This window comes from Cannabis sativa, chromosome 1 (genome assembly GCF_029168945.1).
Source record: "Cannabis sativa cultivar Pink pepper isolate KNU-18-1 chromosome 1, ASM2916894v1, whole genome shotgun sequence".
Classification (NCBI taxonomy): Eukaryota; Viridiplantae; Streptophyta; class Magnoliopsida; order Rosales; family Cannabaceae; genus Cannabis; species Cannabis sativa.
In genome coordinates this window covers 28,137,110-28,209,198 of record NC_083601.1, presented here as the reverse complement: position 1 = coordinate 28,209,198, position 72,089 = coordinate 28,137,110, and the positions used below count along the sequence as shown (strand labels likewise).

At 33.6% G+C, this 72,089-nt stretch overlaps 2 protein-coding genes across 2 annotated transcripts; one reads left to right on the top strand and one right to left on the bottom strand.

The window, feature by feature from the left end:
* Positions 1–7,518: 7,518 nt before the first annotated feature.
* Positions 7,519–10,568, bottom strand: LOC115705815 (scarecrow-like protein 22). The gene has a single exon (XM_030633255.2). The coding sequence runs from the start codon at positions 10,026–10,028 to the stop codon at positions 7,860–7,862; it is 2,169 nt and encodes a 722-aa protein (XP_030489115.2). The 5' UTR covers positions 10,029–10,568; the 3' UTR covers positions 7,519–7,859.
* A 51,675-nt stretch (positions 10,569–62,243) lies between these two features.
* On the top strand, positions 62,244–65,392 carry LOC115705915 (scarecrow-like protein 22). The gene has a single exon (XM_030633390.2). The coding sequence runs from the start codon at positions 62,774–62,776 to the stop codon at positions 64,937–64,939; it is 2,166 nt and encodes a 721-aa protein (XP_030489250.2). The 5' UTR covers positions 62,244–62,773; the 3' UTR covers positions 64,940–65,392.
* Positions 65,393–72,089: the final 6,697 nt, after the last annotated feature.

Genomic DNA, 72,089 nt, shown 5'->3' with positions numbered 1-72,089 from the left:
ATACTATTATTTTGTTTATTAAATTAGTATGTTTAATTAATAGAAAATAGAATAAACACATACATAAAATGTTTTATATTATTGGTATGTTTTTTATTATAATTGAAAACATAAAAATAAACATAGTCAATATTACCATATATATAATAATCAATAATTATTACCATATATATTATAAAAGAAACTGAAAAAAAAGTTTTTAACTATATATAAAAATGTATGAGAAAATGATAATAAGTTTTTTTGCACATATTTTGTAATTAATTAAAATAATATATATAAAATTGTAAATGCCTTTTTTTTAATGAGCTAAATGCTCCTTGACGATGATGATGATGCCATGATATATATGTATGGAATGGTATGGGACGAGTTGTGGCTGATCAAAGGGATGGTTTTGAGTGGGTGTGAGGAGACCATATTTATAGATTTAGGTCTAGATAAGAGGTCGGCCAAGATATTTTCTTTTTCGGGAAGGTGTTTTATTTCAAAAGAGTAATGATCAAACCATGTTGCCAATCTCAAAAGTTGAGTATTGGTTGTCTTATTCTTTTTTAGGTCTATCATTCCCTTTGATGCAGCAAAATCGGTTTCCACTAAAAAATGATGGCCGATGAGGTGGAACTCAAATTTTGTTATTCCCATCTTGATTGCAATCAGTTCTTTGAGCGTTGAATGATAATGGAGTTGGGAATCTTTGAAGTGTCCACTCTTGTATCCACATATTCGTCTTTTTCCTTGTTCATCTTGCTCTAGAAGGACAGCACCCCAATGTCGGTCACTAGCGTCTGTTTGAAGAACACGTTTTCCGTCAGAAGGAATCTGTAGAGGTGGTAAATTTTGCATGATTTCTTTCAGTTTTTTGACTGCCACCGTTTGGTCATGTGACCATTCTGGACTATTCTTTTTGAGCATATCGCTGAGTGGCCTTGTCAGTACAGATAGTCGGGGAACAAAGTCTCGTAAGTAATTGATGATGCCCAAGAATTGTTGCACCTGAACTTTTGTGAGATTTTCATCTGGGAATTTGAGTAGTTCATGGGCTATATGTGGTTGGGCTTCATATTGTCCTTTGGATAATTTCATCCCAAGGAATTCTATTTGCGTCTGTCCAATAATCATTTTCTTTTCAGACAACATGATACCATGGGCTCTAGTGATAGAAGCAAACTGGGCCAATAACGCTTGATGGGCTTTTGCATCAGGAGAAAAGAGCAAACTATCGTCAATATAGATGAGAGCCTTTTCCAATATTGGGCCATATATTTTGGTCATAGCCTTTTGGAATAGGGAAGGGGCAGTTTTGAGCCCGAAGGGTAGGACGGTCCACTGGAAATGATTATTTGGAATGCAAAAGGCTGTTTTGGGTCGATCATCTGGTTTGATGCCTAATTGCCAAAATCCTGCTTTTAGGTCAAATTTTGAAAAAATATGGGCTTTGGATAAACTGGCAAACAATGAATTCTTATTTGGTATTGGGAATTTATCATCTGCTAAGAACTCATTCAGGGGCTTGTAATTTATGACCAACCTTTGCTTTCCTCGAGCTTGCTCTGATCGATTATTGACATAAAATGCATGACATGCCCATGGATAGGAAGTTGACTCTATTAAACCCTGCTGCTCTAGCTCTTTGCACTCATTGGACGCCATATGTTGGTGTTCTGGATTCATGCCTGGGTGACTAGCCTTTGTAGGGTTGATATCTACATTAAGCTTAAAAGGAAGGCTTATGAAGAACTGTTGATTTTTCCAAAGAGGATGGTCACATTTCTTCAGGAATTCTGCATGATTATTGGCACATGAGACTTCGATGAGCTCCTTCCTTATCTGATGAAATGGGTCATGGGGTATTAAGAAATAGTTTGGTATTGTTTTCCATGGAGCAAAATGTCGTTTGTAACCAAGTCCACTAGGGAGAATACGCAAACCCTTCTTCTTTGTATAAAGATCGAATCCAACAATTAGGTCTTTTCCGGGCAATTTTGATCCAATGACTCTGTGAGTAACAGAACACCCTGGGAAGAACTGCAATCGAATCGGTTTGCTGATGAGTTCTGTGCAAAAAATACCTCCATTTGCAGCATGGAAGTATTGTTTCTCTTTCTTCCAATATTCTTTCGGAAGAATATCAGGGTTCATTATTGTGTATGATGCTCCCGTGTCAAAGAATCCGGCCACTTTTATCGGCTTGGCATATTTTGTTGGAAGAACTCGCACAGTGAGGACAGGGAATGGCTGCATTGTGTGAATATTGGACATTTGATAGCATTCTGGAGTGTCTGAATCACTCCATTGTTCGAATGCACAAAGGGAGTCTGAGTAGAATTCATCATCGGTGGAGAAGATTGACTCTATGTCGTTCTCTTTAAGAGACATCCCGGTCGTTTGTTGAATATGTGATATGAGCTTGACTGTTTTTCCTTTTGGGCACTGTTTTGCATAATGGATGAACGTTTTAGTTGAATAAAATACCAATTCCATTTCAAAAAAATATGATAGTTAATTGATATGGGGAAGAAAAAGAAAAACTGATAGTAAAATATAAAAAATTAAGTTAAAATGAAAAATAAAATTATGAGATATTTTAAAAAATAAAGTACACTGATGAAAGTACTTAAAAGCAACTATTACTCCCAAGTCAATTGGGTGTATATGGCAGAGATAGTTTACAAGTCCATTAACTGTGTCCTTGAAGATGCCGTCATTTGGAGGATTTTTCAAATAAAAATCAATTGCTTTATTTTGGAGATTACAATTACAACTCTATATCTCCACGCCCATTTCTTATGAACGAGTTTTCCAAATTGGAATATTTTTGTGATGGAAGAGTGAACAAATATTACATCCCAAGTTTTAGATCAAAAATATTAGTGGTCTTAACATTTTTCAAGGTGTTAATATTGTTGTTTGTGAAATTTAGTATTGGATCCTTAATAATTTTTATTAACTATCGCTAACTAGTAACTAATCACAAAAAATTATCTCCAAGTTATGCTAGGTATCAAATAACAATAACTATTATAACTAAGTTGAGTGTATGGATGGTATAGCAAGAAGAAATAACTAATCTACTGACTGACTACAATTGGAGATCATGGCCAGGTACCATACAAACAAAGTAATAAAAGAAAAATAAATGATGAATTAAAGTGAAAAAAGTGTTGTCGTGATGATGATGATGAGTTAAGAAGTATAGAAGAAGAAGATAAAAAGGGTATCTAATTGTGAGTGTCCATGATGTTGGTCTCAAGTACAAGTCTCTTTAAATTCTGACTACAACATCTCAAGCCATATATCTCTTACTCATATGAATCCCATGCACAATTTAGTGAAATTTATCTCAATTATTCATTCATAAGCAAGAATAATGTGAGTCATATTTGCTTGCATTTGCTTTTCATTTTAAAAATCAGCTCTCCAACTTTAATTTTTGTTGAATAATTAAGATTTTTACTTCTTGAATTTTAATATATATATCAAATTATATCTTTTGAACTTTTTTAGCTCTTAAAAATTCTTCATATATTAGACTTATTAGGATCAGCTTTGTACTCTTAAGTCTTAGTTAGTTAGAAACCGTTAGAGATGGTTGGCTGGTTGTTACAATTTTGTTAACTTATTGTGTTGTATTTTCAAGCTATATATAGCTTTGTCATTATATTTTATTTCTGAATGAATAATAGATTCATTTTTTTTCCCTTATCTTCTTCTTTCTTCTTTCTTGTTTCTCTTTTTGTTTTTCTCTTTCCGCACTAATATATAGTAACAGAGTCACTTGTGATCCGTTGTGAGCTCAAATTGTCACCGGTCTAAATAGCAGTTTGTGATCCGTTGTGAGCCAAAGTGTTGCCGGTCCAAACAGATACTTCCGCTGTCTCGCCTTTAACCTCCATTGTGTGCTAATTTTCAGTGTTGGGGTCTTTGACCTGTTTTAAAATTCACAAATTTCTCGACGTGTACACCCACAAATTTCTCAATATTTGGCCTTGTGTGATTCTTTCAAATGTCATGTTCGGTCATGTGGTCTGTTAAAGGTCGTTCGTTAAACCCACACTTTTCAAGCCCAAACGTGAGGAGGATGTATTAAGAGTTAGTCTCACATTGCTAATGTGTAGAAATAAATTGTGATATATAAGATGAATGAACTACTCCTTCCATAGCCAATTAGTTTTGAGATAGAACCTCATTCATCTTATCACTAAATTCTAACATCATGAACTATTAAGTTTTTTGAATTTAAAGACATTTTACAAAGTTTCGTTTAATTTTATTAATTCTGTGATTGTCCATATACTAAATCACACTTCCCAAATTTTAATATTTACTAAATCGTGGTCCCAAATTTTATCTAAACAGATACATAGTATACCATTGTGAAGGTTGTACTAAATATTTTTCCAAATATATTTTGGTAGCAGAGATTGCAGCTTACATGAAATTAAGCACGTAATTATGCTTATCTGTATCTAGTTTTGTTATTAATTTACTTTCTTATGTTACTTCCACAGTATCAAAAAACGTACAGTAATAATATGATCAACCATACATTCTGAAAGAAAAATCACTTCATCTCGAACCAGTTTACTGGTGCAAACACAATTACATGAGACAATCAATCAAACTCATCGTCCGATTATTAGCATTTATTTGGTCTGATTGCTCTACACTCTCTACAGTCCACAGTAAGGAGTAGGCCCTCCCCTACCCTATCAAACTTCATTGCCTCAACGTTTTTTCCAATTTAGGAATTAAGATTAGGCAGTCACTATTTCAAAGTCAAATTAATTACTGATAATTCTTTTTCAATCAAATACAAACAAAACTAATGAAGAAAATAGAAAAACTATTGAATTTATAACAATGAATAATATCTTATAAATGTAAATTAAGTATGAATAACAATTTTTTAAAAGAATTAAAACAGAGAAAGAATTTAGAGCATGTATTTTGTTAAGTTCTTTAAATATTTATTTTAAAATATCTAATGTGAGTGCTCTAAGTAAAGTAAATTTATAGCACTCAAATCAAAACTCCACTTTATTTATTTTAACTCACATTTTTACTTATAATGAATGATTAGCTCACTTAGCACTATTTTAATATTGTTTTAGCTAAAAATTTAAAAATGAGTTATTTTAGCTAGATTAATGTGAGCTCCGACGACTTTAAGGCATACAAGTACTAGCTCTTTAGTAGTTTTAGGATCATATTTATGTAAAGTTATAAAAAGAAAAAAACTATGTCGTAAATTTAGAAATATAAAAAACAGGCTTCAAGTTTACATGATATATTTGCTTCAATCGTGATAGTAACAAATATTCTTTATGCTCTCTCTCTCTCTCTTTTCATTCTTTTTTTTTCCTTTGTTTTTTTAAAATAGTGCCACCAGATTACTTGGTGACGAGGACAGCTATGTCCCAATTATATAGAGGGCATTACATCTTAAAATAAGGGTTCCCCATATTTATATAGCTAGTTCTTATTATAAGAAGTACTGTACTTGACCCTCTTTCAGTGGCCAAATTTACCATTGTTGCCTTGTTGGACCAGTGTTCTGTTCTGTTCTGCTCTTTTAGGCTAAGGCAGGACACATATAATGACCTGCTCCCTAGAATAATTTAATTAAATAATAAGCATAGAGACTAGAGTTATTTAATATATTAAGGGCTCGTTTGGAACGCCGTATTAGGTCGTATTGTATTGTATTGTATTATATTGAATTGGATTATATATTATATTTTTATATAATACTATGTTAAACTTTAATTTATACTAAAATATTATATATTTAGGTGTCCATAAAAGTTAATACCACATATAGTTTTACATAAAAATATTGCATAAAATACAATTCAATTCAATACAATACAATACAATACGATCTAATACGGCGTTCCAAACGAGCCCTAAATCACTAGATATACACAACCTTTCTCATTATAGTTATTTATTATAGTATTTATTGTTCATAAGCCGACCTGTTAATCTAGCTTGATCTTGTGACCAGTTTGGGGAAGGGGGCAAAAAAAAACTTAATATATTTTTAACAAGAAATAATGATAATAAATACAACGAAAGCCACCATCCTATTCATGCAACATGGCCTTAATAATTTAATATTATGATGATGTTCAAACAAAAACAATAGTTAAATGAGGAGCTTCCAAGGTGTTTTTCTTATAATTAAAAATAAAATTAAAGTCTTTAACCTAATCATGTGGGGGTCCATTGATGGGGTACTACACCCATGTGATTTCGTTAAGGAATGAACAAAAATATTAGCCGGAAAACATTAAAATAAATATATATATTAAAAAGTTTGGTGTTGTTGTAGGCTTGAGTCATGTCTAATCTAAGATAAATAAATATTTATGAAGGTGACAATAATATTAATAAAGATGATAAACATAATACAACTCCATAATTGACATTGATTGGAAGAGATTTTAAAGGAATCAATATCGCAAAATGCATGTATAAAAGGGGAATTTAGTCCAATAACAATAACCCTGTTTTTGAGACCAGAGAAGACAAGTGAATTTATTTGAAAAACTCAATCACGGATATTATAATTTTATACAAAATAATTACACTTCCATGCTTGCTTACAAAAATTTGAAGGTAAGTCTACATTACATATAAAAGGGTAAATACTATTTTGAACCTTTATTTTACAAAAGTTACTAATTGGACCCTGTATTTTTTTAAATGACAAAATAGACCCTGTATTTTCTAAAATAGTACAAATAGGACCCTGAATTGATTTTTTGTCAAAATAAAGTTTAATTATAATCCGATCTAAAAGTGCTATGACAAAACTGTTTACATTTTTTGTATCTTTTCGTATTAAGCATTGTCTTTAAGTTGGTTGTATTAAAAAAAAAGTTGTCAAAAATTAAGCTCAGTGTCTTATTTTTACTATTTTAGAAAATACAGGATCCATTTTGTCATTTAACAAAACACATGGTCCAATCTGTGACTTTTGCAAAATACAGGATCCAAAATAGTATTTACCCCATATAAAATGATAATTCTACTCCTTTCTTATTATGAATACCCAAATAAAAAGAAGATTATCATAACACTCTATTTTAGGATGTACTATATATTTTTCCAAAGTCTAATACAAATTGGTTTTTATAAATGGGTTCAAAATAAACATTACATCAATGACCTGATTGATAAGTGCATGAATAAAGCTAGATTTGCCTCCTTTTCATAATGAGAAGCATAAAGAAAGTCAATACTAGTTTATAGTCTAGTTCACATGATTTAAATAAAACTTAATAGTGTATCAAACTCACAAATTCATATGTAGTCACTAAAAAACCAGATGAGTATTGTAAATAGAACTAATTATCACATACACATGGCATATGATATGATCTGAAATCAAATTTTCAAACTATTCCCCCTATACCCTTCTTTAATTTTCTCACAAGAGAACATAATAGAGAAAGTAAAAAAATATGATACAAAGTAAAAAAAAAAAAGTGTTCTTTGCAAAGGGAAACATAGATACAATTATCTTGGTTATGTTTTGATTTTGTTGTCAAATGTACAACAGTTACCAGTTGATCAAGAGAGAAACAAAACAAATATAATACCCAAATCCGAAGAAGGAAACAGTAACGGAAATCCAAGAACCATACAAGCCTTCAAGTTACTTAACTGTTTGGACTTTGATTAAAAATAATAAGCCTACAGCACATAACAATTAGCATAGGAGTAGAAGCAAAATATAATTTTTTCAAAAAGATGAGATAACTAATGCAAATAAGTTATGCAGAACCTCCAAAGCTGAGGCAAATTTTCAAAATGCAGGCTTTCTTTTTTGTTTGCTGTTATTTTGAAAATCAACACCTCCATGCTGAGACAGAGATAAGCTCCTTTCGCTGCCAGCAAAGGGAGAGTGAAGACTGTTTCTTCTCGACATGGAAGCCCCTAACCGGAGTCCGCTGCACCAAACACTCAGCTTGGGATTCAGTGAAGTTACTGAAGACAGCTGGGGAAAACCCGGAATTCAAAAATGAAGATCTCCATGGAGGTGTTGTTTCAGGAGAACGGTAGCGATTCAGCACGAGTTTCTCGATTCTTGGTTGAAGTAGGAACTTCTCAATCTTTTGCAGGGCCTCTAGGTTGACATTAACTGCATCAAGTGATTCAATAAGGCCTGAATAAGAGTGAAAAGCGTGAATGATTTGGTGTGGGAATGGAACATCTGTTCGATCAGACCCTCTTTCCAATGAGACCACAACTTTCGGGGATAGCTGATTCAGAAAGCGGAGGACCAAAGGAAGGGATAAAGGGCAGCTGGAAAGAGAGGTAATTGGGAGATTTACCGCAATTGCCTCATCCTCTGAGATGTGAAGAGGCACTGGCCAAGAGCCAGAGTTGAACGTTTCCAGGCTTACGATTTCGAGCTCAAAGGCCAAGTTGATTTCAGCAGCAAAATGTTTCAAGTTTTCGTGAGTGAAACCAAGCTCGAATTCTTCATGTGTGGATGGGGAGACAAAAGCAGTTATCTTAAGAGAACCATCTGCAGCACTAGCATTCCTTAAGGCCAGCTCTTGCATAAAAGAGGCCCATTGCCCACCATATCCAATATCAAAATCAATAACATGAATTCTACTAAAGCCTTCCAAGGCTTCTAAAATGGCTTGGTTACAAGTGAAATTGGCAAACTGAAGAACCGGTGAGACTTCAGAAAAAGTTTTATAAGCTCCAATCTTGAAAATGAGATTGAAGGGTGGCAAAGCCAATGAGTTGTGAAGGAGCAACTGTAAGGCCTCCTTGAAATAGAAAGCAGCTCGTTGGAAAGGCTTACCAAGAGGAGAGACATGGTGATTGAGCCGCGCCAATATCCCTTGCGCGAGTACCGGATTTCCGGTTTCTATAAGCTCAGCAGCCTTTGAAAGTTGGTCAATCAAAGCCTGCTGAAGCTGGTGGTTCGCCAATTCGTCTCCCGCTCCTGCTCCTGGGCTCAACATCTTCTGCTTTGACACAGCCATGGTTGGCCTCTGCTGTTGGAACAACTGCAGCTGCTGTTCCTGTCCACGAACAAAAAGCTCTTGCCCTGAATTCGGAAACTGAACCTTTTGGAGCTGATAGTTAGACCTAACCCCACCAGTATTCAGCCTCTTCGCCGGGGGTTGTTGAGACATAACGTGGTGCTCTTGCAATTGAGCATATGTTAAAGGCATTACCAAATGAGGTTGGTTCTGGTTTATCACCATTTGAGGATTGGCATCCACAGAGTGGACCAACTGCTGCTGCTGATGCTGTTGTTGATGAAATACTAAAGGAGAAAGCGAAGCTGGCATTAAATTGTTAGCTGAAGTCGAAAACATGGGACTCAAAGAATTGTTGTTTTGAGCATTGGATGAGCTATTAAAAGGGAAATCAGAACAAGTTGTTCCTTGAACAGAAGGAGGGTCAATAATGCTGCTCATCAAATTCTCATACCCTTGATCCACCACTTGGAAACCTCCTCCATTGAATTCCATTTCTTGGGATGAGGAGACACTCCCGCTCTGCAAAAGCCTGTTCAATCCAAGAGATGGGTCATCGACATCCGCCATCATCAACCTCAAAATGGACTGGTCATGACCCGGTGACTCAGCTAACACGCTCTCCCAGTCCTCCATTCCAAGCCCACATTTTCCCTCCGCTAATGCTGCTGCCGATGGGGTCTCGGTGGCTGCTGGCGCCACGCCGCCGGCGGTGTCTGTGGAGCCGGTTGCGGCGCCGCCGTCGCTGGTGCTGGCGAGCGAGGAAGACAGTGTTGAGGTGGATCTGGTAGGACTTGAGCTAGTTGTAGGGTCGAGAACAGAGGTGGGCTCAGTGCTGCCCACATAGCAATTGTGTTTGGTGATTAGAGTGTTCCACTTTGGTGTCGTTTGCTGTGGTGGTGGTGGTGGTGAATCTGAAGCAGCAGTAGTAGAAGTTGTAGTAGCAGTAGTAGTGAAGAAATCTAAATGCCTCTTCCCTTGAAACACCTCAAAGGGTAGGAGCATGGCCTTCATCTAAAGTAACCAAATCAAATAATAGCCTATTATAACCCACCACTCCTAAAAATTTCAGTTTTCAACAAAAGGGATCACCCACCCCACCTCACAATCACAAACACAATTTTGGTTACTTATTAAAACTTTAATACAGGAGAAGAAGAAAGAGACAACACCCACTAACTTTCTACTTCTGCAGCGTATTCATAAACGGTTATTTATGCAAGAGACCCAATTAGACTGAATCATCTTCTTTTTCTTCTTCTTCTTCTTCTTTTTTGGTGTTATACGTTTGTTGTTGGGTTCTCCTTCTCTTTCTCTTTCTGTGTGTTTGTGTTTTTTCTGTTTGGAGTATTTTGTCTTCCCTCTGTTTTCAGCTATTTGGATGCGTGCAACAAAGAAAACATATAAAAGTGGTAAAGTGCCACTTCTCTCTCCGTTTCTCTCTCTCTCTCTCTCTCTCTCTCTCTAATTTTCTTTTCTTTTTTAAATTAATAAACTTGGACTGTGTTGTACCCTCCCTCACGTCATTCTATACTAAACAATGCATTTTCTTTTACTTAAATTTATTGGATCATTTATATAGGGTCAAGGATAAATTTTTTTATTTGATTTTGATTGGCTGTTAAAATGTTAGGAAAGAGATGGCAATATTTTTTTCATTGTGTGGGAGGTTTGTTAAAAAAATAATCGACCATGCAACAACTAGTATAACAACCTAGGTGGTTAAATGATTTTATTTTAATTTTTTATCTAAAAAAAATAAACCACTCAATTTGAAAAATGGAGTTGTTAAAAACAATTCAAAATATCTTCAAATTTTAAATTTCAAGTAACTATCACATTTTAATATTTTTTTGAAAAATATTTTAATAATACTAATAAAATAAAATAGTAAATACAGTATAACCTACATTTAAGAATACTCTATTTAAGAATAACCTAAAATAATTTTATGGTAATTTAACTAAGTTTTTATTTTTTATGAATTTTAAATTCAGATTTCTTTTTAATGTTTTGTATGGTTTTTTTTTTAAAAAAAAAACTATATTTTTAGTTTGATTGGTTAGATAATGCCATATTTAGTGGCATTTACTTTTTATGCCATATTTATCATAACCTTAATAATTTTTCCCATATTTTTGAAAATAGCCCATAAGAATAACCTCTAAATTGTAATTAGTTATACAATTTCTAAGTCCCGTATTAACAAACTATACCTCTATATAAGAATAATTACATCTTAATAAAATATATACATATATTTTATAAAATTATTTATGTAGAATTAGTAATTTTATTTCAAATTGTAATACATGTATAAATATTATATTTACTCAAAAATAATTCTATTATGATATAATATTAATGATTGTTTAATGTCATTGTTGTTACATTGATATTTTTATATATTTTGAATTTTTTTTTCTAGTGTAACTCTATTTAGTTATAACCTCTCAATTATAATATAATTTGCTTGGTTCCAAGTGTATTTTTGGATAGAGGTTCTACTGTAATTAGTACTTGTTTAATTTTATAATTTAAATTAATAAAGTATGATAAAATAATAAAAATTTAAAAGTTGAAAATATGGTGAGGATTTAGATTAATTTTCTAAATTTAACTATTATTTCAATATCAAATAACATTTCATATAATATTTAAATTAATTTAAATATGTACAAATTTGAAAAATAACTCTAATAAGAAATTTGTAGAAAAAACCCTTTTTTTTTAATTTTAAAATATCCAAATATCTAAAATCAAATTTGAAAAGGGCCTATTGCTAAAAAAAAACACTCTCTTCTTCCTCTTAATATTTTCAAATGGCTACAAAATTATAAATGAATATTATAAATCCCATTTATAGGATTACTATTTAAAAATATTCTATTCCCCTAAAAAAAAGTTAAAAGGTAATCATTATAAGGATTATGTAACGTCAATACAAGATTTGCAGTTTTCAAAAAAGAGTAATTAATGTGAAAAATTGAAGGGATAGGAAAAGATTCACACATTTCGGGAAGAACTGATATCATAATCGTGTGTACAAATGCGTGTTACCTAGCCATGCAACGTGTGGAGCTTAGAAAGTCCCCGTACGACTAGAATTTCCCACATGAACTTTAAAGAAAATGTTATTCCAAAATTCGCATTGATGACACGGCACCTGACAAGCTGACATGTTGCAAGAAGATTTTGTTGGAAGATCTTTAACAATGATCTTAATTTACTATTTAAGTATGTTGATTAGCACTAATCTAACATCCTAAATACAGACTTTCTAAAATAATAATGTAAACACGTAAAAGGATATAAAGATCCTTACATTAGAAATCTAAGTATTGCTTTGAATTGTGTAGGCAATCTGTCAACATTGAGGAGCATGAAATTTTTGAGTAAAAACTATAAGAATTTTGAAAATAATGAATAGAATAATAGTAGCTTTCTTTTGATTCAGTTTTTGTGAGTCATGAGTTGTAGAATCAAAGGTCATTATGTTATATTTAGGAGTTTTTTCATTTATACATTTCAAAGTAATTTTTTTTTTTTGCATTTTTATGGAATATACACTGTAACCCATGGAGCAACTTAAATCAAAATCTAATTCAAATCACAATCCACATCGCAACCAACGAAACAACTCATACTGCAACTAATAGAGCAACCTAAATCGTAAAAATAAAAAAATAAAAATTGTAAAAGTAGACCAAAAAAAAGGCTAAAAAGGAGTATATATGGTGATTTCCCTTCTATTAAAGAGATACAAGGGTTAAGTTTTAGAATAAATAGACTAATTAAAAGATATATAATGACACTAAAATAAAGCCTATGACCGAAATCCTCATTAAAGGCCTATGGGTTTAATTTTTGTCATTATTTTGTTTCTTTAAAATGAAACAATCTTTTTATCTTCAAAAATACTATTTATCTATTGTAATGATTTAAATGCTAACCTTATCTGTTTAATAATTATAATTCATTATTAAACAAAAATTACTATTAAAATATATTTTTAATTAGCTCCTTTATTGTAACGCCCTAATGTTAAGGCACGCTACAGTGCTTTTTCAATTAATGTGCAATCTTTGCTAATCAAAGAAATTTCTCGAAAAACGTGTCAAATTAAAACTTTTACTTTAAATATTAAACTTTGTAATATAATATAATATTTACAGATTCCGGGATCCCCTTTTTAAACTTTGTAAATTTACTTTTCAAAATAAACATTCCAAAATACACAGATTTACAGGTCGCACAGCGACTTTCAAAATACAACTCCCAGATGTCCCGAGACCGAACACTCCAGGTCGCGCTGCTTGACATGAACAATCTCACCCGAGCTCAGGTTCATTCTTGTTCAGCCTTCGCCTTTCCTTTACCTACACATGGAAGCAGAAACTGTGAGTCAACAGACTCAGTAAGAAATGCATATAACATACCATATAATTTCTGACCTGTAAATAGGCGCCCATACACCTATTTACAGAGCTTAACAGATTAGTATGAACGTTCAATACCAAGGTACAACCACTATACCACATACACCTCGTACCTCACTACACGAGTGTTGGTAGGGTTTACCCCGAACACTGAGTAACACTGAGTGATGTACCACACACCTTAGCATTTTCCCGTGCCCGTGTTGGTATCACTGTATCGTACCCACAGTGACAATAATCACTATACCAATGCACTCTATAACTTATTCATACAAGTGTTGGTAGTGCATAACATAATTTAAGCATGCATATACAATCACATATACACACATTCAGATAATCACATCATACATTATACACAGTTCTTACCTGTTTTCCGAATTCAAGTGTGCTGGCCGACCTGAACGGAATTCACGTGCTAGATGGATGCCCTAATCACAATAATTGTAACATAGATGAATGACTCGCCAAATCACTTTCCGGGACTTAAACTTTGAAACTAAAAGTTTCCCTATCGATAAACCTCATGGCAATACCCTAAATATCTCAAAATTGGCCAAAACTAGGGTTCTGGAATTTCCCCCAATAGGCAGACCGGTTCCCAACCGGAAATCCGGTTCTGGGTCACCATCCGGTCGACCGGTTGGTACTGGTCCCCCAGAACCGGATTCCGGTTCTGTGCTGGGAACCCAAAAAATCATTTCCCTTAACTCAATTCAATCCCAAACCTTACCAAACTCTCCAGTACACCTATACAATGCATAAACAACCATTTCCAACCAATAATTCACAGAACAAACCAATAAATCAAATTATGCCATTAAAGCCCAAAGCTTGAGTTTCAAAACTCAAGCTTGCTTAGAACTAATATCAAGCATCAAAACCAGTAGCTATTACTTAGAATCAACTCAACAAGACCCTAAAATTCGAACCCTAGGCAATTCAAATCTTAACAGCTCCTATTACCCCAAAACACCATTTCAACCTAACTTTAAAAGCTTGAAAATCAATAACCAATAGTCTAGGGCTTTACCTCACTAACAATAGCTTGAATCCTTGCTGAAAAATCCAAAGAAATCCCAGCCCCTTCCCCTTGTTCTTGCTGCCTTCGAAGAGAGAGAGAGAAGAGAAGAAAGAGTTCTTCAATATTTTGGTTTTTTCTTTCTTTTTTACAAAAATGAGATAATTCCAAATTGGGAGAAACTTAGTTGTCTTTTGGCTGAAATAAAGGCCACTTGTCACCTCCCTAGGCAGCCACTACACCATTCCTTAAAAAGACTTAAATGCCCTTAAGGTTAAACTTAGGTATTTCCAAAGCTAGGGGTAAAATGGTCAAAATCCATAACCCCGCTCAATCCCGATAATTTATTTTCTCTAAATTATTTCCCACTATGAAATAAGGTTCTAAACTTACCCATGTGATCAATCTAGCCATCCATCGCATTTTCCGTTGTCGCCGAGCAAAAATTACAAAATTAACATATTTCACATATAAGCTAAATGATACCCCTAGAGTTTAATAAAATCTCCGGAATTGAGAAATTATAACTCTAATATTTATTTCTAAATATTGGGGTCCACAATTAAATTAATCACAAATAATAATAAAATAATAAAAATTAGTGCTAATTGCCTTTACTAATCCACATTACTAGAGCGGTCATTACATTTATAGTCTCCTAATAAAAAAAGAAGAATAATTTGCGGCAAAACCTTCCCAACTATCAATTTACTTGCAAAAAACCATCTAACCTTATATTTTGGTGGGAAAACCCTCCAAAGTACTGTTCCGTTTACATTTTTAGGGTGTCGTCTGTCCAGCCTCGTTAAGTCCTAATTTTGCCCACGTGACAATGACAGGTCACTAAAAAATTATCCTATGTGACCATATTTTACAAAATAAAATAAAAACTTTAAGAGTAATTTGCGGCAAAAGCCCTCAACTATCAATTTATTTGCAAAAAAACTATCCAAAAAACTTTAAGGTTGGATGATTTTTTGCAAGTAAATTGATAGTTGGGGGGGTTTTGCCGCAAATTACTCTAAAATTTTTAATTTTTATTTTTATTTTGTAAAATATTACCACGTAGGATAATTTTTTAGTGACCTGTCATTGCCACGTGGGCAAAATTAGGACTTAATGAGGCTGGACAGACGACACCTTAAAAATATAAACAGAACAGTACTTTGAGGGTTTTCCCACCAAAATATGAGGTTGGATGGTTTTTTGCAAGTAAATTGATAGTTGAGGGGGTTTTGCCGCAAATTACTCTAAAAAAAATAACCCATAAATTCTCTTTTCATCTCAAATATGTCATTTCTTAGTAAAATTCATAAATAAGACACAGTCATCCTAATTGATAAATCAATTAATTGAGACTACAAAATACCATTATCTCAGTTAATGTGGGGACCATGGCCTATGTAACTAAGCTTCCTAACTTATTAAATTTTCATAACTCTACTATAGATTCAGAATTACACTCTTGATAACATAGAACGCTCTATACACCAAGTATAGATACGCTATGAATTAATCTACGATTTCAATTACAATAATCATTGATCCTCTATAGACGGTCTACATTGAGTATGAACAAAATTACCATTTTATTCTTCAATGTATTCTATCCTTAAAATACTTAGCTACTTGTAAATAATATTTCGATTTCTAGAAACTAATATAATTACCAAAATGAGTGCTTTATTATTTATCGCGTTAAATTAAGCTCTAAGAAACTATTGTTTTACTTCTAATAAACATAAAAGTTGTAGATGTTCATATCTACGATCAACACTCCTACTCAATCGTACTATCGAGTTCTCAAGATGTAAGTATTGAGCTGGTTCTATGGTAAGCTGGTAACGAACAAATCAAAAAACTCGTGCAATACATTTAAACCAGAGTTTAACCATCTTAGAATTGAGATAAATAATCTATGATCAACTAAGTGATATGTTGACTTAGAAAGGATATAACAGTAAGTTTATGATAGATTTTCCACTGTCAATATCGGTCCAGTCTGATGTATATTTGATACATTTAATCTTAGTTTACTTTACTAATGCATTGGAAAAGATATTCTACTTAGCTAAGTCCAAGTAAACCTTATCATTTATTATCACAACAGTGTAAATTAAGTGCACTGAAAAATCGTGGGACTAAATAATTTTAAGCATACAATCACAATTATTATCCAATGTGATAACATTGTTGTAATTGTGAATAACTATATGTTCAGGATTTATTAGAACTTATATATTAAACCTACAATTATGCATAAACATGTGAACAAAGCATATGACAAAGTTAAGATATGTTTTCTGATCTTTATTGAAAGTAAATAATATTATAACAAAATTAAGTTTTATTTAGGACATAAAATCCTAATAAATTGACCCTGGGAGGATTATAACTGTAGTTTATTCCAACCAAGCTAAATGATACCGAGCGGCTGACCAGGGGTATTCACTGAAGATATGTTTAAGTAATTCCACAAGAATGGGCCAATTAGTATCCCTATTTTCATGGAATTTGATCTAATAGATAGAAAAAATTGTAGGATTCACATTCAAACCCTCCTTTATTCATCTCCTATTTTTTGGGTAATTTAATTATTCACTCTTTCCTGTAAATAATGAGACCAATTCACTATTTAGTGACTTCTTTTTACACTGTTGACACAGTTTTTGTCAACTGATCTAAGAAGCTCGTAAAAATATAGAGGATGTAATGAATTAATTTTGACTAATAAAATCGCAATAGATAAATTGAATACTAGAGATTTATAGTAGTTCACCCCCCATGTCACGATAGTAATGAGGCTATGTCTACTTTTGTTTTTATTGATTAGATCTGTCACACCAGAGTTATCTTCTCAATAGTGTGTGGATAAAAATACAGCAAAAGATTTTTAGGTAAATTATTAATTGGGACTTATGAACATAGGACTCTTGGGAGACTCAACATTCATAAATCAAATCAAAATTAGTGGGTGTAAGGTTCTTTGGAACGAAAACCAATAAAGTATAAAAAAGGGATGTGCATCAATGGTGATTGAAGTCTTGGTGTCGACTGAGTATGGTTCACTCAATGAAAAAGACGAAGGAATAAGTACGGTGTTCTTGGGCGCCGTCAAATAGCTCTCAAGAGAAGGTTCAGAGGAGAGTTCAAAAAGAAGATCCAAAAAAGGGTCCTTATTTTAGCCTCTTACTTCTCCTTATATAGGTCGTAGGGTTTGTTAGTGATCTCCCACATGTCGGGATGTCTCACTAACAAATCTCGTATATCATCTATTTCAATGAATAAAAAATTACAAGAAAATAAATATCTACTAACATATACTTGTTTCTAGGCCAAAATCCCACAAACATTGGGAAATTAATTATTTTAGTTTGAAGATTGACCAATTAAAAATGGGGTGACAAGGGATGTCACCTCTCGGCTAGGACTTCATGATATTAGTGATGAGTACTGACAAAATATGTTTTGGGATGTCAATATTCACATACAATGCCACATGGGTTATGGCAGTGTCCTCCAACACCCCTCACTTAACTATACTACTCAATTATCGAGTAAAATGTACATGTCTATCTTGTGAGCTAATTTTAGACCCGATACTTTAGAATTTGGCTATGAATATGAGATACACTTAGATCCGTCTTGAAATTATCCATCCAATGAAAGTTGAACCAAGTTATTTGGATAAAAATTGAGAGAGTTATGCGTATTTTACTGAAGGCAGTTTATGATGTCTTGTGCCAGTTGCGAGCACTGACATGGCCAAATGGCAGTGGTCGGCCATGCATGTTCTCGGACCCCTCGGGGTGTGTTCTAACTTTTTTTTTCATGGTGAGTCATATTTTAAGGGTTTCTTAATCCCAAAATCTCATTTCGATGTCTGAAACCCTAATCCTAATGGGAGACCACTACCACCAGTTGGAGCCAGAAAGTGGCAGTGGTCGACCATGGCTTGTGGGAAGCCATAGGTGGTGTTTCTTGCTTATGTTAGTCATATGGATGTTAAAAAACTACTTTGGCCACATTGGTTCTTGGCAAATTTCTTAGGAGAGCACTGCCACCATTTTTGCCAAAATAAGTGGATGTGGTCGCATAAAGGGCTTATGAAGCCTTGGGTAACTTTTCTCACTTGTATTTGATACATGAAAGTTGTAAATACAACTTGGCCAATGAAGCTCTTCTCATTGTGTAGTGATCGACCACTGCCACCAATTATGCTAAAATGGTGACAGTGGTCAGCCACCACTTGGTGGCTTTTCTCACTTGGTTTTGACACATCATTGGTGAAAATGTATTGTTGGCAAAAAATTTGACTTCCCCTCTTCATGGTCGACCACTGCCATTCATTGCGCCACAAAGATGGCAGTGGTCAGCTAGGGTTGGTCCTTGGTAGAAAATAGTTTCTTTCACTTGTTTTGCACTCCTTGGTGCTGAGGGAACATATTTGGACAATTTTCCCTTCATAATATATATGTAGCGACCACTGTCATTTCCTTGTGTCAGTGCTCTTCAAAATTTAAAGAGTATTGCCATTTCCTTGTGGAAGTGCTCTCTAAAATTGAAGAACATTGTCATTTTCTTATGGCATTGCTCTCCAAAATTGAAGATCATTGCCAATATTTCTATGTGGCAGTGGGCGCATGTGCCTTATTCCTCGAGGGTTTGATGCTATTTTGACTTTATGCATAAATTTAAGTCATTTCATACCTAAATGAGTCAAGTCCTTGTTAGTTTCTTTGGCAGATAGAGGTCTCTAGAGTGAAAATACTCGCGCAAGCCCATGAACCCTAGTTTGGGCACACTTGGGTGTGTGAGTCTCGACACTAAATGATTGGTTAATATTTTCGAGTTCTCTAGAGGTGTCATGGGACCCTCAAGAATGATGTCTTAACTCATTTGATATTTATAAGTCTTGGTCAAAGTCGTAGGATTGACTTGAGTGTCTTCAAGGTACTCTTAGCATGTGAGCTTTTGTGCAAGAGTAGTAATTGTATTTATTTTTATTTTTTTTTTTTTGCAAAAAATTGAGTATAACATACACACTATGACAGAAAGCACTTTAAAATATTTATAATTTTTTTCGAGAGATATTGAGAAACTCACCTTGTCAGACCTTGTGATCTTGATATATTTTTGTAAAAGTAATACAACAAAAATAGGGATAGACTATTACCGTTAAAAGGAGCTGAACCTCTATAAATTTCGTGTATCGACGTTTATAATTTTTATAATATTTATTATTGATTAAATACCTACATTATTATTTTATTAATTCCACATTGACTAGAAATGAGATTATATATTATCTTACATTTATAACCAAATGAACAAAAATTCTCAAGCAATCCAATAAATTAAATGCTTACTATTAGGTCTTACATAATTTAAAGTAATAATTTTTAGGACATGTTGCTAATTAATTATAAGATGGTGCTAGAAATAGAAAGTGATGATCAATAATAATGTTCTATATTAAAGGGGAATGATGCGATGCACTCCAAGTGTTTTGATTGTTTTACCAAGTGGAAAGAACAGTGATTTTTCTTTTGCAACTTCAAATCATTATTGATCAGAGAGACTGACTCAACCTTGGTAAAATACAATACTCAACTAGTGTTGAGTAAGAATGGTAAAAATGATGATTGAGATGATCAGATCATCCAACTGTGGGAATGAGACAAAACAAAACCATGCAAACCCTTTGGATTGGATGATTATGTGAAATTAAAGTTGAACAAAACCATGCAAACCCTTAGGAGGGTAGTATATAAATACACTGTGGAGCTTTTCCTTATATATATATATTTTTTATAAAAAATAATGAAAATTCGATAGTAAACATAGAGGAAGGAAAGAAAGGATGGGGGGACAAGCTTAGCTTTGCAATGAATTGTTTAGATGTTTAGATAACCATATGATTTGGAGATGTCAGAGTGAAGAAAGGGCTTAGAGCATCTCCAAAGAGACACCAAATTTGGTGTTACACTATCACCAAATTTGGTGTCAAAAATTATTTCTACTCCAACCACAACATTAAAAATTACACTAAAAAAAATATTCCTTATTATTATATTAATTTTTTAATAAATTAAAAAAATAATATCATATTAATTTTAATATGTGTTCAATTTTAAAAATTATTTTTATTGTTTAATATAAAAAAATAAAAAATATAATAAATTTTTACTTAAATTATAATTAAAAAAAAAATAATTTATGATATTCACATTTAAATTTACACAAAAATAAATATTATAGAGTGCTTTTACAATGTATTCTTCTAAATAAAAGAGTCACGCAACAGAAAGTTTGAATTTTATTTTCGGCATGTTAAATTTTTTTAAATTTTTTAAAATTTTGCAAGATGTTTTAAATAACTATAATGTACACGACCAGAAAAAAAAAGACTAAACAAGTCTCCCGAATGCCGAAACAGGTAGGAGTAAATCAGTGCACCACTTTTAAAGAAGTGCTTTATTTTCGGCGTATTAAATTTTTCTAAATTTTTTTAAATTTTACAGGATGTCTTAAATAATTATAATATACACTACTATATAAAAAAAATAGACTAAAGAAGTTTGTTGGGTGCCGAAATAAATAGGAGTAGATTCGTACATCACTTTTAAAAATGTGTATTAAAAAATTTCCCAAAAAATAATTCTTAATTTTACAAATATAATAATATAAATATATATAAATATTAATTAAATTATTAAAAAAAAAAAAAAAAAAAAGAGACATGCCGTGGCTACAGTGCACAGCATATATGCCGTGCACTGTAGACAAATCCTCAATTTACAGTCACAATTGCTGCCTCCTTGGATCAATCCTCAACACCAAAGTATCAATTTGCCGCCTCCTTGGAGTTGGCCTTAGTTTATTATCTCATGCCCCCATGTGATCGATCGATATAACCAACAACAACTCATTGATCTTCTCTGAAAGTGTAGAGAGGGACTCTACTTCTTCAATATAGCTGAATCCCCTTGATCATGATCACTTCCCTTGTTGAGATTTTTTCTCTTTTTTATTATATAAATTATAAATCAAATTAAAATCAGTACTGAATTCATATGTGTCATTTGATATGTATTATTTATTTATTAGAAGAAAAAAAGTGGTAATATTTTCCTTTCTGTCTTCCCAAGACACCTCACACCGCAAGCAAACACCAAGGCAATAAAGATTGCCGACTTCTTAGTATTAACAAACAAGACAGATAGTTAAGAAGAAACTTTTATTATTTATTAAAAAAAATACTAAAATTATAGTTTTGGTGAACTAATATATAATGATAAACTTTTGGATAGGTTTCTCTGTGAAACTTTATTGGAGAAAATCACGTTAAACATAATCCACTGGATCCCACGTCGGTAGAGGACCATTTTCATCGACCAAAAAAAATAAAATTGTATATTGTACATACATATATAAATATACTTTGTACCATCAAGGACACCCGATTAGTGTATATTATATATATTAACTCAAATATAAGTTGTAGAAATATATATTACCTAATGTTATATATCCATCCATTATTAATTATGAAAAACTTGAAGTTTCCTTCACATGGAACGTGGAAAGATAGTGGGAGAGAAAATAATAAGATGAATTTGGTTGTGATGACGTACATAGCGGTGGTCACCTATATATATTATAATTAATCAGGGGAGTTATTTATATATATGTATAGTTAAATTAATGGAAGCATGGATGGAACCACTAATTATTGAATCTATTAATCAAACATCTTCATCATTGCCCATTTCAATCTTTATATTTGTTTATGTGTTTGTTTGTTTGGTTGGTTGGTTGGTCTGTTATGTCTTTGACATTGTTTGCTCTCAAATGTGTAGCCGAATGTCTTTGATCACTTTTTAGTGTTTTTTAGCTACTTGGTAGATAAGTGGTGTAGTTTTTTAATTGGGGTTTAATAGGGCACTAAGTATTCACTAACCTTTTTTTTTTAATTGGATTTTTCTTGAGTAAGCACAATTACGCATATGTGATTGCATATAAAGTAAAATTGTATTTTGGAAGTATTTGTAGGACGGCACTAATAAACTATTCCTTTTTTGGGTTGAAAACATGTCTTTCACGAGTCAATAAAATGGCATGAAAACATAGATATATGTATATGATGTAGTGATCAGATCATTCAATGTTCTTTAATTTTTTTACCAATTAATCAAATAAATAAAGTTTTCTTAACTTAGCACATTGATTGAAATTGTCATTGAACTTTTGAAATCATTCAAGCTTGACATTAATATTGGATAACATTGTCTCATGGATTAAATATAAAAGTATTGAACCATATATAAGAACATATGTTACTCCACTCATCACTAATTGATTTTGAGAGAGAAATTTGATTTTCTATACTTAAAAAATTTAATTTTTTTTTAAACCAATACATTTTACACTACAAAAAATATGACCACTTTACTAATTTTTCTAAACTACCCCTCACATTTCAAAACAGCACCCTCTCTCTTCCTCTCTCTCAACCGAACCACAAAACCCAGCCCCCCTCTCACAGCCGACGCCCCCTTTCTCAACCGAGCTCGTCGACGCTCAACCCCGACCAACCCAGCTCCGTCGACCCTCAATCGCGACCACCCAGCCCCCTCTGTCGGACCCGAAGCCTCAACCACACAGCCCTCTCTCTCTCTCTCTTCGTCTCTCTCTCGGACCGAACAAAAAAAAATGCACAGTGGTCCGATGGGGTCCGACCAATCGGACCCATCGGACCATGGGTCCGACCATCGGACCACTGTGCATTTTTTTTGTGTCGGTTTGAGGGAAACGAAGAGAGAGACGAAGAGAGAGAGAGGCACAGTGGTCCGATGGTCGGACCCATGGTCCGATGGGTCCGATTGGTCAGACCCCATCGGACTACTGTGCCTTTTTTTTTTTTGTTCGGTCCGAGAGAGAGACGAAGTAGATAGAGGGGGGTATTTTTGGGGTTTTGAAAAAAGTGTCATATTTTTTGTAGTGTAAAATGTATTGGTTAAAAAAAAATTAAATTTTTTAAGTATAAAAAATCAAATTTCCCTTTTTTGAGATAACCCCATAATTCTCTCATCATGGTACAACATCATATGGAAACAAAATTAATTGAGGGTTGTATAAGAAAGGGTAGAACAGAAATTTTGACTTGTATAGCTAAAAGAACTTGGAATTTTATTTTCAAATGGATGGAAGATTTCACAAATCGTAGAAATTGATATAAGAATGAGATTAAAAGGTGGCTCCAATATTGTTTCACAAGAAAGATATAAGAATCCCACTATTATGAAAAAGACTTTATTGTATTAAATAATGATAAATGAGAACAAAAATGATATTTATATAGAGGAATAGTTATCCAACCCTAGAATATACACCAAACCCAATTAAACATAACCTTATCCCTATACCCAAACATAAAATATTTATTTAATATTTATTACCCACTACTCCAAAAACACTTTCTAAAGAACAAACAAAATGACTATATTGATGAAATACAAGGACAAAAATGGAAGTGAAACACTAATTTTGTAGAGCACACAAATTTTTGAGATGAAGACTCTAAAATTTGGTTTATAACACAAATTCAGACTTAACAAAAGCTATTCTATTTTTGTTACTCTTTTATTTTAAATAATAATAACATATAAAGTATGAACACACCTATGGCATCTTGATGTTCAGGTAAAGCTATAGCTGAAATAAAAGGCCAATTCAATTCCTATCTCTGTCACAGTAAGTGAATGCCACCATTTCCATTTTTTTGTATTGGTCATCATACTCTTCCTCTTCCTTGTTCGTTTGGTTCTTCAATTCAATTCTTCTCTTCCAGTTTGTATTTTGGAGTACTTTGTCTTTCATGTGTTTTTGGCTATTTTGATGGGTGCTACCTAAAAGTGTAAAGTGTCTTCTCTCTCTACTTTCATTTCTTTATCATTATTAAATATCAAATAATAAATTATAAATTTTTAAAAACATTCTCTTTTTGATTATAACAAAAAAATTTATTGATCGAAATAGAGTAAAACAGCCTTATTTACATATTACAAATAATATCAAAAATATATTGGTCTCTCTTAAAAGGATCCCTCCTATTAATATAATCTCGTTTTAAGATCATCTCTAATCAAATTATTCACTTAAGGAATTATAAAAACATTTTGCTCAAAATATAAGTATTTAGATTCTACTAAATAAAATAAACCGCAATTCGCAATATAGTACAAATAGTTGCAACATTCCACTGAAGAAGACTGTAAGCTCAGTGATCATTCAACCACCAAAGCCAATCCAAGTAACTGAGTAAGACGTCGGCCAAATAGCATTATCAAATTAAAAATAAATAACATGCATGAGTTGTTTGAAAATCGAACAATAAAAAAAAAAATATGATTATGAGAGTCTTGATTAACCTCACAATCTTTTTTTTAATCTGGATTATCATCAATATATAAAATTTAGAAAAGTTTCTTGAAGAATTTGGTTTCAAATATTTTGCGTAACAAAACACTTCAAACTGTCTTTTTTTGTTACATTTTTATGATAATATTTATATTTTTTAGAAAATTATATATTTTGTTCTATATTGATAATTGTAGTGAATTTAAAGAATTATGTAAAACATTAAAGTTGTTATGGAAGTTAGATTTAGAATATTTAAACGTTAATATTTAGTTATTATATTTTTGAAGTAACATTAATATAATTTTAATTTTTATTCATAAATTATAACTATTATTTTTGGGTTTGCCTGATTCTTTAAGATGGATTGCATATAATACTTCTTTTTAAGCTTAAAGCTTCTTTGATGCCTATTATTTCCGTAATTTCAAGTTGAACCCGGCCAATCTTCCCCTTAATGAAAGCTTCTAGCATATTACCATGGTGATCCCGAGCTACGCAACCCACACCAAACTGACTCTCCTGATCAAACAAAGCCCCATCAACATTAACTTTGATTTTATGTAACATAGGTGCATTCCAATGCTCAGAATGTCGCCCCCTTCATTCAAAGGAGACAAAGAAAGGCCCTTTTTACCTTGAGCACATTTATACTGATCAAGCATGTTTTTCGTTGATGCAACAATATTTGATGCAACCCAATTCTTGTGTTGCCAAAGAAAATCATTCGGTGCACGCCAAATAGCCCAACTCATCATAGCCGCTTCCTCCATCTCACTAACACGTCCCCTGCCGAATAACAGCAGTAGCCAGCTGCTAAATGTTGCAGAGCCTACCCCAACATCCATCGAGCTGCGATTCCAGGCAGCAGTAGCAAACTCAGACTCCACCAAGGTGTGATGCACAGTTTATGCAGCAAGATTGCCCAAAGGACAAGCATCATTTAAAGGGACATGGCGTTTTTGAAGCTGAAAACACGTTGGAAGGACACCCGATGCAGCTCGCCATAAGAAGTTACTGACCTTTGGAGGAACATAAAACGACCATAAAGTCTTCAAAAAACTTGTATTGTCATCCACACTCCAAGCTCCTTTTGTTTCCTGCAAGAACTTATAGGCACTTTTAACTGAATACTGGCTACAAGACTCAAACTTCCAACTCTATCAATCTCTAACAGCCGAGTCACTAAGCATAATGCTAAATATCAGATCTTGGTAACGAGCCACAAAGAGATCTCTTACCACATCTTCATCCCAGGCCCGAGTATCCATCTGAAATAGGCAACTAAGTTTTATCAACAAGGGTAGGATGTAAAGCCCGCTTAGTTTAATTTGAAAATTAGCAGTTAATTATGATTAATTATGAAATTATTTATAGCCATTTAAATAATTTATTATACTGTTATTTATTGAATTCAGAAATGCATTGCTATGTCATTCAGTAGTTTTCATATTTTGCATTTCCGGTGCCCAGTATTTTGGAACTCGGTGTTTGGCTCAATAGAAATCACAACTTAGTATGTTAGTAGTTTGGGGCGGTTTATTAGACATTGGGAATGTCAGGAATGGCCGGGAATTTGGAATTTCCCAAAAATACCCCTTTAGTGTTATTTATGTGATTTTAGTGTGGAGGGGCAAAATGGTCTTTTTGCCCCATTAGTATTTTGTCTTTTAGTGAATTTGTAAATTGAAAAATAAATGTTTATTTTAATTGTTGTTGGCTGAAATGAATCCTTTTTACTTCAATTTACTTTTCAAAGCATCATTTTCTACACTTAGAAAAATAGAGAAAATTTTCAAAGAAACTCTCTCTTTTCCCTCTCTCTTTTCGGTTGGTTGCATGGGATTCTAGGGCTGGGATTTTCATCAATTTTCAGCTAGATTCAACCTAAGTTTGTGATCTCTTGATTGTGGTATGTGATTCCTAGCTTCTTTCTTTATTTTCTTGAATAAAAATGGTGAAAAGATGATGATGCATGCATGAATTCTTAGTTGTTGTTACTGCTGTGTTTTATTGATAATTTCTGAGATGTAAGCATGTTAATTTGAAGTTAATTAAACTGTTAGAAATGCATGTAAATTACTTTGTTTCAAGTTTGGAATTTCTAGCTCAAAAATGTGATTTTTGAAGGAAATGTTGTGAATCTGTTGCTGTGTTGTTGTTAATGTTTTTAATTGTTTTCAGAGGTTATAATATGCTTGTTTAAGATGATTTGAGTTGGTTTGAATGCATGTTAGGTGATTTTACTCAAGTTTGAGTTTAGAACTCAAAGCTTGAGCTTTAATGGCACTTTTTGCTTTGGTGCAATCTGGGTGGTTTTGGTGCCTTAGAAATGTTCTTTGGGTCATATGGAATAGGTCTGGAAGGTTTGAATTGATTTGGAGTCGAATTGTGCAAGTTATGAATTTTTATGTTTGCTGCCTACGAGGAACCGGAATTCCGGTTGTGCATCCGGAATTCCGGATGGGGGTCCTGAATTTTCCAGAACCGGAATTCCTGTTGGGCAACCAGTCTACCGGTTGGGGAATTTTCTGAAACCCTAGATTTCCTCGATTTTATGTTTTAGGGGGTATTGCCATGCTTTTTATCGATAGGGAAACTTTTAGTTCCTAGTTTAAGTCCCCGGGAAGTGATTTAGCGTGTCACTTATAGTGTTGTGATTTTTATGGTTTAGGAGCCTGTAATCCGCCACTCAGCCAAAGTTCCAGTCAAGTTGGCCGCACACCCGAATTCGTAATCCGGAGTAAGATTAGTATAACAGTATGCATATGTAGATTACATGTTTAGCATGCATGTAGGAAGCCTGTTAGATTACATTAGTTCTGTATGTTGGCTTCGAACCATCCAACCTTGTCACGTCGGTACAGGCTGGAGTATGACCAGCAGCCGGAGTATGACCGGTTCGACCGATCAGGCTGACATTTGGTTGTTGGTTCCGTACTATTGACGTATCCCGTCGGTACAGGCTGGAGTATGACCAAGACGGAGTATGACCGGTTCGACCGATCGAGTGGATATAGTAACACGTCGGTACGACAGGCCGGAGTATGACCAAGAAATGGAGTATGACCGGTTCGACCGATCAGCCGTTACGTGTCAATAGTACCGTCCCTATGAACGTTCGGAACTCGATGCAGGTGTTGGACACGGCAGTAGTGGCTCAGTACCGTGTTGGACACGGCAGTAGCGGGACTCAGTATCGTGTTGGACACGGCAGTTAGGGTTATGATCAGGGGTATGGGCGTCTGATCATGACCGGGATTATGTATGAATATTATTATGCTTTTCTTACTGAGTCTGTCGACTCACAGTTCTACGTTTATGTGTAGGTAAAGGCAAGGCTAAAGCTGATGGACCGTGAGCGAGCTTATGAAGGTTGTACATGTCGGGGCGGTTAGGCCTGGAGAGTACGATCCTCGGGACAGCGAGGCTGATTTTGTAACTAGTCGCTAGGCGACATTTATTTTGTATGAACAGTTAAATCTTTTTGTAAATAATTTTGTAATCGGGATCCCGAGTCTTTTGTAATATTATTTTATAAGTTTAATTAAAAAGCAAAAAATTTAATTAATCACGTTTTCCATAAACCTCGTTGATTAGCAACGAGCTGCACAGTATGTTTAAAAATCACGTAATACGCCTATGTTAGTTAGGGTGTTACAATTTGGTATCAGAGCCGCCAGGTTGTCTTCCGAAGATCGTCACGACATGTACAATCATCATCAGCAGTTAGCTCGTTTCATGGTTCAGTAAGCCTTTATTGCTTTAGTAGTTTATTTTATTCAATTGTGAAAAAAAAAGCCTGTTAGGAAGCATGTTAGTAGCCTGATAGTAGAATAGGCGCATGTTTCGTTTTTAATTTCCAAATTAAGCGGCATTAGTAAGCTCTCCTTGAATACAACCTGATATGCCAACTCTTGGTTTCGCAGGCGGTTCTAATCAGATGGACGCCAGGCGGACTACCAGGAGTCAGGGCAACTCAGTGGGGTCGAATCAAGGACAAGGAGCTCAGTTTCCCGCGCCAGTTAGGGGCCGAGGTAGAGGTCCCCGAGGCAGGGCTCGTGGTCGGGGTGATGAGAACCCGCCACAGGCTGCCCAGGCTCCCCCAGTCGATCAGGGAGCGTAGAATTGGGAGGTTCGGTTTGCAGAAATGCAAGCCCGGATAGAAGAACAAGATCTTGAGATTCAGAGGTTGAGACAGCAGGGTGCTCCTGCAGTTCCAGTGCCCGTAGTTCCAGTGGCACCTGCCCCTGCTGCCCAGGCCGAGATAGTGGTGGCGGCCCATAGATTGGAACCTCTGTATGAACGGTTCTGGAAGCAAGCACCTCCAGTTTTCCTGGGAGGTCCGGACGTGATGAAAGCCGAGCAGTGGCTGAGGGTGATTACCAAGATCCTGAACTTCATGGGTGTCACCGGTAATGAAAGAGTGGTGTGCGCCACTTTCCAGTTCCAGTAGGACGCTCTAGTCCGGTGGGACATGGTGTCTCAGATTCACGACGTCACCACCATGACCTGGGAAAAGTTCCAGGAACTCTTCAACGCAAAGTATTACAATGAGGCGGTCAGAAGCGCCAAGAGGAAAGAGTTCGCTCACCTGACCCAGCGTGAGAATATGAGCGTCACCGAGTATACTACTCAGTTTGACCGGTTGGCGAGGTTAGCCTCGAGAATTGTGCCAACCGACTTCAGCAAGAAAGAGAAGTATCTGGACGGGTTGAATGCCAAGATCAAACATGATTTGATGATCACCACGGACGACAACACCACCTATGCTCAGATGGTGGAGAAGGCACTGCGAGCTGAGGGCGCAGTTGGGTGTATGTCAGAGTCAGCTAGTACTCCGGCGAGTGGCGGGGCTCCTACCCCTCCTGCATCAGGCTTTAGCAGGGGGAGTAGTGGTTCGGCCATTGATCAGAGGAAGAGAGCACCCACTGCTTCCGGTGGCTCGAGTCAGAAGAAGAGGTTCCGGGGGAACCAGAACAGAGGGAGTCGTCCTGGTGGTACAGAGACCCGATTCTCCTATCCCGAGTGCCCTAGCTGCAAAAGGCACCATCGGGGTGAGTGCAAAGGTCAGGGATGCTTTCACTGTGGCATGCCCGGGCATTTCAAGAGGGACTGTCCCCAGCTCCGCACCGAGAGCTTCGGCGATACCCACTCCAGCCAGGGTGTTCGCCATCACTCAGGCTGATGCAGATGTCAGCCCATCAGTTGTCACAGGTCAGCTTTCTATTAATAACTCGCTATATTCAGTGTTGTTTGATTCTGGGGCTACACATTCTTATGTGGCAGCCAGAGTCTTTAGTAAATTGGATAGACCGTATGATAGGTATGAATCAGGGTTTGGAACCCTATTACCTGGCGGAGAATTGGTTATCTCCAACAGATGGATTAGGTCTATGCCGATCAGGATAGATGGTAGGGAGTTAAGTGCTGATCTGATAGAGATGAGTTTAGTAGAGTTCGATATTATTTTAGGAATGGATTTCCTATCTAAATATTCAGCGAGCATTGATTGTAAAAGGAAGATGGTGATCTTCCAACCGGAAAGTGAAGAACCATTTGTGTTTGTTGGTTCAGTTCAGGGATCTCGGATCCCGGTGATCTCGTCTATGACAGCTAGAGAATTGTTGCACGGCGGTTATTTAGGATTTCTGGCCGTGGTGGTGGACACCACTCGGCCAGATACCATTCGGCCAGAGGACATCAAGGTGGTTCGGGAATTTTTGGATGTTTTTCCCGAAGAACTTCCAGGGTTACCACCTCAGCGAGAAATTGACTTCGTGATAGATTTGGCACCAGGGGTGGAACCGGTTTCCAAAGCCCCGTATAGAATGGCTCCAGCTGAACTTAAGGAATTAAAGATTCAGCTCCAAGGGTTGCTTGACATTGGGTTTATTCGGCCCAGTGTGTCACCCTGGGGAGCCCCGGTTTTATTCGTCAAGAAGAAGGATGGATCTATGAGGATGTGCATCGACTACAGGGAATTGAACAAGCTGACGGTGAAGAATAAATATCTATTACCTAGGATCGATGATTTGTTCGATCAGCTTCAGGGGAAGACGGTCTTTTCTAAGATTGATCTCCATTCGGGTTATCATCAGTTGAGATCCGAGAGGAGGACATTCTGAAGACGGCTTTCCGTACTAGGTATGGACATTACGAATTTCTGGTTATGTCATTCGGACTAACCAATGCTCCTGCAGCATTCATGGACTTGATGAATAGAGTATTCAAGGATTTCCTCGATATCTGTGTGATTGTGTTTATCGACGACATCCTCGTGTACTCTCAATCAGAAGAGGAGCATGAGTTACATCTTCAGATGGTAGTGCAACGGCTTCGAGAACACAAGCTTTATGCCAAGTTCAAGAAATGTGAGTTCTGGCTATCTCAGGTGTCCTTCCTAGGGCACATTGTGAGCAAAGATGGGATCAAGGTGGATCCCGGGAAGATCGAATCCGTCAGGGATTGGCCGAGACCGAAGACAATGACAAAGATCAGAAGCTTCTTGGGTTTAGCTGGGTACTACCGTAGGTTCGTCGAAGGGTTCTCTAAAATTTCAATGCCCCTAACCGAGCTTACAAAGAAAAATCAGCGGTTAATCTGGTCAGATAAGTGCGAAGCTAGTTTTCAAGAGCTAAAACAGAGGTTGATTACCGCTCCAGTGCTAGCTTTGCCTTCAGACAAGGAGAAGTTCGTAGTTTATTGTGACGCATCCAAACAGGGTTTGGGGTGTGTATTGATGCAAGCCGATCGGGTTATCGCTTATGCCTCCCGTCAGTTAAAGGATTATGAGCAGCGATACCCGACTCATGACCTAGAGTTGGCCGCGGTGGTTTTCGCATTGAAGATTTGGCGGCATTACCTTTACGGGGAAAAGTGTGAAATCTATACCGACCATAAAAGTCTCAAGTATTTCTTTACTCAGAAGGATTTGAATATGAGACAAAGGCGTTGGTTGGAATTAGTGAAAGATTACGATTGTGAGATCCTCTATCACCCCGGAAAGGCCAATGTAGTGGTCAATGCCCTGAGCAGAAAGGGTCCCGGGCAAGTAGCTAGTATGGTTCATATCTCACCTCAGCTAGCAGAGGATATGGTTAGATCCAGCATTGAGTTTGTGGTAGGTCACCTTCACAACTTAACGCTGCAATCTGATCTGTTGGAAAGAATAAAAGTCGCTCAGATGACGGATCCAGAGTTAGTGAAGATCAGAGATGAGGTGTTGGCTGGTCAAGCCAAGGACTTTTCAGTGTCAGATAACGAGATGCTTTTATATAAAGCCAGGGTTTGTGTTCCGAATAGTGTGGAACTCAGGAATGAGATCTTTGAGGAGGCTCATTCTACCCCGTATTCTCTGCATCCCGGCACCACTAAGATGTACCAAGATTTGAAACCGTACTTCTGGTGGAGCGGTATGAAGAAGAATTTGGTAGAATTCGTATCGAGATGCCTCACATGTCAGCAGATTAAGGCTGAACATCAGAGACCAGCAGGGTTGTTGCAGCCTCTAACCCTACCAGAATGGAAGTGTGAGGATATCACGATGGATTTTGTGGTCGGGTTACCTAGGACCACGGGTTTATTTGATTCCAACTGGGTAGTGGTGGATCGATTTACGAAATCTGCTCATTTTCTGCCGGTTAGAACAACATTTACAGTGGATCAGTTGGCAGAGTTGTATGTCAGAGAGATAGTAAGACTTCACGGGGTACCGAAGTCTATAGTTTCGGACAGGGATCCGAAGTTCACCTCCAAATTTTGGCAAAGTTTGCAACGGGCAATGGGTACAAGGCTGAAATTTAGTACAGCATTCCATCCTCAGACAGATGGTCAGTCCGAAAGGACAATTCAGATATTAGAGGACATGTTGAGAGCCTGTGTTATGGACTTTGAAGGCTCATGGAATAAGTATCTACCGTTGATAGAATTTTCTTACAACAACAGTTATCGAGTTCTGTAAAAAGGTAAATTGCTTAGAATTTTCCAAACTATCCAACAAAAATAATTACAGAATAAGAACAGTAACCATTTTTCCCAGAATTCACAAACAACATTCAAACATCAGTATGACACTCAAAGCAACATGATACCATCCAAAAAATAAGCAAATCGTTTTAAGTCCAAATTTCTTGCAAGCAAATCAATTACCATGGCTCTGGTGCCAGTTGTTGGAAGTTATTTTACCAGGAACTTAGATCTACTCACAAGTATGTTGATTTAACAACCTAAATATGAACTTCTAAAACGATATGAAATTAAACACATAAGAGTATCAAAAATCTTACAGTGATTGCAGCGGAATATATATGTCTCCTCCCACTCAGATCTCTAACCCTTGATTCCTTTCTGTAGCAGAGTATAATCAAGATCTGAGCCCGAAAGTCCTCCTTTGTTGTTTCTGAATTCTATACAGTCTTCCTCACTGTGATTGAGGTATTACTTGATGTGTGTGGGCACTACTCTAGCACTCATACATTTCGAAACAGTGAAGGAATAGAGAGAGAGAGAGGGTGGCGGCTCAGAGAGAATTTTCTGAGAGAAAATTCTTTCAGAATAATGCTGTGAAAAGCTTTTTTAGTTGTGTTGTGTTTCTGAAGCCTTTACCTTCTATTTATAGAAGACCACCAAGGGCTATGATTGACATTTTGAATTGAAAAAATCAAAGGGAAAAGGAAGCTAAGTGGCCGGCCTAGGCAATGTGGAAACAAGGCTTGCCACTTTTCCAACTTTCCTTTTCCTACACTTGATAGTTTCCTTTTTGTGAAAAATTGCCAATTCCATTGTTCAACCATATTAATGATAAATCTAATTATTTAATAATTAAAAATAATTATCAAATAATATATTATCATTTATTTTATTAATAATGAAACTAATTAAAGTTTCCTAATTAATAAATATGCCCTTCAAAATCTCTATTTACTGTTTTGCCCTTAATAAGTGCTAAATTCTCAAACTGACAAGTCCATCTTGAGAATTTTTAATTGATTAATTAAAATCAATTAAATGAGTCTTACAAGTAATATCATCTCAACTAGTGAGGGGACCATGGGTCTATATATCCGAGCTTCCAATAAGCAGATCTAGAATTTACCACTTAAATTCACTGACTTATTAATTCTTCGTTGAATCCACACATAGAACTCAGAATTGCACTCTCAGTATATAGAATGCTCTATATTTTCCACCATATAGACACATTATTAGTTATCCATTGTTATAATCCTAATGTGATCAATAATCCTCTATATGGATGATCTACACTGTAAAGGGACTTAAATTACCGTAACACCCTACAATGTATTTTATCCTTAAAACACTTAACCCTGTATAAATGATATTTCAACTAAGTGAAATGAGTACTCAATCATTTATCTCGTTTGGTTAAGCTCGAAGGAAATCACCCTTTGCTTACAATTCGCCAGATAGAAGCTATAGATTCCATATTTATGTTAGCGCTCCCACTCAATCGCACTACCGTGTTCCCAAAATGTATGTATTGCCCAGACTAAAGATTTAGGCTTAACTAACAAATCAAAGAACACGAATAACACTCTTGAAATTAAGCCTAACCATATTAGGATTTAGATCATGTGATCTAGGATCAACTTATGATATTGAATTGAATAGATGTTTACGGTAAGTTTCAAAATCTAATTCAAAGTTCAATATCGGTCCATTCCAATGCATACTCCATGCATCCAACCTGAGCTTTACTTTAACCTATGTTCTGGAAAGAACATAACATTTCTCCAAATGTAAGTAAACTCTGTTGTAGATTGTCATATCAGTGAAACCCAGTGTTCTGATAAATCTAGGAATACTTTATTCACATAGTCATGTTTATTTTCCACTGTGTAGACAACACAATAAACATGATCAAATATGTGAAAAGGGTTTGGATGAATTTATGAATCAAATAGACAAGCAATTGATTAAGTGAACCAAAACTTACACAAGTGAATGAAAAATTACTTCTGTTACTTTATTGATATTGAATAATCTGGATTCCATTGAAACAGAGTTTTATTTAGGGCATAAAACCCAACAAACTCCCACTTGCACTAATATAAAACAAATCAGTACATTTCAATTAATCCTAAATTCTGACGGTGCTTTTCGAATGAAGTTACTGCCAAGACTTTGGTGAATGGATCAGCCAAGTTATCCTGCGTATCCACTTTCTCCATCAGTACATCCCCTCTTGCCACATATTCTCTGATAATATGATACTTTCTTTCTATGTGCTTACTTCTCTTGTGGCTCCGAGGTTCCTTACTGTTGGCTATAGCTCCAGTGTTATCACAAAGCAGGACTAGAGGCCTTTCCATTCCAGGAACTACACCAAGACTGGTGAAGAACTTCCTTAGCCAGACAACCTCTTTAATGCTTCAGCCGCAGCTATGTATTCTGCCTCCATGGTAGAATCCGAAATCGCAGTTTGTTTAACACTTCTCCAAACCACTGCTCCACCCCCAAGAGTAAACACCATCCCAGATGTAGATTTCCTGTCTTCAAGACATCCCTGGAAATCTGAGTCTGTATAGCCTAAGGGATTCAAAGCACCACCCTTGTAGACTAATACATAATCTCTTGTACTCTTTAAGTATTTCAAAATATACTTAACAGCATTCCAATGTACCCTTCCTGGATTTGACTGATACCTGCTCACGATTCCAACTGCATAGCAGATGTCAGGTGTAGTGCATAGCATAGCATACATTAGGTTTCCAACTGCAGAAGCATAAGGAATTTTCGCCATGTCTTCTATCTCTTGAGGATCAGTAGGACACTGTTCCTTAGATAGACGGATACCATGTCTAGAGGGCATGTTTGCCCCTTTAGTATTGGTCATGGAAAATCTCTCAAGAACTTTGTCAATGTAAGCTGTTTGAGAGAGAGCAAGGGATCTGTTCTTCCGGTTTCTGACAATCTGAATACCAAGAACATAGGCTGCCTCACCCAAGTCTTTCATGTCGAATTGAGTGTCAAGCCATTCCTTGATGTGAGTCATTTTCTTGACATTGTTTCCAATGATCAAAATGTCATCAACATAAAGGACCAGGAATACTACTACCTGGTTTTCCTTGAGTTGGTAAACACAAGGTTCATCTTCATTCTGATGAAAGCCGTAGGTCTTGATGATCTCATCAAACCTTTTGTTCCATGAGCGAGAAGCTTGCTTAAGCCCATATATGGACCTATTTAATTTGCAAACTTTATTCTCCTGCCCAGGAAGAACATAACCTTCTGGTTGCTCCATATAGATGGTTTCTTCAAGAAGCCCATTAAGAAAGGCTGTCTTGACATCCATTTGCCAAATTTCATAATCTAAAGCGGCAGCTATGGAGAGAAGAATTCGGATGGATTTGAGCATGGCAACAGGACTAAAAGTTTCCTCATAGTCCACACCTTCTCTTTGGGTATAACCCTTGGCGACCAGTCTAGCTTTGAAAGTTTCGACTTCGCCTCCAGCACCTCTTTTCTTCTTGTAGACCCATTTACATCCAATTGGACGAAAATCTTCAGGTGGTTCTACATATTCCCAGACTTTGTTCCTTTTCATGGAATCCATTTCTGAATCCATACCGGCTGACCATCGCTTCCGTTGCGGACTTGCCATTGCCTGTTTATAGGTCAATGGGTCGTCATCAATACCGTCACCAACGACCATATTGATTTCACCATCCAAGCCATAACGAGATGGTTTTGTAGAAACCCTCCCACTACGACGAGGAGCGGTGACTTTCTGAACAGGAGCTTTAGTAGTAGTTTTCTCAGTTGCTACAACTGAGGGAGTGAGATGTTCCTCTTCTTGAGTAGAAGAAGATGGTACATTTGAAGGAACAGTATCTGTGAGCATTTCTTCTAATACAATTTCACTTTTCGGTTTGTTGTCTTTCATATAGTTGTCTTCAAGGAAAGTAGCATTTGTAGAAACAAACACTTTGTTATCCTTGTGACTATGGAATAGTCCACCCCTAGTCTCTTTAGAATTTCCGACAAACATGCAAACCTCAGTTCGCGATTCCAGTTTGCCTTCTTTCTTTCTTAAGACGTGAGCAGGACACCCCCAAATCCTATAATGGCGCAAACTAGGTGTGCGGCCATTCCATAGTTCAACGGGTGTCTTAGGGACTGCTTTAGATGGAATAACATTTAAAATGTCGTTTGCCATTTGAATAGCATATCCCCAGAAGGACGTAAACAGAGTTGAGTAACTCAGCATAGACCTAACCATTTCTAAGAGAGTGCGATTTCTTCTTTCTGCAACTCCATTCTGCTGTGGAGTGCTAGGGGCAGTATATTGGGATTCAATTCCAAGTTCAATTAAATGATCTTTGAACTGCATATCCATATATTCTCCACCCCTATCAGTTCGCAAAATCTTTAATGATTTACCTAATTGGTTTTGAGCCAAAGCATGAAATTCCTGAAACTTTTCAAACGTTTCAGATTTCTTTTGCATTAGGTAAAGAAAACTATATCTAGAGAAATCGTCAATGAAAGTGACGAAATACTCATAACCTCCTCTGACTTTTACATTCAGCGGTCCGCAAACATCTGAATGTACTAACCCTAGGGGTTCTTTGGCACGCTCTCCCTTTGCAGAGAAAGAACGTTTGGTCATTTTTCCTTCTAGGCAAGACTCGCAGACTGGCAGTTCTCCTAAGACAACATTTTTCAATGGACCGTCTTTGGTTAGCCTATTGAGTCTAGTAAAACCTATATGACCTAAACGTAAATGCCATAGATAAGTTTGATCATCATTATCAATCTCTTTTCTCTTAAGGCTTCTAGGTTTAGCTACATTGAAAAGTTCAGTATTTAGTGAGATTTGAGTATCAGGTCTTAAAACATAAAGCCCTTGTTCCATGTTTGCAACACATATATGAAATCCATTACGAGAAATTGAACAATTTGAACTCGAAAAATTCAATATATAAAATTGTGTCTGTAAACATGAAACACTAATCAAGTTTCTACTAAAATTAGGAATATATAAAACATTCTCTAAAAGTAAAAACTTCTTAGAATTAAACTTGATTCGGGCTGTTCCTCTTGCTTTAACTGATACCAATTCGCCATTTCCAACTTTAAGCTTTAACTCATCTGGGTGAAGATTCTCCCAAGTTTCAAGCAGCTGCAATGAAGAACATACATGGTTAGTAGATCCAGAATCAACAATCCAGGAGGATTTGTCGTTCTCTAAAACACATGATTCAAATACAAAAGCATCACCTTCGTTTGAATTGTCTAGAAGCCTGGGACATTGTTCTTCTTTATGTCCCTTTCCATTACAATTCGCACATAGAACATGATGTCTGATAATTGTACTTGAAGAAGCAGCTTTGTTAGAGCCCTCATGCTTAATCTTCTTCCTCTGATTAAAGCTTGCAATGCTAGGAGGTCTCATTGCAATCAGATCCCGCTCATGGGCCCTCAACTCAGACTCGAGTTTGTCCATGTCGGAGGAGTTAGGATTGTTCAATAAATAATATAGAACAAAACTATTATACTCCTGAGGAAGACTATAAAGTATGAGTTTTACCCATTGTTCCTTTGATAAATCAATTCCTAGTAGATTTGCCTTTTGGAATTTCAGATTCATCAACAATAGGTGCGAGTTAATGCAACTACCAGGATGCATTTTCACACTATTGAGTTCTTTTGCAAAGATACTAACTAGGAGTGGATCGGGATGAGGGTTATTCATATTGGCACTACAACATATCAATAAACAGAAGTAAGATTTTGGTTCTATAAATTCATACACAGGTTCAGAAAACAAATAATCACTTATGTTATAAAAATACTAGATCTAACATAGTTTATTTTCCAAGGTTTCCAACGAACTGATACAGTGTCCCGTTTAGGCGAGAGTCAAAGCATCATCCATTGAATAGAGTTGTCAATTCATCTAAAATGTCAAACATTCTAGCAACCTTTTATTCGATCAAGATTGGAATTCAGCGTTGTCCCGTTTAGGCGAGAGTCAAGGCAATTCTATCTTATGAGCTTCTACCATTGTTTCGTATTCTTATAAGTCTTACATAGTCGCCACCATTAGGGTGGTCATGAACCATATAAATAAACCTATAAGAATACTTATCTTTCGAGATTAAACGGCGCTAACTTGCTAATGAACGTTCCTCCATTAGGGAGGATTACTCACTAAAACAATAGCTATGTAAAACCAACAATGGAGATCGAATTTCTCTTTGATTAAAGCTCATTATTTGAACATGTATTTTGTTTAATCATTTATATTCCATATCTCAATAATGAAATATTACAAATTAAAGTAAAAACTTTAATTAAATTTCAAAAATGGAATAATTTTGAAAAATATCTTATTTAAGTTGTTTAGAAAATCTAAATACCCAACTTAAAATATTCTTCAAACAATGACTTAATTAAATATTACCAATTAAGTAGTAACCACTTAATTTAGAAGATATTCCATTTTAAGTTCCCATATTTAGAAAATATCAACTTAAAAAATATCTAAAGAATCTCAATAACCAATTTCCAAAATTCCTCAACTTAATTTACAATAGGAAATTCAAAAATATTCAAATCTAAGTTGATTTGATAGATTTAACTAAATCTCAACTTAAATAGGAATATTTAATGAAATTATAAAATTAAGATTCAGAAGGAATTTATATGGTTATAATTCCATATTTAATTAAAAACAAGAAAAATACATATAGCTTTCCAGAATATAACTATTCAAACTATGTTTTTTTCTTAAATTAATTTCAAGGAAGAATGAAATTAATTATGTTGCTAATCAATCTTTTATTAGGTCAAACTAATATAATTAACCTAGCACAGTTATCCAAGTCAGGCAAATGGGCCTTCACAATTGGGGTTGTTCATGTGAGGGGGGGTTGGGTCCAGTATGTCGTACCCACTTCTAAGGCTCCCAACTCTCACACAAGGCCCAAGAGAGAGGAATTTAACCTTAAAATGAATAACTGTTATTAATTGAATAGGCTCACAACTAAATGAGCCTAAATAAAATCTATCAGTTATGATATTTTATTTAGCAACAACCACCTATATGTATCTATAATAGAAATTAAACATATAGGCTCACACAGGCATACACATTTGGATGGATCCTATCATGTTGCTAGGTCATACACAGATGAAAGAAGTTTGTAAAAATTACCTGTTACAAATTATTTACTTGATCTATCATCAATTGAACATTTGGTTAAAATTAGATCATCTGATCTATCATCAAGTTAACCAAGGCAATTTAGATCAAGCAATAATAGGTTTTAGAAAACTTACAAACAATCTAAAACACATACTCCTGCAACAAGGTTAGATTTGGATAGTTGGAAGTAGGATTTATTTAATTTTAATCATTTATTTCGAAAAATAAAAATAAAATTAAACCTACCATTTTGAAAAATTAGGTTTTGGGTAACCTAAATGTCATTTCAAAATAAATTGCTAACTTTCCTTTTAAATTTCATGTTATTTAATAAATTAAATAATAAAATAGAAAATGGTAAATACATACCCTTTTCTTGTTTTACAATTTAATTTAATTAAAAAAATAACAAAATTTAAAAGTTAACAAAAATACCTTATTTCCTCTTTTAAAATTATCATGGTTATTATGATCTTATTTTAATTAAGGTCAAGTTACCAAAAAAAATTAATATCTGACCTTAAAAAAAATAAAATAATCAAATTTTAAAGGAAATAAGAAAAAGGTAAGCAAAACTTGATTTTTTCCTATTTTCAAAATCAAATTACACTAATATCTAAAATTAATTTTAAAAAATAAAATTAATTTATTTCTGATAATTAGATTTGAAATTTGAAAAACAAAAATCAACATACAAAACTACACAAAAAATCGGAATTTAATTCCATGAAATAGCATGAAAAATCGAAAAAATTGGAAAATTGGATGAACTGTACGGATGGCATGCATTGCATGGCCATCCGCGCGCGGATCCAGGGTGCTTGACCGAGAGATCACGGCGCAGGAAGGCTGCAAGCAGCCATTCCGCGCGCGTGATGAGTTGCTCGTCACCCCGATTTTTCCAATTTTCAAAAATTCATAACTAATTCAAATTAAATCGAAATCGAGTTCTGTAAAAAGGTAAATTGCTTAGAATTTACCAAACTATCCAACAAAAATAATTACAGAATAAGAACAGTAACCATTTTTCCCAGAATTCACAAACAACATTCAAACATCAATATGACACTCAAAGCAACATGATACCATCCAAAAAATAAGCAAATCGTTTTAAGTCCAAATTTCTTGCAAGCAAATCAATTACCATGGCTCTGGTGCCAGTTGTTGGAAGTTATTTTACCAGGAACTTAGATCTACTCACAAGTATGTTGATTTAACAACCTAAATATGAACTTCTAAAACGATATGAAATTAAACACATAAGAGTATCAGAAATCTTACAGTGATTGCAGCGGAATATATATGTCTCCTCCCACTCAGATCTCTAACCCTTGATTCCTTTCTGTAGCAGAGTATAATCAAGATCTGAGCCCGAAAGTCCTCCTTTGTTGTTTCTGAATTCTACACAGCCTTCCTCACTATGATTGAGGTATTACTTGATGTGTGTGGGCACTACTCTAGCACTCATACATTTCGAAACAGTGAAGGAATAGAGAGAGAGAGGGTGGCGGCTCAGAGAGAATTTTCTGAGAGAAAATTCTTTCAGAATAATGCTGTGAAAAGCTTTTTCAGTTGTGTTGTGTTTCTGAAGCCTTTGCCTTCTATTTATAGAAGACCACCAAGGGCTATGATTGACATTTTGAATTGAAAAAATCAAAGGGAAAAGGAAGCTAAGTGGCCGGCCTAGGCAATGTGGAAACAAGGCTTGCCACTTTTCCAACTTTCCTTTTCCTACACTTGATAGTTTCCTTTTTGTGAAAAATTGCCAATTCCATTGTTCAACCATATTAATGATAAATCTAATTATTTAATAATTAAAAATAATTATCAAATAATATATTATCATTTATTTTATTAATAATGAAACTAATTAAAGTTTCCTAATTAATAAATATGCCCTTCAAAATCTCTATTCTTGTTTTGCCCTTAATAAGTGCTAAATTCTCAAACTGACAAGTCCATCTTGAGAATTTTTAATTGATTAATTAAAATCAATTAAATGAGTCTTACAAGTAATATCATCTCAACTAGTGAGGGGACCATGGGTCTATATATCCGAGCTTACAATAAGCAGATCTAGAATTTACAACTTAAATTCATTGACTTATTAATTCTTCGTTGAATCCACACATAGAACTCAGAATTGCACTCTCAGTATATAGAATGCTCTATATGTTCCACCATATAGACACATTATTAGTTATCCATTGTTATAATCCTAATGTGATCAATGATCCTCTATATGGATGATCTACACTGTAAAGGGACTTAAATTACCGTAACACCCTACAATGTATTTTATCCTTAAAACACTTAACCCTGTATAAATGATATTTCAACTAAGTGAAATGAGTACTCAATCATTTATCTCGTTTGGTTAAACTCGAAGGAAATCACCCTTTGCTTACTATTCGCCAGATAGAAGCTATAGATTCCATATTTATGTTAGCGCTCCCACTCAATCGCACTACCGTGTTCCCAAAATGTATGTATTGCCCAGACTAAAGATCTAGGCTTAACTAACAAATCAAAGAACACGAATAACACTCTTGAAATTAAGCCTAACCATATCAGGATTTAGATCATGTGATCTAGGATCAACTTATGATATTGAATTGAATAGATGTTTACGGTAAGTTTCAAAATCTAATTCAAAGTTCAATATCGGTCCATTCCAATGCATACTCCATGCATCCAACCTGAGCTTTACTTTAACCTACGTTCTGAAAAGAACATAACATTTCTCCAAATGTAAGTAAACTCTGTTGTAGATTGTCATATCAGTGAAACCCAGTGTTCTGATAAATCTAGGAATACTTTATTCACATAGTCATGTTTATTTTCCACTGTGTTGACAACATAATAAACATGATCAAGTATGTGAAAAGGGTTTGGATGAATTTATGAATCAAATAGACAAGCAATTGATTAAGTGAACCAAAACTTACACAAGTGAATGAAAAATTACTTCTGTTACTTTATTGATATTGAATAATCTGGATTTCATTGAAACAGAGTTTTATTTAGGGCATAAAACCCAACACAAAGTTCTCTGGAGAAACAGCAAGGTGGAGGAAGCCACCTGGGAGCTAGAGTCAGATATGAGAGCTCAATATCCAGAGTTATTCAGGTTAGATTTCGGGGACGAAATCCTTTTAAGGGGGGGATAGTTGTAAAGGCCGCTTAGTTTAATTTAGAAATTAGCAGTTAATTATGATTAATTATAAAATTATTTATAGCCATTTAAATAATTTATTATACTGTTATTTATTGAATTCAGAAATGCATTGCTATGTCATTCAGTAGTTTTCATATTTTGCATTTCCGGTGCCCGGTATTTTGGAACTCGGTGTTTGGCTCAGTAGAAATCACAACTTAGTATGTTAGTAGTTTGGGGCGGTTTATTAGACATTGGGAATGTCGGGAATGGCCGGGAATTTGGAATTTCCCAAAAATACCCCTTTAGTGTTATTTATGTGATTTTAGTGTGGAGGGGCAAAATGGTCTTTTTGCCCCATTAGTATTTTGTCTTTTAGTGAATTTGTAAATTGAAAAATAAATGTTTATTTTAATTGTTGTTGGCTGAAATGAATCCTTTTTACTTCAATTTACTTTTCAAAGCATCATTTTCTACACTTAGAAAAATAGAGAAAATTTTCAAAGAAACTCTCTCTTTTCCCTCTCTCTTTTTGGCTGGTTGCATGGGATTCTAGGGCTGGGATTTTCATCAATTTTCAGCTAGATTCAACCTAAGTTTGTGATCTCTTGATTGTGGTATGTGATTCCTAGCTTCTTTCTTTATTTTCTTGAATAAAAATGGTGAAAAGATGATGATGCATGCATGAATTCTTAGTTGTTATTCTTCTTTGTGTTTTATTGATAATTTCTGAGATGTAAGCATGTTAATTTGAAGTTAATTAAGCTGTTAGAAATGCATGTAAATTACTTTGTTTCAAGTTTGGAATTTCTAGCTCAAAAATGTGATTTTTGAAGGAAATGTTGTGAATCTGTTGCTGTGTTATTGTTAATGTTTTTAATTGTTTTCAGAGGTTATAATATGCTTGTTTAAGAGGATTTGAGTTGGTTTGAATGCATGTTAGGTGATTTTACTCAAGTTTGAGTTTAGAACTCAAAGCTTGAGCTTTAATGGTACTTTTTGCTTTGGTGCAATCTAGGTGGTTTTGGTGCCTTAGAAATGTTCTTTGGGTCATATGGAATAGGTCTGGAAGGTTTGAATTGATTTGGAGTCGAATTGTGCAAGTTATGAATTTTTATGTTTGCTGCCTGCGAGGAACCGGAATTCTGGTTGTGCATCCGGAATTCCGGATGGGGGTCCTGAATTTTCCAGAACCGGAATTCCGGTTGGGCAACCGGTCTACCGGTTGGGGAATTTTCTGAAACCCTAGATTTCCTCGATTTTATGTTTTAGGGGGTATTGCCATGCTTTTTATCGATAGGGAAACTTTTAGTTCCTAGTTTAAGTCCCCGGGAAGTGATTTAGCGTGTCACTTATAGTGTTGTGATTTTTATGGTTTAGGAGCCTGTAATCCGCCACTCAGCTAAAGTTCCAGTCAGGTTGACCGCCACACCTGAATTCAGAATCCAGGTAAGATTAGTATAACAGTATGCATATGTAGATTACATGTTTAGCATGCATGTAGGAAGTCTGTTAGATTACATTAGTTATGTATGTTGGCTTCGAACCATCCAACCCTGTCACGTCGGTACAGGCTGGAGTATGACCGACGGCCATGATATGGCCTGTTCGGCCGATCAGTGACATTTGGTTGTTGGTTTCGTACTATTGACGTATCCCGTCGATGTACAGTGGAGTATGACCAGCGGCGGAGTATGGCCAGGTTCGACCGATCAGTGGATATAGTAACACGTCGGTACGAGTGGAGTATGACCGGACGGCGGAGTATGACCGGTTCGACCGATCAGTCGTTACGTGTCAATAGTACCGTCCCTATGAACGTTCGGTAACTCGCATGCCGTGTTGGACACGGCGGTAGTGGCTCGATGCGTGTTGGACACGGCAGTAGCGGGACTCAGTATCGTGTTGGACACTGCAGTTAGGGTTATGATCAGGGGTATGGGCGTCTGATCATGACCGGAATTATGTATGAATATTATTATGCTTTTCTTACTGAGTCTGTCGACTCACAGTTCTACGTTTATGTGTAGGTAAAGGCAAGGCTAAAGCTGATGGACCGTGAGCGAGCTTATGAAGGTTGTACATGTCGGGGCGGTTAGGCCTGGAGAGTACGATCCTCGGGACAGCGAGGCTGATTTTGTAACTAGTCGCTAGGCGACAATTATTTTGTATGAACAGTTAAATCTTTTTGTAAATGATTTTGTAATCGGGATCCCGAGTCTTTTGTAATATTATTTTATAAGTTTAATTAAAAAGAAAAAATTTTAATTAATCACGTTTTCCATAAACCTCGTTGATTAGCAACGAGCTGCACAGTACTTTTAAAAATCACGTAATACGCCTATGTTAGTTAGGGTGTTACACAGGATGCCTTGTTTCAACAAAGACATTAGTGTTATGAGGGATCTAAGGGTCATCAAGAATTGAGACATTCACCCAATTCGCGATAGTTTTTTGAGCTCCCAAGTATATCAGGCTTTTGGCTTCCAAGATGCTTCGCCAAATAAAGCTTGGGTTATCTCCCAACTCAGCTGAGAATAAACTACCATGTGCTTTGCCTTGTAAATCCTACTGACCAGCGAACTGTCATTCACCAAAAGCCGCCAGAATTACTTCCCTAGAAGAGCCAAATTAAAGTCTCTCAAACATCTGAAACCCAATCTCCCTGCAAGCTTATGACGACACAACCTATCCCAACTCATCGAGTTTATACCCTTCCCACTACTAGAATCCGAATGCCACCAAAACTTAGCCATAAGTTGTTCTAACTCCTTACAAGTTTCCAAAGGCAAAAGAAAAATATTCATGGCATAATTTGGCAAGGCTTGAGCTATAGATTTCGACAAGACCTCCTTCCCCGCATGAGACAATAAACGGCCCTCCCAACCTTAAATCCTCTTACGAAGCCTGTCCTTAAAAAACCCGAGAATATGATTCTTGTTCCGCCCAACCGAACATGGAAGGCCCAGATAGTACCCATTTTCAACAGCTTCATAGATTTCTAACGAAGCACGTCAACGTGACACTCTACCGCTGAGTTATATCCCTTCCCTTGTCCTCCATCGAGAAATAGAACTGACTAATCCTAAGGCAAAGGGTCGAGAAACTCAACGCCACTATTCTTGAACAACTTGGAGTCGGGCCTTCTTTTCGCATTATTACGGATACGAAAATAATGGAAAAAATTAGATTCAATTGTCAACTGTTCCTATCGAAAATAACAAATAACATCCCGAAGATCACAATTTGTATTGTTGCTAAAGAACACGGAGGACTTAACAAAATTAATTCTTTGACCCGAAGCCACCTCATAAGTGTGCAAAAGCTCCTTAACATTGTGTGCTTCTTCCTCAGTAGCTTTACAATATATATAACTATCGTCCGCAAAAAGCATATGAGAAATGACTGGCGCACCTCGAGCAATCTTACAACCAGTGAGCAAACCACTTTGCTCATAACTTCACAGCAAACTAGAGAAGCATTCAGCACATAAAATAAAGAGGTAAGGCCATAACGAATCACCTTAATGCAAACCCCGTTGAGCAGCAATAGTTATATTAATTTGGTGTGAATTTTACACTTTTTTAATGTATAATGTTTTATTTTTAGTGTAATAACTTTAACAATTAATATCAAATATATTTCACCAAATAAATATATTTTACTTAAAAAAAAATTACTATTTTCTATTATTTACATTAATAACATGAAATAATTAGTTTATGATATAATTATAATAAGAATATAAAATTTTAAAACAACTTAGTAAATTTAAGTTTTTATTAAATAAATTAAATATTACACATTTTTTTTCTATATATAAAAACTTATTGAAATTTTGTAATTAATTTTAATAATATTAAAAGTTATGTAAAAAGAGCTTACCAATAATATTAAGAATATCAAGATTCATAAAATATAATATTAGTATTTTTGTTATTAGTATTAGTATTTTTATTATTTTTTATTTTGTACTTTTAAATATATATATTAGTGTTTTAATTAATTATTAGTTTTTGTAATAAATTTTAATTTTGAGAATTATAATATAAGATTATTTTTTAAAATAAAATAAAATAAAGATTAAGAGTAAAAAAAATTACACTAATAATAATTGGTATATAAATTAATGTAAATCAGTTTAGTATATAATCTAGTATGTCATTGAATAAAAATTAATAAAATTTCATACTAATTTAGTGAAATGATGTATTATTAAAAATAATCTAGGTACTCTTGCCATGCTTCGTGTTGTGGAGGAAGTCCCCTCTTGGTGGGTTTCGCTGTTGGCGGGTCAGGTGGGTGTTGGGCATCGCTCTTTGTGTTCTGTTCCATGGCGCCTGTTTTTTCAGGTGACCGATTGCCGTTCTTGGAGGCTGTCTGTCTCTGTTGAGATAGTTCTTGTAATACCCGGTAAAAATATACTTATATTTTAAATTCTATTTGTTATACAATTTGTGTGAGAATAAGTATTTTATTCACTTCTACTAATAGTGAATAGAGATAATTGATTAGAATATCATTGATAGATTTTTAAACATAGTTGAAATTATAGTAAGTGTCAAGGTAAAATTATGGTGTTTTTACGAATTAAGATAATTACTCAACTAAAGCCCAATATAAAAGTGTATTAGAGTTTTATAGATTATTTAGTGGGTTTAATTTATTGTATGAAGTGCATTAAATAACATTATAATGGAATTAATGTTAAAAAAAAATTCGTAGGTTTGGATAAATTCGCAGGATTAAAAACTGTTTTAGTAAAATGATCATATCTAGAGTTTTAGAGCTCTGATTGAGGTGATTCAAGTGGCGTTAGAAAGATAATTCAAAGATCTATAAATTTTGTAGAAATAGTTATATCATAATTCGGAAGTTTTCTAGGTGAAAACGGAGCCTAAAGTTACGAGATAGAGAGCTTATTTTTAAAATTTAAAAATTAGATATTTGTTGATTTAATAATATTTTAGCATTTTATTATATATTATTATTTTTGGTTAACCTAAACCTATTAGAATACGGTATCTCATACTCAGTACATATTTTTTTATCAAACCCTAAACTATCATAGTTTTAGTTTTCCTTTCCAAACCAATTACTCAAAGCTTCATTCTTCTTCATGGTTGCTCCTCTCAAACCTTCCACACTTCTTCTTATTTTTCTACCTTCATTCTTAAAGTTTTGGATTTATAATCAAGGCTTGCGGGCTTGAGACATCAAATAGAAAGTTGTGAAGAGGTAGTAGTGACGAGATAACAAGTCTTAAGCAGTGGGATTTGAGGATCTTTTCCTCAACAAGAAAATTCATTGAGATGCTTGGAGTAACAAGAAGGTGTTCTTAACAACTAAGGTAAGAAGAGTGGACATCTGTGCACAGGGTGTATGTTGAAACATACAACTGTATTATGGGTTTGTATTTACATGTTTTATTCTATGGTAGATTGTTGTTTTATGCTAATGTTATTAGTGTGTGATAGTGATAAGGCTTTTGACTGTTTGTGTGAGGATAGCACTTATAGGATAGGTTTTCTGCTGCTGGTGTGAGCATAGCACTGCAGGATATATTTTTGGCTGCTTGTATGGGTTTACTTGCAGGTTATCCTATCATGGGTGAGTACAACTTGTGATAAGGGATTGCCCTATTGGATGCCGAGTGTGAGAACAGCACAAGGCAGGGCAAGTTACACTTAATGTCTGATCAACATGAATGGGAGTAGATTATCGTATGTGAGGACAATGTGCGATAAGATACTATGTGTTATGTGTGTGAGTATAGCATGCATTAAGATTACACTGTGATATGATGTTGTATTATATGTGAGAATAATATGTGATATGACATGTTGTTATATGTATGCAAGTATGGTATGAATTGATTTGATGTTGTGATATTGTTATACTTATGACTACGTTATCTAGTTTGGGGGGTTATGTCCTACATAGCTCTTCTTACTGGGCGTTAGCTCACGGGTACTCTGTGTGCAGGTAAAGGCAAAACTATACAGTGATGGTGGCGAGCTCGAGGCATGGATTACATGTTAGGGGATTGTGACGATGTTTTGGTTTAAAAATATTTCATTAAAGATTATGATTAAAATAGTTTTTGTAAAGCTTTATATTTTAAGGTTATGAATAAATAAATGTTTTGTTTTAAAAATAATGAGATCTCATGCTTAGTTATTTTTCATTAAAGAAGTCTTTTATTGTCTTTATCTTAAATGGTTTTAAACGGACTAGCTAGTGTGACGTCTCAAGAAATCGGGGCGTTACAATATGGTATCAGAGCAATACGGTCCTAAAGGATGTGGTTGACCCTAACATGTAAAGTTCATTGCCACGAGACGAGCTCGACTCACTGTACTGTAAGTTTTTGTCAATATGTTCATGTTAGTTTTACATATTTTATGTTGCGTTACATCTTCAGTGTAACTAGAAGTTTTCTTTGTGTTTAGAAGAATATGTCTTTAAATTTTATGGGTAGGATTCGATCTATGAGATATTTTTGGAAAAAAAAAATTACATTCAATGAAAGAATGGGAACAATTAATGAGAAGTTTGCATAAGTTCTTCTACCCTACTCTTTGTTGTTTGTTATTTTTGTATTGTATAATGTGTTCTCAAGTGACATATAAGGATGTTCATAAGAGAAGAATTTTTTATAAAATTACGAGCATGTTATTGCAAAACTTATGTATTTAAAGTACGTATATATAAGTTATTGTGATGGAGTATATTATGTTATTTAAGTAATGAATGGAGGAATAACAATACTTAAATTAGGTTGTATATATTATATGTGTTGTAGTTTAACCAATAAAATAAAAGCTAAATACATATTTGTAGGGTCCATATGGTAGATAAGGAGGTCATGTAGTAAGTGGTGACAAACATGAAGTCCCTCGTGTATTTAGTAGTTAAATTTCGAGGACAAAATTTCTTTAAGGAGGGTAGAATGTAATACCCGGTAAAAATATACTTATATTTTAAATTTTATTTGTTATACAATTTGTGTGAGAATAAGTATTTTATTTACTTCTACTAATAGTGAATAGAGATAATTGTTTAGAATATCATTGATAGATTTCTAAACATAGTTGAAATTATAGTAAGTGTCAAGGTAAAATTATGGTGTTTTTACGAATTAGGATAATTACTCAATTAGAGGCCAATATGAAAGTCTATTAGAGTTTTATAGATTATTTAGTGGGTTTAATTTATTGTATGAAGTGCATTAAATAACATTATAATGGAATTAATGTTAAAAAAATTCGTAGGTTTGGATAAATTCGCAGGATTAAAAACTGTTTTAGTAAAATGATCATATCTAGAGTTTTAGAGCTCCGATTGAGGTGATTCAAGTGGCGTTGGAAAGATAATTCAAAGATCTATAAATTTTATAGAAATAGTTATATCATAATTCGAAAGTTTTCTAGGTGAAAACGGAGCCTAAAGTTACGAGATAGAGAGCTTATTTTTAAAATTTAAAAATTAGATATTTGTTGATTTAATAATATTTTAGCATTTTATTATATATTATTATTTTTAGTAAACCTAAACCTATTAAAATACGGTATCTCATACTCAGTACATATTTTTTATCAAACCCTAAACTATCATAGTTTTAGTTTTCTTTTCCAAACCAATTAGTCAAAGCTTCATTCTTCTTCATGGTTCCTCCTCTCAAACCTTCCATACTTCTTCTTATTTTTCTACCTTCATTCTTAAAGTTTTGGATTTATAATCAAGGCTTGCGGGCTTGAGACATCAAATAGAAAGTTGTGAAGAGGTAGTAGTGACGAGATAACAAGTCTTAAGCAGTGGGATTTGAGGATCTTTTCCTCAACAAGAAAATTCATTGAGATGCTTGGAGTAACAAGAAGGTGTTCTTAACAACTGAGGTAAGAAGAGTGGACATCTGTGCACAGGGTGTATGTTGAAACATACAACTGTATTATGGGTTTGTATTTACATGTTTTATTCTATGGTAGATTGTTGTTTTATGCTAATGTTATTAGTGTGTGATAGTGATAAGGCTTTTGACTGTTTGTGTGAGGATAGCACTTATAGGATATGTTTTCTGCTGCTGATGTGAGCATAGCACTGCAGGATATATTTTTGGCTGCTTGTATGGGTTTACTTGCAGGTTATCCTATCATGGGTGAGTACAACTTGTGATAAGGGATTGCCCTATTGGATGCCGAGTGTGAGAACAGCACAAGGCAGGGTAAGTTACACTTCATGTCTGATCAACATGAGTGGGAGTAGATTATCGTATGTGACGACAATGTGCGATAAGATACTATGTGTTATGTGTGTGAGTATAGCATGCATTAAGATTACACTGTGATATAATGTTGTATTATATGTGAGAATAATATGTGATGGAACACTTCTTAATGGGTAATACCCATTGATAGAAACTGAAAAAAATTAATAAGGTAATAATCCAATAACCTTTTTATGGCAAGTTTCTAAAAATTATTTTTTTTTTAAAAAAATTATATTTATTTTTTATAAAATTGGAAATAATAATTACAACTAATAATTTGAAAAAAAAAATATAAATTATTTTTAAAAATTAATTAAAATTACTACTTTATTATTTTATGAAATTATGAGTTTATTAATAATTTATTATTGTAAAACTAAAAATCATTTTCATGTATATTAATGTGTTTTTTTTTATTAGAAGAATAGGAGCTTGATTGTGGAATCCCATTGTCTTAATATTATTCATATTCTTAAAAATAAAACGCTACAATACTTCTTAGTTCTTACTTAGGCTATCATTGTTAGAAAAATATTATTACCATCCAATGATTTTTTTTATATTACCATGAATCATTCTCCTAGAATAACTAATGAGGTGTTGTTCATTATTTATATTTTTAGGATTAGAAGATGATAATCTTGTCTAGGGATCAAATATAATTTTTTGTGCTGAAATTATTGTGTTGGCAATTGCCATTATTCAATAATGTTTATGACATTTTTTTCTTCCTTCATTTTTTTTTGTTAAAATTTTCTTCATTGGTTTTATTTTTATAGATTTGGTATGCTCAAGTATTTTTTTAAAAAATAAAAACATATAAATAATTGTTAATTATTATAAAATTAAAGATTTTAGGTTTAAAAAAAAATCTTATACATTTTATGTGTATTACAGTTTAAAGCTTAAAATTATTATTTTTTTTTATTTTCAGTAATGCAATTTAGAATTCTAGTATGAAGAAATTTTATAAAAAGATAAATATATATTTTTTTTCTTTTTAATCTTTAAAATGATTTTTATTAAAAAAAAATAGTTTGTTAATTTTTTTTAGTATGTTTTATTTTTTTAAATAACAATTCCATTTATAAATTTTTTATTTCTATTAATAGTTTTATCTATTTTAGGAATATAGAAAATAACAAAATAGGAAATATTAATTTTTTAATATTTAATTAATGATTATAAATATCAACCATTAGATATTTGATCCAATGGTGAAGAATAAAATACCCATACATGGGTAATACCCATTAAGAACATACCCAATATGTGATATGACATGTTGTTATATGTATGCAAGTATGGTATGAATTGATTTGATGTTGTGATATTGTTATACTTATGACTACGTTATCTAGTTTGGGAGGTTATGTCCTACATAGCTCTTCTTACTAGGCGTTAGCTCACGGGTACTCTGTGTGCAGGTAAAGGCAAAACTATACAGTGAGGGTGGCGAGCTAGAGGCATGGATTACATGTTAGGGGATTGTCACGATGTTTTGGTTTAAAAATATTTCATTAAAGATTATGATTAAAATAATTTTTGTAAAGCTTTATATTTTAAGGTTATGAATAAATAAATGTTTTGTTTTAAAAATAATGAGATCTCATGCTTAGTTATATTTCATTAAAGAAGTCTTTTATTGTCTTTATCTTAAATAGTTTTAAACGGACTAGCTAGTGTGACGTCTCGGGAAATCTGGGCGTGACAGTTCTTGCTGCTGGTTAGAGGTTTTTGGTGGTTCTATCCTATTGGGCAGCGTGGTGGCGCTGGTGGTGGGCTTCTTTGGGCTCTCACCATTTCATTTTTGAGGATAATGGTTGGTTGTAGTCATTCTCAGGTGTGTGTTTTGGCTTTGTAGTGTTATTTTTCTTTTTTTTTTCTTTTTTTTTTTTTTTTTTTTTTTTTTTTAGATCTCAGTGTTTTCTCGTGAGTTTCTATTCAAGTGTCTTGGCTCCGGTGCATAATGGCTCTTGATCAGTTTTCGGAGTGTTGTAGATGTAGAGGGGAGGGGACTCGAGTCTTACCCAAAGGGTTGTGCTTCTCTTGTCCTAGCACCTTCACCGTTCAAAACTGCAATAAGAGATTGAGTGTGGACTTTTCTCATAAATTGGCAGCGGCCCTGGGGAGTTCTTTGGAGTTGTTCTATACGTTATTTGTTTTTTATATTTTAGTTTAGTTAGTCTTTGTGATTTTGTACACTTTATGTCTTTTGTGGCGGTAGTTTTAAGCTTTCTTCTGGGGTTTATTCCTTTAAATGTTCCTGTATAAGCTTTGAGCTTTTTACTCCTTCCATCATCCATATGGTTAACTAATATTTTTGCCATCTCCTAATAAATTTGTGTGGTGTCTGCTAGGGCTAGCGCTTTAGCTCCTTTCTTAACCTTGAATGAATGAATCTAGGTATAGAGGTATTATAGTAATTAAAACTAAACAAGTTCTGCTTGGCCTTGTTTTCAAAACTGAATCTGACGGCATCATTATGAGTAGCTTTTTTGGAGTTTGAAAATATCGAGACGGATTAGAGAGACGATATATCTTGTTTGAGTACAAATCGGGTGGCTACGATTAAAGCTTTCTACTTTTACAATACAAATAAATAATAAAAAATTATTATTGGGCCCAAGGTCTTGGGTTTGACTGTTGGGGGCCCAATGGTTTACCTCAATGAATAGTCTCTGTTATTAGTTTCTAATTCTAGATGTATTACACAGGTAAAAATCTTTTGCACAAAAAAGAAAAAGGTATGGGAAAAGTTAAAAGTTCTGTCGATGATGAGTACCGTTTGGTATATTTAGTATTATTTCCTACCATAGAATTGTTTTTTTTTTCTTCTTTAATTATCTTATATTAGTTATTTGAAAAAAATTATTTGTAAATAGTTAATTGGATGATAAATTAAGGTGCAGTTTGGTAACACTTTTGTTTTCTAATTTTTTAATCACAACATGAAAGTAAAATTTTTGTTTTTAAAAATTTTGTTTTTGAAAAATAAAAATGCGTTCTGTAACCACTTTTGTTTTTTAATTTTAAAAACAGAAAACACAAGTGTGTTCTGTAAAGTTCATTTTCATTTTCATTTTTTGATTTTATTTACGTTGGGTTTAGGTTCGGGGTCGGATTTGGGTTCAAGTCAGAGGCAGGGTTCAGCGCCAAGACCGTGGGGGGATGTGGGTCCAGATCATGATCAAAGTCCAAGATATTGATTAAGAAAAAAAAATATTTAAAAAAATATTAAAAGTGATTTTTTTTTGTTTTAAAAATTTTGATTCTCAATTAAAAAATTAAAAAGTAAAAACATTTTATAAAACATGTTTTTGAAAAATATTTTCACTTTTTCAATTTTAAAAATAAAAAACTGATTAAAAAATATAACAATTAACACTTACTTTTGTGTATAAAGAGTTGGGGAAATAAAAGAAAAGATTATGACTATGCATTTAAGTTTTTATAACAAATCAAAACTAGTCAAGAAAATAAATAATAAATAACAATCTTAACTAATGTCAGATTTACCACCATAAAATTGTTTTTTTTCTTCTTCTATTATCTCATAATAGTTCTTTCAAAAAAAAATTATCTCATAATAGAGTAAGAGTTAATTGGATGATAATATACATAGTTTAAAATGTAAAAGTAAAATAAAATAACAATTAACATTTACTTTTGTGTATTAAGATTTGGGTAAATAAAAGAAAAGATTATGACTATGCATTAAAGTTTTTATAACATATCAAAACTAGTTAAAAAGAAAAAAAAGAATAACAATCTTAACTAATGTCAGATTTTTATATAGGGGAACCATTACTTTTTAGTGGAAGATAATTTTTTATTTTTTATTTTTTATTTTATAATGTTGAAGATACCCAAAAGTTACATTTTAACATTTTTAAATGAGTGGTGCAAATCTTAATTGTTTCTAGTGTATATATTTTTGTTTAAGGCGTGCTGAGATGTTTCAACTGATGAGCACAACAAAGTTTAATGGCACTTGACAGGGGGTGATGCATATGCTAATTCTTCATAATTTTACAAAATTATATTATATATTTTGTGTAGAATATGTTCACTCATTTAGATGTATATATTAAATGAATGTATGTATAATGTGTTAAATGAGTTGTAATAAATTTTAATACTTCAATTATTGCCCGAATATATTGACTATAGAGCTAGACTTCTTCAATATATGGCTTATTTTCTTATCATGCATAAAAAAATATAGATTTAGGGTTAGATTCACTTTTATTTTTTTATTTTTTTTAAATGGGTTATTAGTTAGGTACATTTTTTTTTTTCAAATGTTTTTTTAAAAATAATTAACAAAAAATGTTAACAACTTTTTAAATAGTAACAAAGCATAATCTGATTTCATTTGAAAAAATAAATAAGGTTTGCCTATTATATTTTATATTTTTAAAAAAAATTAAATAAAAAAAATTACTTGCATGAAATCTTTTGAAGTAAATATAAACAATCCTTCTTTTTCTACTGCTTTTTTTTTAAAAGGAATTAAACAAACAAAAGTGATGGTAGAATTTTTGTGTTTTTAACTTTTTGTTATTGAAAAATAAAATGTGCTCTCTAATTACTTTTGGTTTTTTATTTAAAAGGAAAAAAAAAAAAGAAAAATAAACAAAGTGGATTTTGTAATTTCATTTTTTATTTTTATTTTTTGTTTTTATTTAAGTCAAGTCTGAGTACGGGTTGGGTCTAGGGTTGGGACTAGGGTCCAGGTCCGAGTTCGACTCTGGGGCTGGGGTTTGGACCCGGGACTGAAATTCAGGTTCGGAACTCGGATCGAGGTTCAGGTCAGGGTCAGTGTTCGGATTAGGGTCCGGGGCTGAGTCCCAAGAAAGGTTTGGGTTCGAGTCTGAGTCCTGGGTCGGGGTCCAAGTCTGTGTCTGAGGTCGAGGTCGGAGCCAAGTTTGGATCTAGTCTTAAGCCAAGGTTTGTCGTCTAGGTCTAGGACTGGGGTCCGGGGCCAGAGTCTGGAGTCGAGGTCTGGGCCAGGGTCAGTGTCCAGGTTTGGGTTTGGGGTCTAGGCTTCGGGTCCGAATCCAAAATCTGACCCTTTGTTAGGGTTCATGTCCAAAATATTGATGACAGAAAATTCAAATAAACTATAATTAAGAAAATAAATCTCTTTAAAAAAAAATTGAAAGTAACTTTCTTTAGTTTTCAATTTTTTTTTTTTTAAATTTTGATTCTTATATCAAAAATTAAAAAAGAAAAGAGTTTTATAGAACTTTTGAAAATATTTTTATTTTTTTGTAATTAAAAAATAAAAAAAAATTATTAAATATTATAAAAGGCATTCTTAACGTTTAGAATCAAAATTAGCTGAGAATTTTTGCATGATTTACATCTTTTCAGTACTCGTTTACATTTTAGCTTTGTAAGTTTTTCACTTAAGCATGGTGTCTGATTAAAATATAAATTTTTCCCTTGCTAAGGGATTGTGGATAAAATTTACAAAATAAGTCTTTTATTTTAAAAAAATAAAAATAAATTTCAAATAATTTTTTAAATGTTTTTCTAACAAAAAAAAAAAACTATAAACTTTTGGGTTGAGACGTTCCTTTTATATATAATTTTTCTAAAAATAAAATACACGGCATAATAACTAATAAGTATTTATCTACTAAATTGTAAGAGTTTACGTCAGTTGATTTGATCGATTTATATTATATTTTATTCAATCTAATATAATCGGGTAACAAAAATTTAAGTGCAATTCGCCCAATTAAAAAAATAAAATAGTAATTCGCCTAATAAAACTAGTGGGTTTGGTCGGATTAACCCGTCCAAACCGACCACTAATATTTATTTTTATTTTTACATGTAATTGTTATATTTTAGTTAATTGTAATAATACGACAAATATATAGATTAAATTCAAAGTTCAAATCAACAACTATAAAAAAATATATTAGCTTCAATTTTATAATTTTTTAAATAATTATATAAATTATATAATACATAAATATATATAAAATATATAAATATATATAAAAAAATCCTCTTAATCATATTAGTCGGATTAGTTCGAATTGATTGTGCAGTTTAATATTATTTTCAACTCGTCTAGTATAAAGATTAAGTGAGTTATATTTTTATTGAGTTTTTCAGTTTATATTTTTTATTGAATTATCTCAGTTTAATCTGTGTGAGTTGTTTAATTTGAGCAGTTTACAAAAATTTAAGTATACCCTCACTAAATTGTTATGTACTTTTTTTGATAAGTACACCCTCACTAAATTGTTATGTACTTGCATTAAATTTATTATGAAGAAGAAAAGAGATAATAAATCTGAAACGTATATTATATACAATAAATATAAAAGACAGTTGCATTAAGTAAGTGAAGGCAGGACAAAAAACAATGAGGGTGCACTGAATTTGATTGGACAAAATAACAATTCAACAAGTCTGAATGTTTTATTTTAAATTTCAGAGCACTATACAAATATCACAACATTTTTGTCCATTTCTTAGTTTCACAGTTGACCACCTTCCAAATCATATGTTCTTCTCTCTTCCACCCCAATTTTACCAAATTTATTATGAGCTTTATTAATAAAAAACTGAAAAATCTTTCTTGGTCTTGGTGGTAATTTTTAGTATCATTTTTTTCTTTTAAGAAAAAATAAATAAATTAATAAAGTGAGATTAGTATTAAAAACCTTAAAAAAGTTTTTGCTCATTATAACAAATGGTGTTTTTTTTTATTAATTGTTAATTGGAAAGAAAGCTTAGAATAATTAATGCGTCAACTATGAGGATTAAGACTAACCAATAGATTGATTTGTTTCCTGTAGTACATGACACAAAGAAACAACCTAATATTTTCCTAGTCATTCATTATTTATATTTGTGGTTTTTTTTTTTCTTTTCAACTATATGATAGCATAGCTAACTCTTATAATTAAGTTTAGGTTTGCTAATTATGATGTTAAATAAAGATATTGAATAAATAAATGATGGTTGGCAATATGTTACTCTCAGTCACATCATATCAAATTGAAAGCAAAAGACATATAAGGGAGGACATGATGTAACACATTTCAAATGTTGTAATGTTTTGTTATATCATTTTCAGCAATGGTCACCCCATGACCCATTAATGCTTTAAACAATACTATTGCATATACTTATTATATAAATATATTTATATATATGTTTTAGTTTTACCATTGGCATGTAGCATAAGTGTCTTTTTCTTTTCCCTTTTCCTTGTTTTGCTCTCATTTTTGTATGTTTTCCTAGGTGCACATATGGGTTAGCAATTTAAAGTTGATCAATTATTTGTCCAAAATTTGGAAAAGGTCACTCACTAACTAACTATTTGAACAACATTTTGTCTATTTTGGTTATTTCATCACTCTCAAATCTTTTAACCCTTTTCCACTGAACATTATAAATATGGACTGAACATAGTGAGACAACAATACATAAAACCCTTATGGACAGGTTGGTAAGTTAATTTGGTACTGCTAGTACTGCAAAAGCTTTCATTGTCCAAACTCCAAACCAAAATTTTTAATTGTCTTCTTTTCTTTTCTGCTCAAAAAATTAATTAAATTTGGATAATAGTAAAGAAGAGAGAGAGAAAGATGGGGGGACAAGCTTAGGTATACAATGAATTTCTTTAGTAAAACCATGATTTGGACATGTCAGAAACAAGGCTTTGATTTATCTCTCCTGCCCCCCATGTGATGGTTTATAGCAACGACCAATTCTCCTCACCCCTGTTATGTCAAGTGTAAAGTGACTCTATCAACACTTCAAACCCCCCCTCTCTCTCTCTCTCTCTCTCTCTCTCTCTCTCTCTCTAGACATATATATATATAATTAAATATAGGATAAGCCAAAAAGGATTGGGGTTATAGTCTTAGATGATATGTTCTTTTCTCTCTTCTCAAGACAACAAACGCCACAAGCTAGCAAAAACACCAAAGCAAGAATTGCCAAGACTTGAATATATAGACCACCAAGTGAGGAGGAAGATAAATGTACCTTTTAATTAAGCTATATATATTAATCAAAATAGCTTTCGAATAACTGATGACATTAATTTTTGTCCAAGTGATTTTGTGTTTAAAGTTGCCTATGATTGGAGAAAATTCATGTTAAAAACAAAATAGAGTCCCGGCCTGTTATATATCCTATTCCTATCCACTAAAACAAACCCAATGATCAAACCTTCCATATTGCACTATTCTAATAGATAAAAAAGCTTTCATACTTTCAAATGTCGGGGACTGCCCAGTGCCCATGATCATCACATTCACATATACATAAACTTAATTATACAGAACAAAAAAAAAATAATAATAAACATATTTTATATACTTTGTTATTTTAATACAAAATTAAAGTTCCCCTTATTGATCCACATAAGATGGTGTGGAAAGATAGTGGGAAAATAATGTCAATAGGCCATGGCATATATTAATAGGGTAGTGGTGATCAACAAATTACAACAAGACACTTGCATTCACTTGATATGATTGGGAACGATAAAAAGGCCGCATAATGGTCGAGGTGAACGAGCAGTTGGCTGGTGCTGAAACCTTACAAGTTGAACTTCTAGTCGGGGCATCCTGAAGGAATTGAAGCTGCCAGGGTAAGTTTATAGATGTTATCTTTGAAACTTTTGCGCAGATTATACGCCATCCAAATCTCTTAACTTGGTTTCATTGTTTCCTTTTCCAGACTAATCTAAAACTCGCGTATGCTTATTCCTGAGCAAAGTCAGCGGCTTTCAAAACTAGTTCCACTACCAATGAATTGATGAAGGCTTTGGAAGAAGCCAAAGGTGATGTTGAGCAGAAGGGAACTCAGCTTGATAAAGTGAACAAACAGCCAAATGTGATGTAGATATGGGTGTTATTCACTCTTGTCCTACTCTTATGTATTGTGATTAGCAAAGTGCCATTCAGATTGCTCACAACTCAGTTTTTCATGAACGCACCAAGCATATTAAGATTGATTGCTATTTTACTCGTCATCATCTAAAGTTGGGCACCATTATTTTTCCTTATGTTTCTTCTTCGTTGCAACTTGCTGACTTTTTTACTATGTTGGATACTATTTCTCATTTTTGTTCTTTCAGGCAAACTCTCATGCTTCTTGCAACAACATCGTGAGTTTGAGGGAGGGTGTTAGATATTTATTTAGGGTTATTTTAGTCTTTTTCTTTATTTTAGTCTTTTATGTTAATTGCTTGTGTAAGACTTCTTTTAATTTCTGTGCCTCTTTTTTATTCTTTACTGGTTTTTTTTCACTTTTCAAATAATTATCACTTAGAGCATAGCTGTAGTAGGTAACGTTTTGAGATCTTCCCCTTTTGTTATTAATTCAGAGAGTTTTTGTTATTAATTCAAAAGGCATTGAGATAAGGGGATCTGTTAAGTAGTATTTTCATTACCTGATTGAAGAAAATAGAGATGAATAGTTTGACACTTTTCATTTTTTGAATCAATGAAGACACCATTTTGGATGAACTTTTTGCTTAATAAAATATGTATGCTATTTGAATACATGGGTGAGTACTGAGTACTGATATAATAATGAGGGTAGTGACATTATTTATATCATATTGGTGCACATTACATATTGAACTTCCTAGTTTACAACAAGGATTTAGGGAATGATGACACTTTATTCCACACTTCATTAGGTATGTGGGAACTGGGAAGTAATGAAGCAATGTTATTGTTATGTTCATACCATTTTTCCTAAAGGTATGTGCGTAGGATTCTTATATAAATGTAATTTCAGTCTTGTTTGTGTTCTGTATTTTTTCCACTGTTGTTATCACCTTCAAAGTATGGGATGTCAATATTACAACTTCCATCATGTGGAAGACAACTTCTTCCTATTGATGCAAACTTTAATGGTTACTCTAAACATTTTAAATTATTGCCATTCCAATATTGAAGGCATTCATATAATAACTCTGTCTTTGTTAATAGCAGCAATGAACCAGCTCCTACCAATTAAAACAAGCTCTGAAAATCGATTACTATGGAGCTACCTTTTGTTTTGTGCAAGAACTCCTTCTCTAACAAACTCTGAACACTTGAGGTGCCTCATTTGACAACACCCAATTATGCATTAATAGCCGAACCTGAAAGATACACAATGGCAAAAGAAAATTCAATGTTAGGAAACAAACACTGACTAAGAGAAAAAAACAAGCTCTACAAAAATCAAAAGCAGAAAAAACAAAAGATAAAACATTGCTAGAACGAAAGCTTTATCACATAGCTCAAACAAAAGTCCAGCTGAAAAAATAAAAGCACAGGATCTACAGTGAGTAAAGAAAGACCTTTAACCCGCATCTATATTTGAAATAGAACTCTCCACGCCTTCATTCCATTTTTTCCAGACCTCAAACAATTCCTCAAGAAATAGCACACACACTCGTTGTGACTGTCATAACACAATCTTCCACAATAAGAATCAAGCTAAGATTAACTCTCGCTCCTCCATAAAGTTAATAACATAAATCCCACAGTCATAATAAACTCCTAATGGTTCTTCTGTTGCGGTACTTCCATTGTAATTAGTTCAAAATCTGTGAAGAAAGACCACTCCTTTCCATCATGCCATCTCTTTCCAAACATTCAAAATTTTATTTTCAGAAAAAAAAAAAAAATTCAAAATTTTAACAACCAATCAAAATTAAATACAAAAATAAATTTAAGAGAAAAAAATACATTGTTTAATATACAATGACGTGTGGGAGGGTACAACACAGTCGAAGTTTATTAATTTAAAAAAGAAAAGAAAATTAAAGAGAGAGAGAGAGAGAGAGAGAGAGAGAGAGAGAGAGAGAGAGAGACGGAGAGAGAAGTGGCACTTTACCACTTTTATATGTTTTCTTTGTTGCACGCATCCAAAGAGCTGAAAACAGAGGGAAGACAAAATACTCCAAACACAAAAAACACAAACACACAGAAAGAGAAGGAGAAGAGAAACCAACAACAAACAAACCTATAACACCAAAAAAGAAGAAGAAGAAGAAAAAGAAGACGATTCAGTCTAATTGGGTCTCTTGCATATATAACTGTTTATGAATAGGCTGCAGAAGTAGAAAGTTAGTGGGTGTTGTCTCTTTCTTCTTCTCCTGTATTAAAGTTTTAATAAGTAAGCAAATTTGTATTTGTGATTGTGAGGGGGTGTGGGTGATCCCTTTTGTTGAAAACTGGAATTTTTAGGAGTGGTGGGTTATAATAGGCTATTATTTGATTTGGTTGCTTTAGATGAAGGCCATGCTCCTACCCTTTGAGGTGTTTCAAGGGAAGAGGCATTTAGATTTCTTCACTACTGCTGTTACTACTACTTCGACTACTGCTGCTTCAGATTCACCACCACCACCACCACAGCAAACGACACCAAAGTGGAACACTCTAATCACCAAACAGAATTGCTATGTGGGCAGCACTGAGCCCACCTCTGTTCTCGACCCTACAACTAGCTCAAGTCCTACCAGATCCACCTCAACACTGTCTTCCTCGCTCGCCAGCACCAGCGACGGCGGCGCCGCAACCGGCTCCACAGACACCGGCGGCGGCGTGGCGCCAGCAGCCCCCGAGACCCCATCGGCAGCAGCATTAGCGGAGGGAAAATGTGGGCTTGGAATGGAGGACTGGGAGAGCGTGTTAGCTGAGTCACCGGGTCATGACCAGTCCATTTTGAGGTTGATGATGGCGGATGTTGATGACCCATCTCTGGGATTGAACAGGCTTTTGCAGAGCGGGAGTGTCTCCTCATCCCAAGAAATGGAATTCAATGGAGGAGGTTTCCAAGTGGTGGATCAAGGGTATGAGAATTTGATGAGCAGCATTATTGACCCTCCTTCTCTACAAGGAACAACTTGTTCTGATTTCCCTTTTAATAGCTCATCCAATTCACAAAACAACAATTCTTTGAGTCCCATGTTTTCGACTTCAGCTAACAATTTAATGCCAGCTTCGCTTTCTCCTTTAGTATTTCATCAACAACAGCATCAGCAGCAGCAGTTGGTCCACTCTGTGGATGCCAATCCTCAAATGGTGATAAACCAGAACCAAGCTCATTTGGTAATGCCTTTAACATATGCTCAATTGCAAGAGCACCACGTTATGTCTCAACCCCCGGCGAAGAGGCTGAATACTGGTGGGGTTAGGTCTAATTATCAGCTCCAAAAGGTTCAGTTTCCGAATTCAGGGCAAGAGCTCTTTGTTCGTGGACAGGAACAGCAGCTTCAATTGTTCCATCAGCAGAGGCCAACCATGGCTGTGTCAAAGCAGAAAATGTTGAGCCCAGGAGCAGGAGCGGGAGACGAAATGGCGAACCACCAGCTTCAGCAGGCTTTGATTGACCAACTTTCAAAGGCTGCTGAGCTTATAGAAACCGGAAATCCGGTACTCGCGCAAGGGATATTGGCGCGGCTCAATCACCATGTCTCTCCTCTTGGTAAGCCTTTCCAACGGGCTGCTTTCTATTTCAAGGAGGCCTTACAGTTGCTCCTTCACAACTCATTGGCTTTGCCACCCTTCAATCTCGTTTTCAAGATTGGAGCTTACAAAACTTTTTCTGAAGTCTCACCGGTTCTTCAGTTTGCCAATTTCACTTGTAACCAGGCCATTTTAGAAGCCTTGGAAGGCTTTAGTAGAATTCATGTTATTGATTTTGATATTGGATATGGTGGGCAATGGGCCTCTTTTATGCAAGAGCTGGCCTTAAGGAATGCTAGTGCTGCAGGTGTTTCTCTTAAGATAACTGCTTTTGTCTCCCCATCCACACATGAAGAATTCGAGCTTGGTTTTACTCACGAAAACTTGAAACATTTTGCTGCTGATATCAACTTGGCCTTTGAGCTCGAAATTGTAAGCCTGGAAACGTTCAACTCTGGTTCTTGGCCAGTGCCTCTTCACGTCTCAGAGGATGAGGCAATTGCGGTAAATCTCCCAATTACCTCTCTTTCCAGCTGCCCTTTATCCCTTCCTTTGGTCCTCCGCTTTCTGAACCAGCTCTCCCCAAAAGTTGTGGTCTCATTAGAAAGAGGGTCTGATCGAACAGATGTTCCATTCCCACACCAAATCATTCACGCTTTTCACTCTTATTCAGGCCTTATTGAATCACTTGATGCAGTTAATGTCAACCTAGAGGCCCTGCAAAAGATTGAGAAGTTCCTACTTCAACCAAGAATCGAGAAACTCGTGCTGAATCGCCACCGTTCTCCTGAAACAACACCTCCATGGAGATCTTCATTTTTGAATTCCGGGTTTTCCCCAGCTGTATTCAGTAACTTCACTGAATCCCAAGCTGAGTGTTTGGTGCAGCGGACTCCGGTTAGGGGCTTCCATGTTGAGAAGAAACAGTCTTCACTTTCCCTTTGCTGGCAGCGAAAGGAGCTTATCTCTGTCTCAGCATGGAGGTGTTGATTGTCAAAATAACAGCAAACAAAAAAAAAGCCTGCATTTTGAAAATTTGCCTCAGCTTTGGAGGTTCTGCATAACTTATTTGCATTAGTTATCTCATCTTTTTGAAAAAATTATATTTTGCTTCTACTCCTATGCTAATTGTTATGTGCTGTAGGCTTATTATTTTCAATCAAAGTCCAAACAGTCAAGTAACTTGAAGGCTTGTATGGTTCTTGGATTTCCGTTACTGTTTCCTACTTCGGATTTGGGTATTATATTTGTTTTGTTGCTCTCTTGATCAACTGGTAACTGTTGTACATTTGACAACAAAATCAAATCATAACCAAGAAAATTGTATCTATGTTTCCCTTTGCAAAGAACACTTCTTTTTTTACTTTGTATCATATTTTTTCTACTTTATTATGTTCTATTATGAGAAAATAAAAGAAGGGTATAGGGGGAATAGTTTGAAAATTTGATTTCAGATCATATCATATGCCATGTGTGTGTGATAATTAGTTCTATCTGCAAAACTCATCTGGTTTATTAGTTATTACACATGGATTTGTAAGTTTGATACAGTATTAAGCTTTATTCAAATCATGATAACTAGACTATAAATTAGTATTGACTTTCTTTATCTTTCTATTATGAAAAGAAGGCAAATCTAGCCTTATTCATGCACTAGTGGACTAGGTCACTTGATGTAATGTTTATTTGAATCCATTTATAAAAATCAATTTGTATTAGATTTTGGAAAAATGTATAGTACATCCCAAAAAAGAGTGTTATGATAATTTTCTATCTATGCCTTTGGTATTCATAAGAATGTACTACTAGAATAATCATATAATGTAATGTATACTTGCCTTCAAATTTTTGTAAGCAAGCATGGAAGTGTAATGATTTTGTATAAAATTATAATATCGGTGATTGAGTTTTTCAAATATTTTCACTTGTCTTCTCTGGTCTCAAAAACAGGGTTATTGTTATTGGACTAAATTCCCCTTGGATACATGCATTTTGCGATATTGATTCCTTTAAAATCTCTTCCAATTAATGTCAATTATGGAGTTGTATTATATTTATCATCTTTATTAATATTATTTGTCGCCTTCATAAATATTTATTTATCTTAGATTAGACATGACTCAAGCCTACAACAACACCAAACTTTTTAATGTATATTTATTTTAATGTTTTCCGGCTAATATTTTTGTTCATTCCTTAACGAAATCACATGGGTGTAGTACCCATCAATGGACCCCCACATGATTAGGTTAAAGGCTTTAATTTTATTTTTAATTATAAGAAAAACACCTTTGAAGCTCCTCATTTAACTATTGTTTTTGTTTGAACATCAACATAATATTAAATTATTAAGGCCATGTTGCATGAATAAGATAAATTTAAAATAAATATTATTTAAATTTTTATACAATATCAATTTTAATTAATTTTTGGGTAATATCATTTTAGACCCTGAGTTTTACAAAAATTACCAATTGGATTCTCTATTTTGTTAAATGACAAAATGGATCTTATATTTTCTAAAATGGTACAAATAGGATCATGTATTTTGTCAAAATAAAGTTTAATAATAATCTGATCTAAAGGTGTTATGACAAAACTGTTTACATTTTCTGTATGTGTTCGTATTAGGAATTGTCTTCAAGGTTGTTATATTAAAAAAATTGTCAAAAATTAAATTCAGGATCTTATTTTTACTATTTTAGAAATTACAAAATCCATTTTTTCATTTAACAAAACAGAGAGTCCAATCGATAACTTTTGCAAAACACAAGATCTAAAATAGTATTTACCCTTAACTTTTTTAACAAATCATTTTTCTCACCACATATGCTAATTTAAAGTAATATTTAATTATAATAACATCTATATTAAAGTACAATATATTTTAGCACTTTTATAAAAAAGAAAATACTATGCCAAAAATTTTATTAATTTTTTCTAATATATGTTATCAATGGTATAAATTTAAAAAGAAGCATAATAATTAATAAATATATTTTTATTTAATTAAGTTATAATATTTTTATTATTTGTTATTGATTTCAATAATTTATAGAGGTTATTAGGGTCTATTTTTATTTATTTATTTAAATTAAGAATATAATATTTAAAAATGTCATTATCTACAACAAAAGTAACAATGGTGAGGTTCACACCGGCCCAAAATACCATCATCAATATACATTTTAAGTTTCAAACTAATAAATTGTTCTATAACATTTTTATGATATATATATAACAAATTAAAATTTATATATTTTATTTTATTTTCATATATATAATATAAATTTTAATTTTTTGGGCTTCTAAAATTGTGAGGCGGCCTAGTCTCCAGTTGCGCCACCTTGTAGCCGGCCCTGCTGCCTGTCCAGCAAGGCAAACAAGAGTGAATTTGGCCTTTAACACTGAAAGAGGATCAAATACAATACTCCTTATGATAAAATCTAGCTATATAAATATGGGGAACCCTTATTTTAAGATGTAATACCCTTCTATGTAATTGGGACATAGTTGTCCTCGTGACCAGGTAATCTCGTGATCAGAGAGAACATAAAGAATATTTGTTACTATCATGATTTAGGCAAATATATCATGTAAACTTGAAGCCTGTTTTTTATATTGCTAAATTTACAACATGGCTTTTTTCTTTTTATAATTTTACAAAAATGTGATCCTAAGGAGCTAGTACTTTTTTCTGCTAACCTAAAGATCTAGTACATGTATGCGTCAAAGTTCTTAGTGTAGCTGAAATAACTGAATTTGATTTTCTATACTTAGAAAATCAAAAAATTTGATTTCTAAACCAATAATTTAAACCCTAAAAAAACTATACTTTTTTTTTCAAAACCCCAAAAATACCCCCAAACTAAAACTATCTCTCTTTCTCTCTCTATCTAGCCGGTCCCAAAAATCCCACACCCCAGGTCCGATGGTCGGACCATGGGGTCCGATGGGGTCCGACCAATCGGACCCATCGGACCCCAAGGTCCGACCATCGGACCTCTCTCTTCCCCTCTCTCGCAAATCGCAGGAAAAAAAAAAAAAAAAAAATTAAAGCGGTCGGACCTTCGGTCCGATGGGTCCGACCATCGGACCCATCGGACCCGAAGGTCCGACCATCTGACCCTTTCTTCCTCTCTCTCCAAAATCGCAAAAAAAAAAAAAAAAAAATTAAAAAGACGGTCGGACCTTGGGGGTCCGATGGGTCCGACCATTGGACCCCCAAGGTCCGACCATCGGACCTTTGTCTTCTTCCCTCTCTCAAATCGCAGGAAAAAAAAAAAGTTTCAGAGACTGGGGTTGCTCTTTCGGGTTGGGGTTGGGGTCGGAGGGGTTGGGGTCGTGGTCGACGGGGGTGAGGGTGGTGATCGGCGTTGGGGTTGACGTGGGTGGGTGAGGGTGGTTCGGGTGAGGGTGGGCGGTTGGGGTGAGATAGAGGGAGAGAGAGATGATGCAGAGAGAGAGAATATTGTGAGGGGGGTATTTTTGGGGTTTTGAAAAAAAAGGAATAGTTTTTTTAGGTTTTAAATTTTTGGTTTAGGGAAATTTTTTTTTGATTTTCTAAGTATAGAAAATCAAATTTCCCTTTTTAAATTTTTAGCTAAATTATGATCAAATAGTGTTACATCAAATGAGTTAAATTATTCTTCATGTTTGCTCAAACATTATTTATGCTTTACTTGTAGAGATAATTTTCTAAAATTTTGGACTTCTTCAAATATTTTTTTTTTAAATTTTTTTATTGATTTTTCTATTTTTATTTCAACATTTATTTTTGGGAAATTTTATTTACACCCAAAAATTTCTAAATACACCTCATTTTAATAATTTTTATTTATTTTATATAAAATTTATAACTTCATTTTAATAATTTTTATTTTATATAAAATTTATATCTTTCATTGTACTAAGTATTTTTAACTTTCTTCTTTCAATTTATATTCTTAAAAAATATACCTATCAAACAAAATTAAATTATATTTTAAAAATTATGATAAAAAAATTAAAATAAAAAATTATATGAAATTTTCTTAGAAAAAAATAAAAAAATATATATACTGAGTTAGAAAAAATTATGAAAAAGAAATCAAAATAAGTATTAAAATTAACATAAAATAATGTGAGGAAAAATTTTAAAAAAGTATTAAGAGTAATTTTTAAAAATTATTTAAGTTTATATTTTTTTTAATAATGGGGTGTATTTATAATTTTATGGGGTGCAAATATAACTCTCCTTATTTTTTTTATTATTTTCTCTTTCTTACTTTTTTTTTTCTTATTTTAATTAATAAAATGTATTTAAAGTAAAATACTATAATGCTGTAAGGAAAATTATAGAAAAATTGATATGTGGTGTAATATAAAAATATGAGCTAAAATAAATAAAGTTGAATTTTGGTGATGTGAGTTTAATAATAATTGCAATTCAAAATGTACCGCATTATATATTATTACTAATTTTCACAATATAATTTTTATTTTTTTCATATAAAAATAAATATATGTAATTTTTAGAGACAATTCAATATAATGACTTGATAATTAGTGAGTATGTAATAAGTTATAATGTTAAAACTCCAAGAAGATACTTTTTGTATAATTAAGATTTTGTAGATTGATTTTGTAGATTTTTGTATTATAATGTTCGATAATAATAATAGTGTAAATCACTCAAATCGCACCGCACTACACTACATTTTGGCTAAATAATTTTTGCGATTGCAATTTAAAATTACAAAAACTGCATATGCAATTTAGTTTAAAAAAAAAAAAAATTACAACCTGCATCACTTGTCCCGCAAATACCCCTACTTAGCTCAACAATTGTACAAACCAAAAAATTTATATTACAATATAAATATGACTAAGAAATATCTTCTTAGCCACCTTAATTTATAAACTTTTGTTTCTTCTGTTACATGTTATATAGTAATAAGCATATAATCATAGTTTTTCTGTTTTCTTCATTAGTTTTGTTTGTATTTGATTGAAACGGAATTATCAGTAATTAATTAATTTGACTTTGAAATAGTGACTGCCTAATCTTAATTCCTAAATTGGAGAAAACGTTGAGGCAATGGAGTTTGATAGGGTAAGGGAGGTCCTACTCCTTACTGTGGACTGTAGAGAGTGTAGAGCAATCAGACCAAATAAATGCTAATAATGGGACGACCAGTTTGATTGGAAAAATATTTCATGTGACAAAATTTGATAGTCACATATAAACAATCACATAATAATAAAATTGAATAGAACTAGACAAATATTTTTAAATATAACAATCTTAATAGTTCATCAGAATTTTTTAATAATTAAATAGTTCAAAAAACATAATTTAATATATGTCAAAATTTAAACGGTAAAAATTCTAATTAGTCAAAATTTTAAAATTGAAGAACTTGTTTTTATAATGAAAAGCAAATAATTCACATTATTGTTGCTTTTGAATAAATAATTGAGATAAATTTCACTAAATTGTGGATGGGATTCATATGAGCAAGAGAGATATGGCTTGAGATGTTGTAGTCAGAATTTAAAGAGACTTGTACTTCAGACCAACATCATGGACACTGTCAATTAGATTCCCTTTTTAGCTTCTTCTTCTATACTTCTTAACTCATCATCATCATCACGACAACACTTTTTTCACTTTAATTCATCATTTATTTTTCTTTTATTTACTTTGTTTGTATGGTACCCGGCCATGATCTCCAATTGTAGTCAGTCACTAGATCAGTTATTTATTCATGTTTTACCATCCATACACTCAACTTAGTTATAAGAGTTTTATTGTTATTTTACACCTAGCACAACCTAAAGATAATGTTTTGTGATTAGTTACTAGTTAGTGATAATTAAGTTCATCAAAATTATTACATTAAATTATATAAAATCCAATACAAATTTTACAAACAACAATATTAATACCTTGAAAAATATTAAGAACCACTAATATTTTTTAGTATTTCTAATCTAAAATTTGGGATAATATTTCTTCACTGTTTCCATCACAAAAGTATTCCACTTTAGAAAATTCTTCAGAAATGGGCGTGGAGATGGAGAGTTGTAGTCTCCAAAATAAAGCAATTGATTTTTATTTGAAAAATCCTCCAAATGACGGCATCTTCAAGGACACAGTTAATGGACTTGTAAACTATCTCTCTCTCGCATATACACCCAATTGACTTGGGAGTAATTGTTGCTTTTAATGCACTTCAATCAGTGTTTATTTTTTCTTAACAAAAAAAAATAAAAAAATCAGTGTTTATTTTTTAAAATATCTCATAATTCTTTTTTAAATGCTAAAGGGCACCAGTGGTACAATATCGCTATTGGTTTAATTAAGTATCGGGTCTCATACAATTTAATATAATAATTTATAGAGAGTATCGCTAGCCAATCGCAACGCGATATATCGAGAAGGTGCTAGACACCACTGGTACCTAATAGCAATACTCTTTCTTTTTCATTTTAACTTAAATTTTTATATTTTACCATCATTTTTTTTATTATTATTTATTTAAAATATCGAATAATAAAAAAAAGATTGAAAAGGAGGATAAGAGTTGAACAAAAGCTGAACCATTTGGTGTTGTGGGGTGGCCATATTGGTCCCACTAATTTTTGGGATATTTTTCCACTTCTAATTTAGGTACTGTATAATTGATATAAATTAAATTAATTCAATTTTTGTAATTAAACAAAAAAAAAATTGATGTTTGTTATAATAAAAAGTTGATGATAAATTGGAAAAGAAAAATAAAAGGATTGAATCAAATATTGAATGGAAAACATTTTAATTTGTATAGTATATTGTTTTATATAGGCTTGTATATAAGGTATTTTAGATGTTAAAAAAAATGCTTAGTCCCTCTTTATCAGATCTTTCTCAAGTTGGGAGAAATATTATTAAAATAATTTTAAAGAATAAATAGTATTCTCTATAATACATTATCATTAATTTATTTATACTATCCTCAAAAATACATCACAATTATTTTTTTATTGTTTTATCTCAAATTTTTACATTATACCATACATATTTTTTTAAAAGACATCACCAAGATTCTATTTTTATCAAATTTTAATATATTTTATTTATTTTAAATATATAATACTAATATTTATGTATATTCAT

Coding starts and splice junctions, on each gene's coding strand:
- LOC115705815 (XM_030633255.2), bottom strand. CDS start 10,028: ATGAAGGCCATGCTCCTACCCTTTGAGGTGTTTCAAGGGAAGAGGCAT.
- LOC115705915 (XM_030633390.2), top strand. CDS start 62,774: ATGAAGGCCATGCTCCTACCCTTTGAGGTGTTTCAAGGGAAGAGGCAT.